Source organism: Rhinatrema bivittatum, chromosome 1 (assembly GCF_901001135.1).
Source record: "Rhinatrema bivittatum chromosome 1, aRhiBiv1.1, whole genome shotgun sequence".
Classification (NCBI taxonomy): Eukaryota; Metazoa; Chordata; class Amphibia; order Gymnophiona; family Rhinatrematidae; genus Rhinatrema; species Rhinatrema bivittatum.
The window spans coordinates 255,702,292-255,774,380 of NC_042615.1; positions in this window are offsets into that span (position 1 = coordinate 255,702,292).

Genomic DNA, 72,089 nt, shown 5'->3' on the forward strand with positions numbered 1-72,089 from the left:
GTTACTACCCCAACCAAATGCGCCTGATACTTCACTTTCAATGCATATCCAGCATGGCTCTCTGCTTCTACAGCAGGGGAGAAGAAAAAAAAAACCAACAAGAGCTGTACAACGTAGTCTAGGTAAAACAAATAAGCATGGGTGTAGCTTGCTTATCGCGGCGGTTACTGCCCCTACTACCCCTAACTAATCAAGCTAGATATTTCACTTGCATGCAGCTCCATCACTGCTCTCTACATTAATGGTGGGGGTGGAAGGGGAATAGAACAAGGAGCTAAGAGTAACAGATAAGAATGAGAGAAAAAATGTGTGAGGCTTGCTGGGCAGACTGGATGGGCCATTCGGTCTTCTTCTGCTGTCATTTCTATGTTTCATTTCTATGTTTCTATAAAAAGACAAACTTTACCTTCTATCCCTTCCTCAATGTCACTCACAAAGAAATTGAATAGGACCGGTCCCAACACCAATCCTTGCAGCACACCACTTAACACCGCTCTCTCTTCAGAGTAGGTTCCATTTGTCATTACTCGCTGTCTTCTATCAATCAACCAATTTGTAATCCAGGCCATCACCTTGGCGCTCACTCCCAAGCTTCTCATTTTATTCACTAGCTTCCTATGTGAAATCATATCAAAAGCTTTGTTGAAATCCAAGTAGATGAAATTGAGTGCTCTTCCTCGATCCAATTCCTTAGTTACCCAATCAAAAAAGTCAATCAGATTTATCTGACAGGACCTTCCTCTGGTGAATCCATGCTGTCTCTGGTCCAGCAATTTTTCTGACAGTAGATAGTTCACTATTCTTTCCTTCAGCAGCATCTCCATTACTTTTCCCACCACCAAGGTGAGGCTAACCGGCCTGTAGTTTTCAGCCTCCTCTCTGCTTCCACTCTTGTGAAGCAGGACCACCACCGCTATTCTTCAATCACTCAGCACCACTCCCATATCCAGGGATCTATTGAACAGGTCATGCAGCAGACCCGTCAGCACATCTCTGAGTTCCCTTATTATCCTGAGATGAACCTCATCAAGCCCCATGGCTTTGTCCACTTTCAGTTTTCCTAGCTCTTCCCATACATTCTGTTCTGTAAACTGAGTTTTTTCTACTCCAACCCCCATTTTCTTGTTAACTAGCAATGGTCCTTCTCCAGGGTCTTCTTTAGTGAACACCAAACTGAAGTATTTGTTTAATATTTCTGCCATTTCTTCATCTCTCGCCACACATTGATCCTTTTCACCTTGCAATTTGACGATACTACTTCAGAACTTTCTCCTTTCTCTGATGGATCTGAATAAAGTTTTGTCACCTCCTTTACCTCTTTGGCAATCCTTTCTTCTCCTTGACTTTTAGCTTTCTTGATTACTTTCTTCTTCTCCCTCAGTTTCACCAGATATTCTTCCTTGTGTGCCTCCCTTTGAGATCCTTTAAAACAGTTTGGACAAGTTCTTGCAGGAAAAGTCCACAGACTTGAGGAAAACCACTGCTTATCCCTGAGCATAAGCAACATAAAATGTACGTAATATTTGGGATCCAACAAGATACCTGTCACCTGGATTGGGTACTGTTGAAAACAGGAGATGGGGGCTCAATGGACCCTTGGTTTGATCCAGTACAAACGTTCTTATGAATAGTAGCAGAAAGAGCCAGTTGCTCTAAGGTGAGCCCTAATTGATTTGGTTTTAAGTCCCGACTCGGAAAGATGCAAAGGTAATTGAGCAGTTTTATGTGGAGAAGGTAACTAGTGCCTTTTATTCAGATTAAAAGGCCTCCATTTTAAACTGTACAACTTCGAAGTGTAATCCTTCCTGGAAGCCAGAACACATGAGACATCAGAAGATTCAGAGGTTGCAGAGCTAACCTCTCACCATCCAGGCTATGAGGGCCAGAGACCTGATGTTGGAATGGTGCAACTGCTCCCAGTCTTGAGAGTTGGGGAATTCCCCGGTCTTACTGGATTCCTGGTGGACATCTCCAGCAGGAGTGGAAACCAAATCTGTCTCAGCCAATAGGGAGCTACAAGAATCATAGCTCCTCAGTTTCTTCAGAGTATCAATAAGGTCTTATATATATTTATCCAGCAAACTAGCCGAGCCTTACAGTGGCTGAAAATGGACCTCAAGGAGCCTAACTTGTTCCTCTTTGCAAATGTAATACATTTAAATTAAAATATCAATGAGAAAATGATCTAAGGAAGCTTGAAGAGTGGTCAAAGGCTTGGCAGTTCAGATTCAAATCCAAAAAGTGAAGAGTCATACATTTGGGGTGCAGAAATCCAAAGGAGCTTTATACGATGAGAAGTGAAAGTTTGATGAGCACAAACCAAGAGAGAGACCTTGGGGTGATAGTTTCTGATGATCTGAAGGTTGAAAGCACTGTGACAATGTGGTGATTAGGGCAGGAGGGATACTAGGGTGCAGGGAAAGAGGTATAAATATCAGGAAAAAGGAGGTGATAATACCCCTGTATAGTCATTGATGTGTCCTCACCTGGAGTATTGTATTAAATTCTGGAGAGTGTTTCTAAAAAGGAATAGGGAGAGGATAGAAGTGGTCCAAAGAAAGGCAAGCAAAATAGTACAGGGTGTACACCAGAAGATTTATGAGAGGAGACTTGAGGCTCTAAATATCTTTACCATAAAGCAGGACTTCCCAGACTGAATTATGACTCCAAATGGGGTCACAAAACCTTTAGCTAGGGTCACAAGTGTCTCAAATCGTAGCACTCTTTAGGAGACAACAGTAACAGCATTAGCAGTGGAAGTCAACCTGGGGCCTGAGAGCCATCATGCACTCACAGGCCTTTCAGTTTCTGCAGTAAAAGGCAGCCCTGTGTAAGGAGAAAGGAAGGATCTTGCACTGGCTCATAGGTCCTACACTGACTTTCATCACTAATGCCGCTGTCATTTGCAGATCACAAGTTGGGCTCAGAACCAACCATGAAGGGAGGGAAGAGCTGAGTGTGCAGTGTAGACTGCCTCTGCTCCTCTTTCCTCACTACCACTGAACCTACCCAAGAGAAAAATATTGTCCCCTGTCACCAACCTGCTATTTCTACCTACAGGCAGTTTAGTTTTCATCCACCATTGGCCAGAAGTCCTATGGAAAATGTTGCTGCTGACTCTGGCCAAGGGGGATGTTCGGAGGAAATGTTTTTTTGAAGGGAGGGATTAGATGTAGGAAGAATTTGAGGGTTTCATCAGTTGGCAGGGTCTTCAAAAGAAGGATCAGCTGAAAAGAGTGTGGAGGTAGCTGGAGCATTGACCGTGGTAGGTGAGAGAGGGAAAATAGCAGAAGATCGATGAGGTAGTGGAGGAAAGCGGGTGAGACAGGGAGGTAAGAGAGAGGGGGTTTGGGGATGCGAGTGAGGAGGGAGGGGATGGAAGAATATCAGTTAGAGCAATGGTTCCCAACCCTGTCCTAGGGACCCCCCAGTCAGTCAGATTTTCAGGATATCCACAGTGAATATGCATGAGAGAAAATTTGCATATTATGGAGGCAGCACATGCAAATTTTCCTCTCATGCATATTCATTGTGGATATCCTGAAAATCTGACTGGCTGCGGGGTCCCTAGGACAGGGTTGGGAACCACTGGTTTAGACAAAGAGGATCTCTACCGGCAAGAGGTCCAAAATGAAGTATTGGGGTAAAACATGGTTATTTCTCTGAATGTGTGTAACCTGCTCGGAATGGCAGCTACAACCCTGAACAAGGCAGTGAGAAGTAACCTGAACAGAGTGACATATACAACCCTGAACACTTTGCTGGGTAGACTGGATAAACCATTTGGTCTTTATCTGCTGACATTTACGATGTTACTATGTAAATGTTTAAACTGGAGAGAGTGCTAAAAGTGAAATCTTTACTAATGTGCTCTATTATTAGCTTTGACAATGACATAATATCTAACAAAGGAATTAGTTTATAACTTAACAGTAACTTTATTCTGCCAGTCACTAATGCATTCATAGTTTTCCTGAGCACACTTTTTAATCTGGTGTAAAAGGATGTAAGTGACTCCAGCAGAAAATCCAGGCTCCAATTATATTCAAATTTCACAATAAAAGAAAATCTTCATTATGTAATGAAAAGAATATGATGATAGAGAAGCTAATAGTAAATTTAAATTCTAGTACTTGTTTTTATGATCCCTGCTCTTCCTGGTTATTTAAATCTGTAGGAGATAACTTAGGGCTACAATCATCAAACTATCACATGCAATAGGATGAGGGGTGTGTTTTATCGTAATAGCTTATTTATCACAAACTGTACTATCTTAGTGCTTTGCATAGGTATTACCACAGAGTAACTTTTCACACTTTGCAGTAAGTGCCACAATTGTTGTAATTCCTACCTACAATGAGAGAGAGAGAGAGAGACCAAGAGACCTAGCTATAAGGTCCTTCTAGTAGTTAGGTATAGAGATGTGAATCGTGTGCCAGATCGTCTTAACGATCAGATTCGGCTGGGGGGGGGGGGGGGGAATCTGATCGTTAAGATATGTGAATTGGAATCGTTTCCGATTCCAATTCACATCACTAATTTTTTTTTTAGGGAGCTCCTCGCCGCTAAAAAAAAACAAACCCACCCGACCCTTTAAATCGACCCCACCCTCCCGATCCCCCCAAAACCTTTTAAAATTACCTGGTGGTCCAGGGGGGCTTCGGGGAGAGGAGAGATCCAGGGGGGCCTCGGGGAGAGATTTCCCGTTCCCAGGCATCAGCTGTTCTAAAAAAAAATGGCGCTGATGCCCCTTTGCCCTTACCATGTGACAGGGTATCCGTGCCATTGGCCGGCCCCTGTCACATGGTAGGAGCACTGGATGGCCGGCGCCATTTTTAAAGATGGCACCGGCCATCTTTACTCATCAGCCCCTATTATAGAGTATAGTATTATAGGGGCTGATGAGTAAAGATGGCCGGCGCCATCTTTAAAGATAGCGCCAGCCATCCAGTGCTCCTACCATGTGACAGGGGCCGGCCAATGGCACGGATACCCTGTCACATGGTAAGGGCAAAGGGGCGTGTAAACGGCAGTGGCGCGCACAACCCCAATTTTGCATAGAGGTATTTGTGCGCGTAAGTGGCCCTTCGCGCGCAACATTACGCAAATAAAAAAGGGGCGTGTCGGGGCGTGTCTGGGCGGAGACCGAACATACGCGCGTAAAACATATTTTATAAGTGACACACATAACTCCACCGGCGCGCGCTTCCTAGTTCACGCGCGTATATTTACTACTGCTTTTTGTGTGCGCAAGGTATGAGTGAAGGCTCTGCGGCTGCTTTCTGACATCGGTAAAGTGCCAGACATCCGGCAGAAGGCCAGAAGGTGGAAAGGAGAGGCCGTGGGGGAGTAACCGGTGTAAACTGGGACAGTAGAACCGTTTTCCATAGCCAACGTTAATGTGCGTATAACTGTAGGAGAGAGAGCCTCAGGAGCGTCTAAAGACAGCCATTCATTGGTAATTCCCTGTCTACACATGTTCACAGCAGCAATATGGGTCCTGCAATCCCTAAGGCTCAGAAGGGAAAGAGACAGGAAGAGGAGGAGAAGACAGCTGAGATGGAGGCGGTACCCGTTACACAGAGTCTACAGGATTCGCACCCAATTTCTCGATCTGTCTGAGGAGGAAGTAATGACCCGTTACAGATTTGATAAGGAGACCATACTGTCCCTCTGCTGAATGTTAGAAGGTGACCTGCAACCCCTCACGCAAAGGGGCCATGCCTTGCCTGTACACATCAAGGTGACTACCTTCCTTGCATTTCTGGCTACCGGCACCTTCCAAACACCGCTTGGCCTGACGTCTGGAATCACTCAGGGTGCCACCTCAAGGTGTCTGGAGCAGGCCCTGGCTGCCCTGCTGCGACACACACACCACTTTATCTCCTTCCCCATCGGAAGAGAGGAACAGCATGAAACCATGAGAGACTTCTACCAAATAGCACGCTTCCCCTCGGTCTTGGGAGCTATTGATTGCACCCACGTGGCCCTAAAGGCACCAGGAGGAGATGAGGCCATCTACAGCAATTGCAAGGGATTCCACTCACTAAACATGCAGGTGATGTGCAACACCAAGGGCCTCATAACGAATGTGGTGGCTCGCTTTCCTGGATCCACCCACGACGCCTACATTCTCACCCAATCCAGGATCTATGAAGAGTTCCAGCTGCGACACATCACTGGGGGCTGGCTCCTAGGTAGTACAGCAACCAACAACAGCACCCACCTATCTTAGTAGAATCACTATATGTAGGGTGCCACAGTAGGCATTCGGTTTGTAAGCCCTGTGAGCTGTACCCCAGTGACGCACAGACGTAATATAACCTTCTGGTTTTCTCTTATGCTACAGGTGACAGAGGCTATCCACTGAAATCCTGGCTCATGATTCCCATGGCCTGCCCCAACACTGCAGCTGAGGCTCGCTACAACAGGGCACACCGCAGGACCAGGGCTGTCATCGAGAGAACATTTGGCATCCTGAAATCACACTTCCGCTGTCTGGACAGATCCGGTGGATGCCTCTTGTACTCCCCCTCTAAGGTGTGTGAGATATTCCTAGCCTGCTGTATTCTACATAATCTGGCACTTAACAGACACATCCCTGTACCAGAGGAGGCCCCTGAAGAGAATGAGGAGGATGAGGACATACAGCTATCCATGGAGAAATTGGAGGAAATACATCAGTTGAGCCAAAGGCGGGCGATACGAGAAAGGAACAGTCTCATAGAAAGCCATTTCCATAGGTGATAAATGTGCATTTATTTACAAGTGTGAAAAACATGATAATTAAATAAAAGTAACAAGGAACAACTGAAAACTTGTCACAGTTCACTTCCTTGGCCGTCCTCTCCTATGACCATCAGGAAGCTTTGACTGGCCCACCCGGGTACTCCGGCGCAGGGGACTCCTCCCACTGCTTACACTACCCTCAGAGGGCAGAGATGCGTGGGGCACATCCGGGGCATGGCTACAGGAAGGAATAGCCAGGGGCAACAGCTCTTCTGGTGCTGGTGGTAGAAGCATCACAGGAGGTGCAGGCGGGGGTGGTGGTGCCATCCACAGATAGCCGGCAAGAGGCTGAGGCGCAGGTGGTGGGACCACACCAGGCGCCTCTGCACGGGCAGGTGGCATCCATGGGTATGGAGGCCCATAAGGTGGAGGATAATGCATGAAAGGCCATGGAGCCGCTGGTGGCTGTGGCTGCACGGAAGGCATCCGCTGCAGCATCTCCCTCCAAACCTCCGTCTGCAGCTCAGTAGCCCGGCAAAGGTCTTGGAGGCACGCCTGAATCCCATCACACCCTTCCCTGACAGTACGACAGAGGGAACTTGCTTCCTGCTGCACCACATCAGACAGGCCAGAGATGGCATCCAAGAGGCCGGCGCCCTGCTGTAATAGTCTCTCTGCCTGCCTGGTATACGGGTCAGGGTCGGGCTGGTCCGACGCACTGCTGTCCTGCTGCCGATTAGGTTGCATTTCAGCGAGTGGGTCCTCCGGCTCCTCTCCCTGCTGCTGCTGCTGCTGCTCCTCCTCCGCAGGCTGTTCCATGTGTTCGCAGGCTTCCCCCTCCTCCTCTTCTTCCGATGAGTCAGGGACCACCCGCAGATGCCGGTACAGCCTTTGGGGTCGTCTAGGTGCAGGTCCAGGTTGCTCATCATCTGGCTCCCCTAAATTGAAAAGCATATGGGAATTAGCACACTGACAATAGGGGTGTGATGTACTTCGCTCCATATGTTGAAAGCCAGCATTGTGTGCCTTCTTACCCATGTGCACCAGCAGACACTCAGACAGTCTACATTGCCCATAAGAACTAACATGCACTAATATTGTAAGACAGTCTGTACACTATACTGCCTGCTGTATGACCACATATATACTGCTTCACCATACACACCGACCAGAGCAGTGCACACTGTCCTGCTAGTGTACTACCAAAAGTGGAGCTCTGCAATGCTCTGTGCTGGCTTGGTATATACAACTGTACAGCAGCCCTGGTTGCAATCCTGGATACTGAGTGCTGTACCTGAAATGGCCACAGTGTTGGCTATACAGGTTAACAGTAATCAGTAGTTATAGGTACATGAAGACATATGCTGCCATACTGTGAGTAGGTACATGGATAGGATTACAGGGGGATTGACCAAGGTGTAGTTCAGCTTACCTTGCTGCCCTACACGGTGCATGGTGTCCAGCTGGCCAACGCCACCCACAGCTGCCTCCGAGATGGTACCCAGTATCAGCTGCTCAGAGGCTGAGAAGGTTATGTGGCTCCTTTCTCCCTCTGCAAGTCACCTGGCCTGCTTGCGCTTCACCAGTCTCCTCATGTCCCTCCACTTATGCATTAGTTCCCCAATACTGCGATTGTGATGGAACATGGAGTTCACAGCGTGCCTGATCCTCCTCCAGATCTGCTCCTTCCTGTATGCACCCACCGTACGAGACTGTGGACCATACAGCAGATCCCGGTGCCGTATAATATGTTCCACCAGCATATCAACCTCAGCTGGCATGAAGTTCGGCTTCCTGAGGAGCACAGGACGTGCTTGAGCCATGGTGAAGATGGCCAGTGAGTGTACCGCCCATCTTTTTAAAGTGAGCCCTATTTGCATGTGGCCCGCCCCAGTGAGGCGTAACCTACGAGCACAGCTGATCCCATCAGCGCAAATACCAAGTACGTGTGCCAATAATTAAAATTGATGCGGAACATGTGCACGCTGGGTGACTTGTGTGCGCCACCTATCGATTTTAATGAAGATGTGCGCGCCGCATCTCTATTTTAAGGAAGATGTGCGCACCGCCTATGTACCTTGATCGAGCTGGGCGTAATTGCCTATCAAAGAGGTGGGTGTGCAGCCATTAACAAATATATGCCACATGTGCGTGCTGTTGCACCTCCCAACAGGTAATTACGGGTAATGAACTACCCCTTTGTGTGACAGCTACAAAGCCTGTATATTGCACCTCAGAGAGGCTGCTGAGAAGCCGACTACACATGTTAGACAGCGAAGATCCCCCTTCATATCAAACACTGGTGACCAGTTATCAGACAGTATACAGAAGTATCCCCGAATAACAACTGATGACCCCTTCCAACATTTCAGTAAAGCGACCTTACCTACATTTTTCTCCCTCTAGGTCCTCCATCCGCAACAATCGAGTAGTATGTGCAGAGACTTGGGAGCACTGCAGCCTACAGAGAAGGCCAACTCAATCGTGGCCAGCTGCTAATCAGCACCTCCCTTGCCCATCGGGACCTCCATCTCACCTAACCTAAGAAGGTGGTAGGATCCCGTACCCTGTGAAAGATTCCTGCACAGATAGAGGTAAAAATAGTAATGAGAGAAGAGAAAAGACTATGGTGCTGGAAGCTTATTTATTGTGCCATCTGCAACTACTTTATTCAGTAAATTTAAGTTAGGACACTAACCCAGTGCATCCAACATCTTTATTTGGGCATCCAGCACTCACAAAGAAGAGAGATTTCCCCTCTCCCAGGGAATACTAGATGGATGTCAGCCACCCCTGCACTGGGACCAGAAAGGATCCCTTTGCCCCCAAGCCAAAGGATCCACACCCTGGGGAAAGAAGCACAGAAAACTGCTAGTTGGGGTTCCTGCTCCAAAGAACTTACAAATAATTTTATGGTCCCACCCATGCAGGACACGCACACTGCTGGCGCCATCTTTAAAAATGGCGCCGGCCATCCAGTGCTCCTACCATGTGACAGGGGCCGGCCAATGGCACGGATACCCTGTCACATGGTAAGGGCAAAGGACCATTGGCGCCATTTTTATTAGTGGCAGCCGATGGCCTGAGAGTGGGAGATCGCTCCCGGCGCCCCCACTGGACCACCAGGTAATTTTAAAACGTTTTGGGGGGGGGGGGTCGGGAGGGTGGGGGAGGCTAAGGGGTCAGTTTTAAAGGGTCGGGGTGGGGTTTTTTTTTATCGGACCATCGGCGCCATTTTTATTAGTGGCAGCCGACGGCCCGAGAGCGGGCGATCGGTCCAGGGGCTTCCACTGGACCACCAGGTGATTTTAAAACATTTTGGGGGGGTTTGGGAGGGTGGGGGAAGGTAAGGGATTAGTTTTAAAGGGTCGGGGTGGGTTTAGGGGTTGTTTTGGTGTGTCTGTTTTCCTGCCCCCCCCCCAAATAACTCCCGTTAGTGAACACAAACCTGATTAACGATTTTTCACGATAAATCGGGGGGATTTCTATTGTATCGCACTCTTTAACGATTTTTGACAATTTAAAAAATATCGGACGATATTTTAAATCGTCAAAAAACGATTCACATCTCAACCAGTTACTGTCTGCTTCCTGCCAGCTCTAACCTCAGCTTGAACCTGGACTTTCTTTATGACCACTCTTAAGGGACATTCATCTAAATCCTGCTGGTTCCTGGAACCAAAGGATTCAACCTGTGGAGAACAGGGCTGGTATAGGTGAAGATCCCCCTCAGTCCCAGCAGGGGCGTGTCCACCCGCTGCTGGCAAGGGTGTGGTAACTTCACTTACTAGGCTGTGTCAACCATGCACAACCCAAGGGCTCACAACTGTGACAAAAATTACTCAGAAAACTGCACTCTCTCAAAATGCTTCAGTCTATCTTCTACCTTGTTGTTAACTGGGCGCAAGATGCCAAAACAGGGATCCAGTCCTTTCCCTTCAGGGGTGCTCTCTGTCAATCAGGAGCTGATCCAAGTATCCAAAAATCCTCTCTGAAAACCTCAAAAACTCTTAGGTCCTGATTTTAAAAATCATTTACACACTTAAAACTGGGTTTTACATGTGTAAATGCAGTTTACCCATGTTAGTGGGCTTTTGAAAATTGCTACAGTATATGCCATTGACTTGTCCATAGGATATTCACATATAAGTGTACTTTATACATGTAAATGTTTTTTTTTTTTAATTGCTGTAATAGTATGTTATATTTACAGGTATAACTCCTTTTAAAATTAGCCTTTTAATCTCAAACCTACCCAAGTCTTCTCCTATACTAACTCTCTGTGCCATTCCTTACTCTTTTATGCCACCAACCCTCTGGCTTTCTCCTTCCCTCTGCAGTCTCACCTTCCCTCTTGACTACTGCACATGCTCAGTCGCTATTTATTCCATTGAGACCCATACTGAAAAGAGGATAACCCAAAAGCTGCTGCAGGATATACAAAAACCTATCTACAAAATTCCACCACGACCACTGTGAAAATATTAGAGAGGGTTCTAATCCCCACTACATTTTCTTATGTTGTTCTCTCCTTTAGCAGGCATAGTATTTTGCTCTTTCAGCAGCAGGAACTGCTATAAGGAGAGCTGTAAATACCACAAAAACCCTGTACTGTAGGAGTTGAAGAAACAGGAAGGAGCACAATCACACCGTATCCTTCTCATCATCTTCTCAGCCATGGGATGTATTTTGGTATTTCTATAAATCAAATTTTATTTTTGTTATTTCTAATTGAAGTTCTTACATGAAAATATGTGCAGTATAGAAGATATGAATGAATATATATAAGGGATTGATACATATGGGATGTGAGGAGAGATGTGATTGAAATGTATGCAATAAGCTATGTGACAGTGCTATTATGTATGTTGAATGCAGCTAGTGCTATGACTAATTTATGTGTGTGAGTCATGAAGGTTAGGATAATGGTAACACATGACTGTACTGTAAGTACTTCAAAATCCATACATTACTAGGGATACGTAGGACCTTGAAATGATGTTGAATAGATAAGTGATAGATAATAGATTTGTTTCCATTTGAAAGTATATTTGAATAAAAGTATGAATGTATGAGATGTGACTGAATGATTGTGACATTGGGAGAGAGAATAAAGTTATATATTAATTTAATTTAATTTAAAAACATTTGTTACCTACCCTTCCTATGTTCAGAGTTGGGTACAATAAGAACATACACGGTCAACTAAATGGTGAGAACAAGGTATTGCATCAATCTTACGAAGAAGGGGGTTAATATAATTCTTCAGGATGGTGGGGGGGGAGGGGGAGGGGAAATAATCACCTACTGAGTACATTTCTAAGATCGTGGCCAGATGTGAGGACAGAAGTAGTCTGCTCTGTAGCACCATCCAAGGAAGGACAAGTAGGGGGTGTTCCATTATCATTTGAGATTGGGAACACCTTCTTGAAGAGAAAAGTTTTTACAGCTTTTTTAAAGAAGGTCTTTTCTAGATGAGTGTATATTTCTTTAGGATAATTTAATATTAGGGAATGAAAAAGTGTTGTTTTTGGTTTTGGTTTTTTTTTAAGCAAGCACCATAAAACCAGAATGGATAAGCCACTCTGGCAAGATAGAAGGATAAAGGCTAAGGGAAGAACACTGGACTAAACTAAAAAGAGTTATAAGGGCAACAAATCTTTAAGTAAGGAAGGTTAAAGTGATGTAGGTGCTAAGGGCCCTCTTACAGTTATAACTTGTGATGGAGAGCAGTAAAGAGTCAGTGAAACATTTTCTGGCATGCCACACAAGGAATCATCATTCTTGTTCTCCTAAAAAAAAAAGTTATTTTCGATCATGAGTAACTTTTTAATTATTCATAAGTATTCTATAGCATTTAAGCTTTACTTTTCTGCTTTGCTTTTTCTAGAAAGACAGATGTCACAGAAGGAAAGATGCTAGATAGAAAGCTACTAGGCCACAGTATTTACAGAGTTATATTTAGAACACACCAAGATCGTACTGGTACTTCCTTCAGCTTAGTTGCAGACTCATAGACAGCATTTGCATACAGAACAAGAGTGAATTTACATAGAACCATTTTATTAATTGTTTATGATAAATGGCTAGTCACAGAATTAGTTTCACAATTGTGTAACCCAGTTATTGGTTTAGGGGTTGAAATGCATGAAGTGTAAACCCCATATAATGCCTTATTATCAATAAACTCATCTGAGAGAAAGCTTCATGCTAGTGTCTTGCATGACACTCTGTCACTCTCTCTCCATAATTACACCTTATTATTTGTAGTATTTAAAAACAAAAGGATTTTTTTTCCATAGCTGTGGGCTCTAAGGGGCAGATTTTTGAAATGGCGTGCACGGAGCACATTTGTGCATGCTACCCGGTGCGCACAAATGTACGCCCAATTTTATAACATGCGAGCACTGCTGTGCGCATATGTTATAAAATCCAGGGTCAGTGCGCGCAAAGGGGTGCATACTTGTGCACCTTGCGCACGCCGAGCCCTAGGGGAGCCCCGATGGCTTTCCCCATTCTGCCCCCACCTTCCCCTCCCTTCCCCTATCTAACCCACCCCCAGCCTTATCTAAATCTCCCCCTTCTACCTTTTTGTCAATAGTTACACCTGCCTCCAGCAGGCGTAACTTGCATGCGCCGACCAGCTGCCAGCGCACCATCCCCCCGGCACAGCCACTCTGCCAGAGGCCTTGGTCCCGACCCTGGACCACCCCAGACCTGCGCCACGCCCACGACCCCGCCCCCTTCCCACCCCTTTTTCAAAGCCCCGGGACATACACGCGTCCCGGGGCTTGCGCGCGCCATCGAGCCTATGCAAAATAGGCTCGGCACATGCAGGAGGGTTTTTAAAGGGTTATGCGGGTATATTATGTGTGTAACCCTTTGAAAATCTACCCTAAGTGTTTATTTGATCCATTTCAAAAGTAAGAAGAAGAGGAAACCAATATGGTTCTTCAAAGTGATGGCTGTAAAAATAAAGACCGAAAGATAATCATTCAAAAAGTACAAAGGATCTGAAAAAGATGAACACAAGGAAGAATATTTGGCAAAGCTGAAAGAGATGAATAAATAAATCAGGATGCAAAAGGACAAGCAGACGAAAAGATTGCTAAAGAGGCAAAGCAAGTGACAAAACGTTTTTTGCATGTATATCAGGGAACAGAGGAAGGCCAGAGGTGGAATTATAAGATTTCAAGGTGATGGGAGCAATGTATGGAGACAGACAACAAGAAAGCAGAAATGCTAAATAAATACTTCTGTTTGGTGTTCACTGAAGACCTTGGAGAAGAATGGCTGATGGCTGGTTAGAGTATGACGGAGCGAGAACAACTCCGTCAAGAGTCGCACTCTCAAGTTCACCAGAGGTTTTTTACCAAATGGAGTTCACTCAGATTCCCAGCAAATTGGCAGATCTACAACGATTCATACCCCTGAGGAAAGACTAACTGTCTGAAACACTGATCGACAGTGTCGGGATTTTCGTTGAAAACTGGATAGCGCACGCCAATACAATTAAGGGAAGTCTGAACTTTTCTCCTTGATAGTTTCAAAAAATAGAGTGTCTTTTACTTGTTTAAAATTAGCACTGTTATGGCTTAAAAAAAAGTTTAACGCTTGCACGGAAGAGGTTACATAGGTGAAGGAAACACTTTTTATCTCACGAAAAGTTTTCACAGGAGGAGGGGGTCAGTTAATGATTATACAACCACAGAACTGTGGTGCCGAGACACCAACCAGCTTATATGAAACTTTCCCTCTACTCCTTGATAAATTTTAAAGCCACTTACACACGACGTATCAACATAAGCATATATTGCATAAAGAGCGGGTGTCAAAAAAAACTGTTTAAAACATTTATCAAACAAGTTTGTATAAGGTTGTATTGAAAGCTCAAATAATTTTATATTTCAGCGATTGAGCAGCAGCTCCTGATTGATTGATCATAGAGTATGATGGGAGCAGGATAGATATCACAGTATTCAGGGAAGAAGATTTTTGAATGGAACTTGTGAAACTGAATGTGGACAAAGCCATAGGGCTGAATGAGGTACATCCATGGAAACTAAGGGAGCTCAGAGAGGTTCTGACTGGACAACTGAAGGACTTGTTCACTAGATCATCGGAGATGGGAGTGGATTAATAGGACTGTGTTGAACATCTTAGCTATTGAACATGTCAAAAATTCATTTATATAGTCAGCTCTGTCAGCTCTGTGGTTCTAATGTACTGTTCTCTGCACTATTTATCCAAGATTATAAACTGCCTTATTTATATGTTTAAAGTTTAAGCCTAGTTAGTTGGTTTGCTTATTTACTTAGATCAAGCGTTCTGATTTGTTCCAAGATCTGTTCCATGTAAACTGCCATCCGGCAGAAGTTATTACTGTTATCTGTGAACCGGAGTGATATGTATTGTATACAGGAACTCCCGGTATATAAAAACCATTAAATAAATAAATAAATAAATTTACAGCCTTATTGGGACACAGTACATCCCTCGACCTTCACATATAAATTCTAACCATATCCAGTACAGACTGTATGGGCCAGTACAAAAATTCCCACCTTACTGTGAATTGAATTTTTCACTTCCATCCCTGGCTAAAAGCAGGAATCAACTTGCAACATGTGCAGAGTACCCTCATATGTTAAGGGTTGTGGCTGCCAGTTCGTGTAAGTTTCCCCCATTTGTTTTATTATTTCTTTGAACCAAACCCTTTATTCATTGTCAGAGGAGAGAACAAAGATATATTATGTTGTAATATAGTAGAATATGGCAAAATATGGCCAAGTAGACCATCCAATCTGCCCAGTTATTTTGGTCCAAGTTGCAAAGGATATATCCCAACTGCTCGCCTCAGATGCCTGACCACCTCCAGGACATTGCTCCCCATTCAAGTCAGCTCTTGCCATCCCCTCTGGTCCTCCACCAATCCATGCAGTTTAGTACAGACATTTCCTCACCCAATCCAAAAGCCATCAGCACGACATTTCACTCCAAAGCCTGAAACAATTCAAGCAGCCACCAAAACCAGTGAGGCCACTGCACAAACATCCAGTCTAGGTCTCTTGGCCTTGCCAGACAGTACCCAGCCACCAATCTGCTGGCACCAACCTGGTTAGTTTCTGGGGTATCAGGGCCTGCTGGTACCAACCAGGCTCCCGTGATGGCCTGCCGTAACACTGCCTTTAATAACCAGCCTTTAATAACCAGCCCAAGCATGTTCAGACACCTTTGCAAGACCTGGGTTCCCCCACCTTCACTGATAAGACTATTCCCAATTCTGTTGTCTTCTTTTTGATTCTTAAAGTCCCATATTTAATTCAATAATTAGGCCATCTTCCATTTCTTACCACCAGGTTTTCTACTACACCATTCAACTGCCCAAAGCAAAGGAGAATAGTTGTCCAAAAATATTCAGTCTCTCCCTGCTAGTTGGTCTTTGGGGGTTTAACCATAGTATTACTATTTTCTTACAGGTTACTCCAGGCTTCTTGGAAACGTGATACAGTTGTATTGCTGCTTCTACGATTGTAGCCACCATTCCATGCAGTAGTTGTTGTTTACCCATGGCAGCTCAATGTATCCTTTCCATTGCTGTTAGAGTTTAACAAAGCCTGATGCAATTGCATCTTCACTCTGACCATTAGGGCTGTATATTCCTCTTTTTGGCCCTCCAGCTTCCATATGCATGAGCAAATACACAAGTTTCCTCCTTCATTTCTTTCACCTATCACCACCACCCACCCACACACATAGGGGTAGATTTTAAAAGGAGCGCGTGTGGCGTACACGTGCGCGCATTACCCGGCGAAATCGGAGCGACCTCAGAAGGTGAAGAATTCAAATTTCAGTTTGTAATTTGGCAGACTTATAGTTTATGCAGCTTTCGGATAAAGTTGGTGTGATATTTATCTTGTTTTGATGATAATAACTTCTCAGAAGCAGCATGTCGGGAGTGGTTTATAATTCAAATATCTCCAATAAGTATATGATCCTGACCAAGAGGGAACGGTCATCAAAGGGTATGTAGCTGAGACTGGAAGGAGGAAACTGAGAGTTAAGGTTTAAGAGAATCAATATAGAGGAGAGGGGGGATGGGAATATTAATGAAACAATGAGATAGATAATAGTGTTGTATTTTCTGATTACAGAAACATTTTTCTGTATTAAGATTGCGGTTTTGTAACTTGTTATGTAACTCATTGTTTCAAAAGAAACTAATAAATATGTTCATGAAAAAAAAAGTAACTGACTTTTTTTTCTTTTCTTAATTCTTTTAACTAAATGTTAATTTTAAGCATTATGACCTTTAAATGGGTATTTCTTGTAATGATTTTATTTTAAATTTGGATTTATATAGTTTTAAAGTATTTCATATTGTGAGGCAGTGCCCCTAGTATTCCCCTATTTACCTGTGCAGGGCCAGGCTAAAATTCTGAGTATGCTCTATGGGTAGGATCCTGCAGGGCAGGTAGGGCTTACAGGGCATAACCAGAGACCGGGAAATAAGAGCTGGGATTCAGGTGGGGATAACCAGACCAAGCCCAGGTCTCCAGGAGGAAGGCAATTCCTATACTTAACACTGTCCAAACACTGAGCTGAGATGAAGCTGTACAAACTGCGAGTAGAGAAAGTACACTGTCCGAAGGTAAAGGCAGTCTACTGTTGTGTCTATGATTGCAGCTGTGAATAAAGATTATGTTTTAAGAAAGGCTAGAGTCAGACTGAATTTCTGCCTCCAGGCTTGTGAGAATCACTGCTCATTCCCACATACATACATATATATATATATATATGTAAAAGTGTAGTCTTATTGCAGATATCCTCCAACAGCATCTGTCACCACAACTCATTCCTACTTCATTTTTTATGTAGCTTGCACATTTCGTTTTGTGACAAAACTATCTGGAATTCATTGCACAATTTTTTCAGCAATCTCATGGTATTGCCATGGGGTACTCCCTGGTAGCCCCTGATGTAGCTAATATCTATATAGAATAATGTGAAAATAAGTATGTTTATCAGGCTCCAGCATACAATCAGATTACATTACAGCTGGTCTTGTTATATACAGTAGATGATATAGGGGTATATTTTCAAGGGGTTACACGTGTAACTTATGTGCATAACCCCGAAAACCTGCCCCTGCGGCGCGTGCAAGCCCCGGGACACGCGTATGTCCCAGGGCTTTGAAAAAAGGGCGGGAAGGGGGCAGGGTCGTGGGCATGGCGCCGATCCGGGGGCGGTCCCAAGTCCTCCAGCACAGCAGCTGTGCCAGCGCAAGTTACGCCTGCCTTGGGCAGGCGTAACTTAGACAGCAAAGGTAGGGGGGGATTTAGGTAGGGCTGGGGGGTGGGCTAGATAGGGGAAGGGAGGGGAAGGTGGGGGGGGGGAGCGAAAGGAAAGTTCCCTCTGAGGCTGCTCCAATTTCGGGTAGCGCATACAAATGTACCCCATGTGTGCTCCTTTAAAAATCTGCCTCATATTTTTCATATGGTATGGTACATTTCATTTCGGAGCTGCCTCAGAGGGAACGGGGAAAGCCATCGGGCCTCCCCTAGGGCTCGGCGCGTGCAAGGTGCACAAGTGTGCACCCTCTTGCGTGTGCTGACCCTGGATTTTATAACAAGCGCGCGGTAGCGCGCGCTTGTTATAAAATCGGGTATACATTTGTGTGCGTCAGGTAGCTCGCGCAAATGTACCCTGCACGTGCTCCTTTAAAAATCTGCCCCATATTTTTCATATGGTATGGTACAGAATAAGATCTACAATCATTTCATTGTTGGTTGAATTCTCAAGACCAAAATCTATCTTTTACAATAGATTACCACAGACAACAGATTGGTTTTTTTTAGACATCACTAAATATAGATTACCACTCTATATCACAAACCCATTGAAAGGAACAACCTTTTACGTTTTCAAAGCCATCATTTATCTTTCAAGGGTGGCTTATCTTTTAGTCTATTTTTTTAACTGAGGCATGGCTGTTCACAGGAGTCTGATTTCAAAATTCAATCACAAAATTTTAAACAACATTTTTTGTCAAGAGGCTACCCTAATCAAACACTTCAGCAAGCATTTCTTTATGCCAAATACTCTGATTGCACACAATTACTGCAATATAAAGTAGTTCCATCTACAAATACAGTTACCTGTGTTCTATAATATTCAAATCTTGCACAAGACATCACTGGGATAAATTGGCAAACACTGGCACAAATTAGCCATGCACAACATATTCAGAACATCACCATGCTTTTCTTTTTCACGTGCTTGCAATATTAAGGATATGGTGGTCAGAGCAGCTCTACCAAGTTCAACAAATAAGACTGCAGAAGTGAAAGGTCAGTAAGCTAACAAAAATGTGATCTATGCGTAACAACGTTGACAGGAATCACCTGGATACATCCCGGATCCAGTTATGAAGTTAAGCATGCACATTACTCCGATTGCTACACACAATCAGCTGTATATTCGATTCAGTGTCCATGCACTGTAGTGTACATTGGCTGCACGTGCCGAGCCATTTGCACTAGATTAATAGAACATCACAGCTATATAAATACAGGAAAAATTTAAGCTCCTACATTAAATATTGTTTGGATCACCATCATTCATTTCATGATCTATGTTAGACTATTTTGCACGTTATTCAACAGCCTTCATGTGACGGTGACATATCAGTGGATCTTAATCAACAAGAACAGCTATGGATATTTACTTTAAATACAGTTTCCCCCCATGGGATTAAATTGGTCTATTAATGGAACACCTTATGAATGATTGAATGAAGGATGTACTGCTTTGATTACTTTTCATACAGACACTGAGATTGATATTCCTTTTCCCACCCTCATACCTTTAAAAAAAATGGTCAGTAGAAGCCGCGCAGCCTCACTTTACTGGAAAAATCTCATTAGACACTGACTGCAGTTTTCAAAGCAAGCTTGTACTCGGTTGTAAGTGACGAGATAACTAATCAGTTTTATTATAAGATGGCTCTTGTCAAAACATTTAGATTTTTTCAAATATGCTGTTTCCATGCTCTATTGTGTGTCTATCTATATGACATTACTTACAACAACTAATGATATTCTTTTGTGACCCTGATGCAGAAGCTACAATTCTTTACTCTTTACTATCTTTACTATAGTATAATAGGGACTGATGAGTATAGTATAATAGGGGCTGATGAGTAAAAATGGCCGGTGCCATCTTTAAAGATGGCGCCGGCCATCCAGTGCTCCTACCATGTGACAGGGGCCGGCCAATGGCACGGATACCCTGTCACATGGTAAGGGCAAAGGGGCATCGGCGCCATTTCTTTTTAGAACAGTTGATGCCTGGGAATGGGAAATCTCTTCCCGAGGCCCCCCTGGATCTCTCCTCTCCCGACGCCCCCCTGGATCTCTCCCCAAGGCCCCCCGAGGCCCCCAGGTAATTTTAAATGGTTTTGGGGGGGTCAGGAGGGTGGGGTTGATTTAAAGGGTCGGGTGGGGGGTTTTTTTTAGCGGCGCGGGCCTCCCTAAAAAAAAGGGTCGGAAGGGTGGGGGGTCGATTTAAAGGATTGGGTGGGGTTTTTTTTTATCAGGCCATCGGCGCCATTTTAATTAGTGGCAGCCAAAATGGCGCCGATGGCCCGAGAGCGGGAGATCGCGCCAGGACCCCCCCCCCCCCCCACTGGACCACCAGGTAATTTAACATTTTGGGGGGGTTCGGGAGGGTGGGGGAGGGTAAGGAATTGGTTTTAAAGGGACGGGGTGGGTTTAGGGGTTGTTTTGGTGTGCCGGTTTTCCCGCCCTCCCCCAAATAATTCCCGTGCCCTATTTAACGATACAATACAAATACCCCTGATGATAAATTGGGGGCATTTGTATTGTATCGTGCACTCTAACGATTTAGGACGATTTTAAAATTATCTGATGATAATTTTAATCGTTCAAAAACGATTCACATCCCTACTAATTAAAGATAGCTACGTTTTGCCAGTCTTTCTGGTCTCAGACCCCACTTTCTCCCTTTACCTTATCTATTCCTCCTTTGTCTTTTGTCTCTTCCTTACAAAGAAGAATTTATCTCCTTTTTTTTATTATTGTTGGGAGATACTGTCCTCTACTTGAGCCTTTGCTCTTCTAATCTCCCTTGTTATCGTCTCTTGTTTTTCTTGATTATTTAGCCTGTCCTTCTCCACCTATGGTTTTTGTAGTTTTTGAATGCTAGCCTAAACATTTTACTTTGATTCTTTCCACTAATGTCCTAGAAACCCATATAGGGCTCTTTCTCTTTTTAAATAAAAATGTGTTGCTTTCTCAATGCTCCCTTTATCTTTGACCAAAGGTCCTCCATACTCTTTGACTCTCAAAATATGTTGTTACAAATATGTAGTATCACCATCAAAACTTAATAGGATGATAGGAGCCATAATAATTCTGTAGACAATTATTTTCTTCAGTCTTTCCTCTCTTCCATACTCTTCCACCACTAATACCTATATTTTTCTATTACAGTACAGAGAAATACATGTCAGAAAGAAGAAAAATGAGTAAATTAAATATAACATCAAAAGTTTAAGAACTGTGAACTCTTTGAGCCTCCATGTCTAGGATTAACAATCATCTATCATACCACATCTAAAAGTATTTGTAAAATATTTCTTGAGTCTGCATAAGGAAAATCTTGATTATATAGCTCCAAATAGCCAAAAATGAGTACAATATCTGCTTTTATGACAGTTCCCGTTTAGCATACGTTCTCATATTTTCCACTCCCTGTCACCCAGAAGCCAAAACTAATTTTGGTGAATCAATCACTGTTTGTTGAGGGACTATAAATATAGCTACTATAAATAAATAAATTTTTAAAACGCCCTGACGCAAGTCCTTCCTTGCGTCAAAGAGTTGAGTATTTTTAGGTGATTGTAATTAATATATTTGTGATATAAAATTCTTGGAATGCCTGGGTGTTTCTGTGATATGGGTTTTAATGTTTTGGACATAATGTGACAAGGTGAGTAGACTCTGCATAATGAAACCTATAGCTAGGGATGGTAACTTTCAAACCAGCATGCAGGCACACTTTGGTGTGTGTGCATCGGAGCACACCCAGGGATGCAGTGATTTTATAACTTGCGCACATATATGTGTGTGTGCATGTAATAAAATAGCCTGAGTGCACGCACATGTGCATCTAATTTTACATGGGTGCACATCTAAGTGCATAAATCATGTTTCTATCACGTAAGTCAGGGTATTTTAAAACCGGCGAACATCCACGCCATGACAATTTCACCAGTTCGCCCAATGTAGAGCTAGGTCCTCCTGGTTTAATAGCCTGCACGCCCCCCAGTTACTCCAGACACTTTAAACTCCTCCAAAATGGCTGGGTTTTGTTTTTTGGGGTGGTTTTTTTTTGTTTGGTTTGGTTTTTTTACAGCTTGTACCTCCTCTATAGCATAAGTAAAGTTACATGGTAGTGGACCTGAATGCATACCAAGGCAAATAAGGATTTACGCACACATCAATTGCCCACTCCATGAAATGCCCACGTCATGCCCAGATGATGCCCCTTTTTGAAATCACGTGAGATGTGCGTGCAGTGGTGGACACATGCACAGCTGGGCAGCTTTTAAAATTCAGTGTGCGTGCATCTCCCGGTTTTGGCACACACTAGGCTTTTAAAATTCACCTTTAAGGCAATAAACTGCTGAGACAAAGGGGTCATAGGCCGAACAGTCAACAGGCTACATGTTGATCCAGGTGGTCAGTGGGAAAGGGAGCCTTGTCTGATGCAACCAGTCAGGGGTGCTCTCCTAGGGTGACTTGACCCCCTTCTTCTTCACCCGCCCCCCCCCCCCCCCCTCTCCCTGGTCTTGCTTCCCAGGCAGTCGCTTGTCTCACTCACCCCCTTTGGAAGACCGTGGTCCTAGGGGTGGACTTTTGTGAAGAAAGTGGGTGCTGAACTCCCCAGCAGGCTCTGACAGGTGTCTTGGGATCTAACCAAGATAAGAGATCTGTGAACTCAGAGACCAAGAAGACGCACTGGTTGTGGCTCTGGTAGCAGCGTAGAAAAAACCAAAGAACTGAGGTGGCTCTCCAAACAAACATACCTCCCAAAAACAAAAACTAGCAGCTGTAACTCGGAGGTCTGCTGGACTTGATGTTATTTTTCGATCGGGTTAAACGTTCAGATTGCTCGTGTTTATGAAAAGGAAGAATTGTTTGCTTGCTTGCTAAGTACTGAGATAGCAAGAGCTCTTCAGTTTGTAGAAACCAGAGGAAAAGACAGTTGCTTTAAATAGTTCATAGGATTTATTTGTGAAACTTGTTTTATTGCAGTTTCTCTGTTAAATTAAAGTTCTAAGCAGAAATTAACTCAAGTGAAAAGCCTGCATTTTTTCTAGAAAAAATAGAAACTATTATACATGGATTTAGGAGTAAGATTGTGCCCTTGCCGGAAAAGAGGGGGTTTGGGGGGGGGGTTAAACCTCCTCAGAATGGTGTGTATTTTAAATGGAAATTGAGAAACTGTTGAGATGGATCGCAGATCGGCTGCAGCAGTTCTGGTAGCTGATGATCCCAAGCATAGACCATATTCAGCAGTAGCAGCAGGCAACTACGCAGCAGCAATATCAGTTTCTGGAACAACAGCTATTGCAACAGCACTAAGTGGCCCAAATAGTGTAACTAGTGCTCCAAGACCTAGCCAAAATGCAAAACCATAGTACACTAGGGACTGACTTCCTGGCCAGAGGTCTAAGGAAACTTGGACCAGATAAACTCATAGGCATTTCATTGTTAGAGTTGAGAGGGAGGAAGAAGCAGCATGGACTTCAATAACATAGTAAGAGATGTATTTGGATACCTAAATGACTGGAGGAGTCCAAGTGCTCACCAGATTGCAGCTGGGGACTACAGAGAAATCAAGTCAACAGTCTTGGATTGTCTTGGGATGTTGCTGAACGCTACCTATGATAGTTCTGGTGCACAGGGTTCCTACTTAATACCACACTTTGGGCTGGATTCATCATTCTTCGCAGAATGAAGAATCCAGCGAAAAAGGGGGCGGGGTGAAGGGGGCGGGCCTGCAAAAGGCTGCAGCTGTTTGCACCCCAGTTGTGCGATTTCGCCGGCCGCAGTGCGGCCAGCTGCATCTTTCACACAAATAGTGCCACCATAAAAGGTGGTGCTATTTGCCACACATTATCGCCGGCAGCGGTGCCGTGGCCGACTCCCCCCCCTCCAGCTAATTAACATCCTATTGCATGCGAAAAGCCCCTTTTTGCATGTGTCATAAGGCAATGCCTGTGGGACCAGTGTTGGTAATAGCTGTAGCCAGAAGGCCGTAGTGATGTAGAGGTTAATGAGAAACTGATCCAGGACAGGGAGAAAGGTGCACAAAAAATGAAAGAAGGTTAAAAGCAGAATCAGATGGAGAGGAAGACACCAGTGTGGTAAGTAAATTTATAACTTATGTTGCACAAAAAAAATCATATAAAAAAGTATATAGGAACTTGATAATAAAATACTGTGTTCTGTAATTCTACTAAGATGGATTTGGCTACATTATGTGACAGGGGTCCAAACTTGTATCCGAACTTTTTTATTTTATTTATAAATTCAAAATACACATTCAAGAAAACCTTAATCAAACACAGAAATCCAATCATAGAGTGAGCCAGGAAAATTCTACAATAGTTGTTTAAGAAATATGGATTCTGTCATTAGACCACATTACAGGGAAGAAATAAAAAAAAAAAAAGAAAGCAAAAAAAGAAAAAAAAAAAAATTAGGGGCGGATTTTAAATGCCCTGCATGCCGGCGCATCTATTTTGCATAGGCTGCCGGCGCGCGCAGAGCCCCGGGACGTGCATAAGTTCCGGGGCTTTGTAAAAGGGGCGGGGAGGGGGTGTGTTGTGGGGGCATGCCCGGAGCGACGCGGCGTTTTGGGGGCGTGTCGCAGCGTTTCGGGGGCGGCGACGCGGGCGTGGTTTCAGCCCAGGGGTGTTCCAGGGGCGTGGCCGCAGCCTCCGGACCAGCCCCCGGGACCAGAACACGGAGCGGGGCTGCCGGCCGGCACGCGCAAAGTTACGCCTGCTTTCAGCAGGCGTAACTTTGCCGACAAAGGTAGGAGGGGGTTTAGATAGGGCCGAGGGGGTGGGTTAGATAGGGGAAGGGAAGGGAAGGTGCGGGGGAGGGCGAAGGAAAGTTCCCTCCGAGGCCGCTCCGATTTCGGAGCGGCCTCGGAGGGAACAGGCAGCGCGCGCTGGGCTCGGCGCGCGCAGGTTGCACAAATATGCACCCCCTTGCGCGCGCCGACCCCAGATTTTATAAGATACTCGCGGCTACGCGCGTATCTTATAGAATCCAGTGTACTTTTCTTCACGCCTGGTGCGCGAACAAAAGTACGCGATCGCACAAATTTTTAAAATCTACCCCTTACTGTATATGGTCCTAATACATATGGCTATTTACCCTGTAGGGATTGCTCTATTAGATTTTTTAAAAACCCTGAAGTTGGACAGGATCATAAAACAATTATCTAGAGCCTTGAAAACTGACAACACATTTGCACTGAAATCTCAGTGGGTACCAATGACATAGGAAAGTGCAGGAGGAAGCCAAATTTAGGGTTTTAGGTAGAAAGCTGAAATCCAGAGCTTCCAGGGTAGCATTCTCAGAAAATTTCCCCATTCCCCATGCAGGACCCCAGAGGCAGGCAGAGCTCCAAAGTCTCAATGCATGAATGAGACAATGATGCAAGAAAGAGGGTTTTAGATTTGTTAAGAATTGGGCTTCATTTTGGAGAAAGGGGAGGCCTTTTCTGAAAGGATGGACTCCACCTTAACCAGAGTGGAACCAGGCTCCTGGCACTTACCTTTAAAAAGGAGATAGAGCAGCTTTTAAACTAGATGATAGGGAAAAGCTGACAGTCACTCAGAAGCACATGGTTCGGAATGATGTATCTGCGAAGGAGTCTAAGAGAACAGGGAAAATAGGGCATCCCAGTAAAGAGGTTGCAATAAATGCCAAAGGGGAATGGGTGCCTTTAAGTAAAGTGCAGAAAGGTTGCAAATTACTCCTGTCAACTGATTAGCAGGCTGTTAATACAAACAAAAACATACTTTGAAATGTCTGTGTAGAATGCTACAAGTCTACAAAAAATAAGCTGGGAGAGTTAGCGTGTATAGCACTGGATGAAGCAATAGATATAATTGGCATCTCAGAGGATAACCAATGGGACATTGTGATACCAGGGTACAAATTATATAAAAATGAAAGGATGGATCAAGCTGGTGGAGGGGTGGCACTATATGTTAAAGAGAGTGTTGAGTCAAACAGAATAAAAGTTCTGCAGGAAACAAAATGCAATGTTGAATCTTTATGGATAGAAATTCCAGAGGAACAAGGGAATAAAATAGTAATGGGTATGTATCATTGTCCACCTGGCCAGAATGAACTAACAGCCAATGAAATGCTAAAAGAAATTAGGGAAGCTAACAAAAATCAGCAGCACAGTTATAATGGGTGATTTCAATTATCCCAGTATTAACATTCAAGAGAAGTAAAGTTCCTAGATGAAATAAATGGCTGCTTCATGGAGCAACTGGTAAAGATCTAGCAAGAGGGGAAACTATTTTAGACCTAGTCCTTAGTGGAACACAGGATTTGGTGTGAGAGGTAACAGTGTTGGAACCACTTGGCAATAGTGATCGTAACATTATCAAATTTGACTTAATAATTGAAGGGAGCTCAAAAAATAAATCTACTATGTCAGCATTTAACTTTCAAAAAGGTGACTATGATAAAATGAGGAAAATGGTTAGGAAAAAACTGAAAGGAGCAACTTCAAAGGTTAAGAGTTTAGCTCAGGCATGGACATTGTTTAAAAATACCATCAAGGAAGCCCAAACCAGATGTATTCTATGAATTAGAAAAGGTGGAAAGAAGGCTAAATGATTACTGGCATGGTTGAAAGTTGAGGTGAGAGAGGCTATAATGTCTAAAAGAACATCTTTCTAGAAATGGAAAAGGAATCCAAATGAGGAAAACAGGAAACAGCATAAATACTGGCAAGTCAGATGCTAAGCATTGATAAGGAAGGCAAAAATAGAATTTGAAATGAAGCTTGCCATGGAAGCAATAATTCATAATAAAAACGTTTTCAGGAAAATTCGAGGTAAAAAGCCTGCAAGAAAGTCAGTTGGACTATTAGATGATCAAGGGGTAAAAGGAGCACTTAGGGATAAAGCCATAGCAGAGAGATTACATTAATTCTTTGCTTCAGTATTCACTAGAGATGTGATTCAGCCGAACCTTTTGGTTCGGCCTTCGATATCGGCCCATTGCAGGAAATTTTGTTTTCACGCGGTTCAGGCAGATTTTTTTCAGCTGCCCCGAAATGAAAAAAAAACCCCCACCCCAACCCTTCAAATGGCACCGGTAGCCCCTGTCACATGGTAATGGCAAAGAGCCTATGTCTACTTGTCTTTATGCCTGTGTTGCCTGCAGTGTTCCTATCTGAGCTGCATTTATCAAGTAAGATAAGTGCTGAACTGGTTGCACAAAGAGAGAACACCACTGACCCTGCAAATACGCCAGGTTTTCCAGCAGACCATCAGCTTCTGGGATATTGCCTGGTGCTGTGCCAAAAAAGACTGCAGCCTAATCCACAGTCAGACAGCCTCCAAGGACTTGTGTTGTGGGCTTTTCAAAGTACCCCTGCACTTGCACAGTTACTATGGATGTTCCAGTCTGAGTGTACCCAGAAAAAATTCAGATCGTTTGTAAATCAAAAACATAGAACATGGCTGTGGATAAAGACCATACAGCCCAGCCTATGCAATGTGACCATCTACGTTGGCTGTTCAACTTTATAGGAGGACTTTGAAACCAAGAAGCCTACCTCAAACTGTCCTTTGTTTGATTTGTTTGTGTTTTGTAATAGTTGTTGCTTGCTTACAGATTCCTGAAGAGAGAATGTACTGGATGTGGATTCCAGGGTGTAGCTAGGTAGCTCCCAATTTGGAGTTACAGGGGCATTTGTGTTCCTGATGGATGGGATAGCTCAGGTTTCAGCTCTGAAGAAGGACTTTTTCAGCAATGGATAAAGTGTGAGCTACACTCTGATGATTTCCATCTGGATTTTAATTCAACCTAACATTCCAAATTCAATTACACACATCTGTGAAACCAACCAGAAGCGCCTATCAGAACAGACTAATCACACAACCTGCGAAATCCGTTCTGAGGAAACGTGCATTATCCACAGCAGGCCCTTCACTTTGGAACTCGCTCCCTCCAGACCTTCGTTTAGAACCATGCCACTCTACATTTAAAGGGAAACTTAAGACTTGGCTTTTCAAACAAGCTTTCCCCTAGAGCCAAGAACACGAAGAAAAGTCTTTTCAAGCCCACAACGAGTTATTCAGATCTATTTTTTTCTTCCTTTGTTAATCAGAAATTTACACATGCTGACTTCAATGTAAAACTTATTACTTTGTTTTTGTTCAATGTAAAACTTCTTTTATTCTGTTCTATGTAAACCGCTATTTGTAGCGATAGTTACTGTTCTTTGTGAACCGGGGTGATATGTATATTATACAGGAACCTCCGGTATATAAATTAATTTAAATAAATAAATAAATAAATAAATTTTCCATAATGGAATTATTTAAAGAAGCTGAAGACCTACCCAAACAAGAGCTCTAGAAGGCCTGAAGACTTCATACTATACAAAGACTGAATTATGGGATGTTAAAGAAGAAACATATTAATCCCCCTCCCCCCTCCCGACCCTCACAAAACCTCCAAAAGAGACCCCAAGCCAAGCCATCAGGAGGATTTACTCTTACCACCTACCTGCTCAGCATCCAGCATTGTTTTGACAATGCTTTGTCCACATTTGAAGCTAAGTTTAACAGTAAAGCAACATATTTACTTTCTAATAGGTAGAAAGGATAGATACTGTATATGGCTTTGCTTTTAGAAAAACACAGGGCTTTGATAACATGTAGACCTTGATCCTCATGTTTTAACATGCTTTTGGGGGGGGGGGGGGGAGAGGTGGCAGGAGTGTTGGAAAAGATGGTTACCCCATATCTCTCTAATTCATCCTGCCACCTACTTGTTTTTGCTGTGTCTGCGGACCCTTGGGCTGAGGTGAGATTGGCTCTACCTGCAGGGAGGATCCCTGCAGGCTCTCACCGTTAGCAGGCAGACCCGGGCGAAGCAGAGACAGGTCAGGAGTTTCACACTTACCAGCCCATTGTTCCCCTAGGGTTGAGCCTTTGGATGCCGGGCTGGCAGATCTTAGGTGAGGGTCTCTGCTGATGACTGGAGACATGGTCCAAGGCCAGGCTAAGGTTGTAGGCAGGCGGTGATCAGGCATATCCAAAGTCCAGGCAAGGGTCAAAACCACGAATCTGTCCACGGAGGAGGAAGAGGCACGCATGAGGCTGAGGCAAGCTGAGCAGACTAAGACTGGAACAGGCTGAGACGAGGGCTGATAGCAACACACACTACTAAGTAGCTGGATGTGTTGCTAAGGCAGTGAGGGAGAGGCAGAGAGGGTCTTTATAGGGCTGAGTATGTGAGGTCATCAGGAGGCGCCACGGACCCTTTAAGTAGGATGACGGGAGCGCATGCGCCTCTGGAGAGGAGCATTGAGGCTGGCAGCATCCTGCCACATGATACTTGGCGGTGTGTCGGCAGCATTTCACCACATCAAGAGGCAGAGTGGCCGGCCCAGCCACGAAGGTAAGGGTGGCGGTTTGCAGGGCAGCCTGATGAATGTAACAGCTTTTTTATTTGCCACTTAGGCTGGCATAAATAGGTCATATGTGAGATGTGTTTCTGAGGTTCATGAAGCAGTAACAATCGATTTCTTTTATAACTTTCATCATTTATTTAGGCAATTGTTTTGACCATTTGCAAGGTATAGCTGACCAAAGCAATTTGCAACCTACAGTAATCATTACTACTAGTCTTTTTCTATTTTGGTGCATCATCCACACCTGGAGATTTCCTTGCTGAGGCTAGAAAAGATGAATAGCAGAACAAAGAAAGTAGGTCTGTTTATTTTTGTACTGACTTGAGTGAACTGCCCTGTAATGTAAGATGAAGAAACTGACCCACATAATATCTGTACAGAACAGCCTCCAGCGGTGCATTAATGCTGAGATGGTGTAAATGTTCCATTTCAAGATCATGATATATTATGTGAGCAACAGCGAGTTCAACCTCTTTCTCAGAAGATTTTAAGAGCCCTAAGATTAAAACCTGTAATGCAGAAGATATATTAAACATTTTGCCTTTTAAGAAATAGACTACAAAATGGTTGAAACATAATCCACTGTTTAAATAGTCTTCTTAATTTCAAATCACTGGTTGAAAAGTTAGTATCTGTAGATATGCAATACATATACATAAATATATTAGTAAGAAACAAGATATTTTGTATTACATATTATTATGAGCCTCCTTCCAACTCCATCCTCAGGAATGCCTTCTCTTAGTCCAAATAAACGGATGCATACAGGACGTCCATGTGTAAGTTTATCCACATACCAGGCACATGTTTTTATAAATGGCCATTTCCACAGGTAAACCACCTCTTTTACCTGCAGAAATGCCCTTGAAAATGACCCTTTCTTTCTATGTATTCTAGTAAGGAACAAATATTTCAGTTGTTAGATCTGAACAGCGGACCGTACGATATATTTGAAAAGAGCTGAGTCAGTTGACCGCCAACACATTTTTAAGGAAACTGCAATTGCATGAAAACAAATACCCTGGATATTCCAAACTGACCATTTAACTAGAAACCACATTGAGAGGGCCAGGCAGCAAATAGCATTTTCTTAGAGTCTATAAAAGCTTTTAATGTTCTGGAACAAAAAAGACAAAACAATCATTATTATACTTCATTATGAATTTACAAGGATATCTCAACAAAAATGAGGCTCCCAAAGCACGAGTTCCCTAGCATAAAATCAGGAAGCCCTTCCTTCTCTTGTGTGGCTCTAAATAAATCAGGGAAAATTCTAATATTTTGATCCATGAGAGAAATATTCATATTGTGGAAATTCATCTTCACAACTAAGCTTAGATCCATTTCAGCTTTCAACTATTTCATAGGTAGAAGACTCCAAGAAAGTTGTTAAATCTAAATTTGCAATAGGAGACTGATTCTTTACCCCAGGAGCAAAAAATAAACCTTATTAAAAAGCAGAAGAGATTCAGCTGAAATAGACAGAGCTTCTATAAGATGCTATTTAAAGTGATCCTAGGTATCTCACCCACCATTCTAGACAAATTACAAAAGTGTGGATTCAAATGTCTCAGTCTATTTTCTATAAAATCTACTCTTCTGTTAAGAGATCCACATTCTTGTATAATAGAAGAATGCATAGCTTTTAGAGAATTCACATCACTTTCCAAAGCAGCAATCTTCTCCAACACTTCCTGATGTTGTAAGTCACAGTCAGACTCTAAAAAGAGTCCAATCTTCCAGAAATAGAATTGACCTTCAATATACAGTCAGAGAAAACTGCTCCAAACCTGGTAGCAGGAACTCCTCCTGGGTTGGAGTCTAAGGGTGGCAGTTCTTCCTGGGCTGTAGAACACTGTTGTGGCTCCAACCATTTCCAGTTCTACTGCAGAGTAAGCAGTTCTCTGCCTGGGCCTGCTACAGTGGAAGCAGCTTCTCTACCCAGCCCACCCAAAGAGATAACTAAGCCACTATGCTCTAGCAGTTCCCTCCCTTCTAAGTTTGCAATACCTCTATGGCACCAAAACTCAACAGTGCAGCCATTTTTCTCTTTCCTGATTGAGCAACTAGATGGCCCTCCTCCCTTCAGAATCATTCATGCTCTCTCCCCTCTCCGTTTGCTCAGCCCTTGTTGCGTTCGTGCCTGTTCTTGCCCTCGCTCCACCCTCTCTACCTCTGAGGCGACTCCCTTCAGGTCTGATGGACAGATGCTGCCACGGCTTCTCCTCGCCATTTCTTCCCAGAGTCCCCGGGCTGGCCTGATGTTGCGGATCCGCCATGTTCCAGATGATGTGGGTGCGCGCACCGAAGTTTGTACCAGCAAGGGCGCGAACCTCGGGCGCGTCCCCCCGTGGTGACATCATCTACTTCTGACATAAAAGGTCTTTGCTTACACTTGCGTATTGTGTTAACAATGGGTTTGATTGCGGGGATCATTCCGACCTGCTTCATCCTCCGCTGCTCTGCCTCTTCGAACTTACCAGGGGTACCCGCTCCTCGGGGGCCCCGCTCTCTCCTCTTGTTTTCAGATTGTTAAGACAGAATCCGGTACTCGCTCCTCGAGGGCCTACATCCCTGAACGCTCAGAAGACTCCCTACTGCCTGGAAGCGATCGCAGACGTGAACATTGTGAGTTTCCTTTCCAGTCGCATATAGGAACCGGTACTCGCTCCTCGAGGGCCCATGTTCCTAGAACTGAAGACTCTCTTCTGTCTAAGACACTATCACAGGTACGGAGATCGTGAGTTACTACAGATTGCAGATAGGACCCTGTACTCGCTCCTCGAGGGCCTATATTCCTAAAACCTTACGAAGACTCATTTCTATTTCAGAAGCTATTTCATATACAGATATTGTGAGTTCTTATTACAGTCTGCCTAGAAACCATTACAGAGATAATTAACTATGAGTTACCATCACTCTCTCAGAGCTGTTCCTGGAACCAGGTACTCGCTCCTCGAGGGCCCTACTCTCTCCAGCTACTGAGCTTTATTATAATCTATGTGAGTGTATCATCTACTTCTGGTTATGTATCCAGCATACCCTGTCTACTCACTATCTATGAGGGACTTCAGCCCTGCCGGGCACATCAGCTCACTACTGCCACCTCTGGTGGTTCTACTACCTATCTAATAAAGAACTATCTGTGCTGTCTCCATACTCCAGCCTAGTCGGCGGTCCCTCTCTTGATATCCTCTTGAGGGCACTGTCATCTGCCATCGACCCAAGGATTCTCCATTCTACATTAGAGTGCTAATCTCTCACACTTCAAGAGCTGAATACAACAAACTGCTACCTTACAGTCTACCCTCAACTATTGCTAACATCTTCTTCCTCAGGAACTGTACCATAACCATTTGCTACTTCTTAGCAGGAACCATACAGAGTGTCTACACCTCCCTCCCGGGAGACTCTCGTATATCAGGTTGTCACTCTGTACGGAGATTCATAACAGATACTATTTCCTCCTCTCTGGAAGAACAGATCTTGATGGTTGCTGACCTCTCCTCTCTGGGGAGCAACTCCATAGCAGCTCCTATTACAGATTGCTACGCAGTAGTCCTAACTTATAACAGACTGTTAACTCCTAGCAGACACTCTAACAGATTGATCATTCCACCTCCTGGTGGGGTAAGCCATAACAGACTGCTAACCCCTCTTCTACAGAAGTCAGATTACAACAAATTGCTACTCCGCCCTCCTGGCGGGGAAATCGCTAACAGATTGCTAACTCCGCCCTCCTGGCGGGCGGATCGCTAATAGCCCTGCTCTAGAGGATGAACTTTTTCACTCAAAAAACAATCTACACTCATGGAGCTACCTATTGCTGGAACTTGCCACATTTGTGGCTATAGCGAAGCCTATATGCAAATTCATATATATAGAGAGAGATTCTTTGTTTCTCTCTCACTCTCTGGGTAAGTCCTGGTTGAGACAGATCCATCAGACTGCACCCAGGGGCACATAGGAAGAGAGATGGATCTTTTTTACACACAGTTCTCTCAGTTTCTGCAAGGATAGCTTTAGATACCCAAGTTCCAGGGCTCCCTGGTGGGGGAAGGCTTAACCTCAAGGCCCTTTTGCAATAGTCCCCATACAAGCCTTTTTTCTTTCACTGTAAACTACATTAATAATAGTCACATGGGCTGATGCAGCGCAGATTAAAGCGTTCCCCTAACGCTTGCACAGCCACATCCCCTGGGCACCTGATAGAGTATGTAAATGAAGGGCTGTGTAAAAAAGGATGCACTAGGGAGGAATTGTGCGGCCCTAGCACTCAAATGCATTGGGTGCTCACAATTGCAACGGACGCTCAATAAAAGCGTCTGTTTTTATCATGCTTCCGGCTGATTTTGCTGAGGTTACTGGACGCCCATAACTAAGTGCCCCTCGCTATTGTGCATGTTCATTGTGCGTCCAGAGTTTTGTTTTGTTTTTTTTAAATCAAGCCCATATACCTATATTTTTAAACACTGCAAGAAGCAAATTTAAGTGTTACAATGATACTAATTAGAAGGAACCACAGAGGACTGTATTTTTTAAATTTCTCATGAGTCCTTGACTCACAGATTGATTTAAATGCCACTTCTGGGGCTGGAGTTAAGTTTGCCATGTTAAAAAGTGTGCATTGAGCACCCAGCAATGTTTTGCTTTGTGGGCTAAAAGCCTCATCTACATGGAATTTACATGTGATGAGCACTATCAGCTATGCAGTTGATGGGCACGTGTTTTGGATGCGCCTTATTGCATCAGGTGCTAATCTAGCGTGTCCAAAATGCGTGTCCAACCACACGTAAACCTGTGTGCTAAGCTGGGTGCACTTTATTGCATCAGCCTCACAGTCTTTTAGATCCAAAAAGCACACTGAGAAGCAATGTGGTTTCCAACTTCTTTACTGATAGTTGATTAGATGACCGAAAAATAGTTACAGCACTCAATTCAGTGTATAAATAAAGTCAATAATTAATAGGACAGCAGAAAGATTAATAAACTTGTGAACTCACTCTTTTAGCAAAGTCTCTGAATTCGTCAGGAAGCACACTTCAGCTCTTTCTCTTCCCAGTTACTTAAATTACTCAGATTGAAAATAATTCAATCCTCCATGTTATTACTTCTTTCTCCCCATTATCGAATGGTTAAAAAACCTTCATTCCTGACTGGAGGCTGTCGATGAGAATTTCCTATTTGCTATGGCCAGAGAGAGCTAATTTTGTTTTCCTGAAAAAGAAAGACTGCCATGTGAAAACCCGATCCTAATGTCAGAGGGAGGCGCCGGAAGATCTTCATAAAGAGAGCGCCCCTGCGGTGTTTTACTGGAGGCTGTCAGTGAGAATGTCCTGTTTGCTCCAGCCAGAGAGAGCTAATTTTGTTTTCCTGAAAAAGAAAACTGCCGTGTGAAAACCCAATCCTAATGTCAGAGGGAGGCGCCGGAAGATCTTCATAAAGAGAGCGCCCCTGCAGCGAGGCGCCGGCGGGCGCGCACAACTTTGTTCGACTTAGTTCGAATTAGTTTGATTGGCTGTAAGCAATCTGTCTCTCTCTTTTTTCATTTCTCAATTAATTTGAGTCACACTGGATTAGAGTGTAGCGACATACTGGTCAAGGAACAAAAAGAGGAGTAAATTATGCCACCGAAGAGGAAGAGGAAGGTCAGGGTGTTTCCCTCAACACCCACAATTTCTTCCCTGACTCAACTTGAAATTAATAAGTTCCTGACACAACTGGAAATTCAGGGAGCTGAGGAATCTGTTGGAGCCACACAACTTGGAGAATTGTGTGGCTCCTAAGACGAAGCATCCCTAAGCCCGGATAGGCAACCACCACCAGCCCAGTGCAGTTTGGAGAACGGCATAGCTCAATCACCAACCATTGATGTGGGAGTGGCGATGGGGCAAGAGGGTTTGCCATCCCAGAATATAGAAGATCAACTGCAGACTCCAACTCGGTCTGGAAAGGTAACATTGGAAACAATATGGGAGGAAGTTAATGGGTTGAGCACTGCCATGACTAGAATGGAGCAAAAGATCGATGCTGTATCCTTAGAATTTCATGTCAAGTTAACATCTACTCAGACTCAAAGTATTGAGATTTTACAGAAAGTAAATGAGAATGAGAAGAATATACAAATCTTGCAAAAAATAAATTTGTGTGTGATTAAAGATCAAATTGCTAGCTCACAATGTTTAGAAACTCTAGAAAATCACATAAGACATTTAAATATCAGATTGACAAATTTTCCACAGGTTCTGGGAGAACTTCCTTATATTTCTCTAAAAAGATATTTTAGAGAAATATTATTATACGCAGAGGAAGAAATTCCTTCAATTAATACATGCTATTTCTTATCAAGAAAATCTCCCATCCCAGCTAATCTTACTGATTTTCTAGAGGATTCTAATTTAGATGTTATCCATAGAAATACGTTGATGGAATCTTTTATAATAGCTCAAGATGTTAACAAAATAATGAAAAGATATTTTCAGAAGTTTCCAACAATGTTTTATGGGCAAGCAGTTAAAATGTATCCAGATTTAGCCCTGGTTACCAGAACAAGACGTAGAGAATTTCTGGCATTAAGGCCACAAATAACCTCATTAGGATTTACTTTCTTTTTACGTTATCCTTGCAAATGTGAGATTAAAAAAGGAGAACATACTTATGTTTTCCATCAGATAGCGCAACTACAGCAGTTTGTGGAGGCCCAACAACCTGTTTCCTCGCCATTGTCTGTTAATGAAACACCTGTTACAATAGATGAGCCATCTGCCAGTGTGATACCCATTAGTGAGTAGCTTGAATAAGCCGTATACATAGAAATACCAGTTGTATCTATGTTAAGCTTTCTATGAATGATTTTCAAATATTATCTCCAATTATACTTAATCACTCTAAAACAGCCTCAATTTTTCCTATATGGATGATTTAATCACAGATGTTATGTGTTCAGATATACAACATTCGTTTTATGTTTTCTTAAATTGTTGACATTATTTTTCCTTTTTGTATTTTCCATGTATCATGTTAGCATGTGGTTACTCTTTTTTTTTTTTTTCATTGTATATGTGAAATTAAAATCTATAAATAAAGAATTTAAAAAAAAAAAACCCTTCATTTCTCAGGCTCTTCCTAAGTGAAGGATGCCTCCTCCCAGAAATGGAAACTGATTCTCTTGTACCAAGGACATTCAGTTCCTGGTGGAAAACAACAGTCTTTGACTCCAAAACTAGGGAAAAAGAAATGAGACAGGAAAGATTGAAAAACGTCCTTGCCCCAAAAATGAGGAGATATTTACTGATAGAAAAATAACTGAAGGTCAAAACTTCTTTGCATCAGGTCACTGACAGATCTATACCCATGAGAAGGCTGCAAGTGTATTCCCTACTAGAGATGTGTTTCGGGTAAAAAATTTGTGTCGGGCTTCATTTCAGGACCCCCCACGGGAATTTCATTTTTTTCTGCGGTTCGGGAGTTTTTTTTTCTCGGGGGCCCTGATTTTCGGGTTAGTGCTCACTATCGGGAGTTAATGCGCACTAACCTGGCAGAGTTAGTGCACGCTAACGAGAGTTAGCATGCACTAACTCCTGTTAGCACGCACTAACCAAAAAATGAATTTTTTCCGAAATTTCGGAAAAAATTAAATCATTTTTCGTTCTCCCGAACCGTTCCAAATTTGGCAATATCGTTGACATTGCCTAATTCGGGAAAAACAATTGCACATCCCTATTCCCTACCCTTTGATCTAAGCTTACACAAGGACGCCCCAATCCTTTGTGATGAGGTATCAAGGATCTGACAAGGAAAATGTCAAATCTTGGGTCAAAAAGAGTAAACACAGCTTCGAAGAAGTCATTCTATCCACTTGACTGCAAATGAAAAACCCTACTAACTACTCTCTTCATTAAGTTACAAAAATTAACAGCAGGAGGCAGAGAGCTCCTGCCTCCAGGAAATCCAACTAAAATTCTACAACCTGTCTAAACAAAATATAAGCTAAAATCCACCCTCCTAAGATGCTTTTGGTGGTGATAAGCAGCTAGAGCACACCATCTGCAGCTCTCACATGGGGGAGTAAAATCCAAACCTCTCTTTGATACTGATTGGCTCTAAACTTCCCCAACGAGTTAGTACACTCCTTCTGGTAAGGAAACCAGAGGCTCCTTACACCTATATATATATGTGTGTTATAGTTTAATTAATTGATTTGTTCAATAACTATTCTACATTAAATCAAAGCTATGTACAATATCAAACAACATATATAACATGCATTTAAAGCTAAACAGAATACAAAACACCACATAAAAGTATACCTATATAACCTATTTGAATTTAAAATCTAATCAAAAAATGAAACCAGCCAGCAAGATGAAACTTTGCTCAAATAGTTCATGTATTCAAGCAAATGGGAAAAAGAGTCTAAATACTAAATATTTGTTTTAATTTCAAGCTTGGAATTGTCCTTGAATTATTTCATTAATTTTTTTAATTTTTACATGTATTTGTATATATTTCCCAAAGCAAAAGTCAATCAAGTGGTCAAGCACACACCTCCAAATATAAAACACAAAGTAAAGGGTGTGGAACAACTCCAACAAGTCAAGATGCCAAAATCAATAGAATTTATTAATGTTTCAAACAAAGTTTCAAAATTAAATTTCTCACACTAAATTGTGTTTTTTATAGGCTATGTTGGGAGGGACAGAGATCCAAAAGCAAAACAAAAAGTCAGTAATTAACATAAATGTCAGTAATTAACATAAATGTCACCATATATATTAAAGTAGAAGCACAGAACTCAACAATAAGAAACAGAAGTGAAGATCTCAATTTTGAAAGCCTTGCTTGGACTCTGAAACATTAATGAATTCTCTTGATTTTGGCATTTGGACAATTTTGAGTTGTTCTACACCCTTTACTTTGTGTTTCATATATTTCTCACTAAATCAACATGAAAAATAGATCATATTAAGCAGTAAGATAACAAAGACCTCAGCATATATATTACAGCTGTATAAGCAGAGGCCCAAAAGTCAATATAAAACAGAATCTATAAACTCCATCTAATGCGCTTGGCTTGCTTGTCACCAGATGCTGTAGGTCTATCTGCCAGGAGGGGTGTGCATGTGCATGTAGACACTCATGCACACTTCACCACCCACTAACAGTTACTTAGATTCTTCTAGAGTGGGGAGTGGGAGGGGTAGTTTTAGCTTTTGAGAACTCTTCCCTGACAATAGTCCCCCCTTTTTGTGGGAGACTTGCGGGAATGACGGCTACTACCTGGAGATAATACCCTTATTCAATAAACATACACAAGGTTAATGTGACTCCAACATTGCTCTAAGCTCCAACAGCAAGAGAAAATGTGGAAAAAAGGATTTGCCTTCACAAAAAAGCGGGGAGTAGCTGGCTTGTTACGGTGGTTATTACCCCAAACCAAATAAGCCTGATACTTCACTTTCAATGCATATCCAGCATAGCTCTCTGCTTCAACTGCAGGGGAGTAAGACTGATACTTCACGCATATCCAGCATAGCTCTCTGCTTCAACGGCAGGGGAGAAAGACTGATACTTCACGCATATCCAGCATAGCTCTCTGCTTCAACGGCAGGGGAGAAAGACTGATACTTCACGCATATCCAGCATAGCTCTCTGCTTCAACGGCAGGGGAGAAAGTCTGATACTTCGCACATATCCAGCATAGCTCTCTGCTTCAATGGCAGGGGAGAAAGTCTAATACTTCACTTTCAATGCATGTCCAGCATAACTCTCTGCTTCAGCGGCAGGAGGGAATGAAGAAAAGTGGATCTATGTACATCCAAGGATTGAATTATATAGTCTGGGTAAACAAATAAGCATGGGTGTAGCTTGCTTATTGTGGCGGTTACTACCCCTAACTAATTAAGCTAGATATTTGACTTAGATGCAGTTCCAACACTGCTCTCTACATTAATGGTGGGGGTGGAAGAGAAATAGAACCAAAAGGTTTCTAAGAGCCAAGAGTAACAGATAAGTATGAGAAAAAAAAAAGTGCGAAGCTTGCTGGGCAGACTGGATGGGCCGTTTGGTCTTCTTCTGCCGTCATTTCTATGTTTCTATATATAACACTTCAAGATCCTGTTTCTCATCTACAAATGCCTTCTCTCTGTAGCACTTCACTAACTCTCTCTCTTTTATCTCTCTCTACATCCCTCCTCATGCACTCTACTCATCAGTCATGTTACTGCTATCTGTGCCCTTCTCCTCTACTGCCAGCTCCCGACTCCATGCTTTCAGTCGGTCTGTGCTGTGTGCTTGGAATAGTCTTCCTGAACTGGTGTGTCATGCTCCCTCTCTCACCATGTTTAAATCCCTTCTAAAGACGTACCTTTTTGAAGCTGCTTTAAAATCTTAGGCCAGATTGTCTGCTTTTAGCCTCATTAACTAACTTTTGTTTTCTTTTCTTTCTTAATCATTATCTTACTTTATGAAATGCCCCAAGTCTCTTGTCCTGTATGTTTGCCTTGTAAACTCTATTGAGAAGGGAATGTCTTTTTTTGTGTGTTTGTATAGTGCTGCATATGTCGTGTAGCGTTATAGAAATGTTAAGTGGTAGAAGTAAGATATAAAACCCTCTGGAGCATGCTCAGAAGTCAGAGGGCTAGGAGTTACTGCAAGGATTGAAAGGGTCTTCTGCATGTCTGGCAGTTGACTCAGGAGAAAAAAAGAAAAGGAGTAGAAGCTCTCTATGGTCATTGTCTCATCTCTGGAGTTAAATTGATTTGAAAGATGATAAGGAGTAGGATTTTGCTCTTTTGAAGATACTTTTGAGCAGTCTGGAAGGAAAGGCATTAACTCTGGCATCCAGAAAGGCTGCAACAGAGATCTTTTTGCCTGAGTGAACAGACACAGCAAGGGTAAGAAGAATAATGGATTTTTGAGGAGAGAACTCACGAGACTTGAATGCTTTTGTGAGTTTGGATTACAGTTTGAGGGGTTTTGATCTGTTGAGTTTTGTAGATTTTTGAGCAAGGGGACTTTTCCCATTTTACCTAGCTTATGCTGGGGTTACACTATTTTCCTACCCTTCAAGGGGGAGGGATATCGAGCTTAGATGATGGCGCAGTGTGAGGGAGACCAGTAAAAAGAACCAAAATGGACAAGGAAATGATTTCTCTTGCTTTGATCTCTTTAATGCTGTTTTGATTTTCACTATTTTGGCATAGAAACATCTTTAAAGTCAAGTAAACTATCTTTATTTTGAATACCAACTGGGTTCTGATTTCTTTTATCTTATTTGTCCTTGCTGAATAGATGGTGACTGGACCGATTATAACTGGGCAAGTCTGCAGATATTTGGTCTTATTCTGGGTTCTCCTACACGTGATGAGCACCCTCATTAGGTGTGGACCTTTTGACCATGCCAGGGACCCAGGAAGATAACTTCCTCTCTGCTGTACATGAATCTATAAATTGTAGCACCCTTTGATGATGTTCACAGCACAAACAGGGGACTGGCTACCCTACCTTTAAATAAAGAAAAACATATTTGGGAATGACATCTCCTGTTAGATATTTTATTTAAGGAATCAATGACTTGCTCTATAGTATTCCCCTACCAGAGGGCCTTGCAGAGCCCTCCCTCCTTCCCCCACCCCCATCTATGGAAGTAAATACTTGTCCCTGTTTCATGTTTAAGAGAGAGCTAAGGCTACACATGGATATTTCTGATATTGCTTTCTAGGATTGTGAAAACCAATTTCACTATTACCTTTTGTAGGGGAAGTGAGCAAGCTCAAACTTCCTCCAAAGAAGGGAAGGAAGTGTACAACTTCATCAATGCAATTTTTCCTTTTTTTAAGCTACATGTCACTTTGAGTATTTCATATTTACATTTGATGCAGAATAAAAGCCCAATCTTCTGCTTGAATTCTCTACTTCTTTGCTGCTTTTCCTTTCTATTCCTGTGTTATATACACCACAACACTCCAGCAATCATTGCCCCTCAAAGCTCCACTTCTTTTTCATTTCACTTGGAAAGAAATTATTGCAGAAACAACTTTGTTCTCTGCAAATTGCTTGGATTTTCTGCCTCAGATATCTCAATTTCAATTACATTCATGCAAAGGACTTGCTGAAAGTTTCATGCCCATGCTTCCATTTTTTGTTTGTAGGATTTCATGGATTAGGGAAGAAAAAAAAGCAATACCTTTGAACTCTAGCGCCAGAGGCTTAAATCCTAGCATGAGACTTGTCCACCACCTTCATTTATTCCAGAGCTAAACTGCCAAGGGTATTAATGTGCAACCCTAACTCATTCTTGATTGTCTTAATTGAATCTCATTCTGCCTAATTGCACTGCAGTTTTAAAGGTTAAGAATCTGGGATGATTTTGCAAGCTTCACAGTATTCCTCAGCCAGCAGCTACAGACTGAGATGGCTACAAGGGTGCATGACCTGTGGGGGTTGCTCTGTGGCGACTTTAAAGAATTGCAGCCACAATCTTCCAGGGAGGAGCCTCCATCTCTCCTGTCCGTGGAGAATACGAGGGGATCAGTGAACACCAGGAGTTCTTTATTCAGCACAGAACACCATAAAAAGCCCTACTCAGGCCGAGTTTCGCTCTTTGAGCTGCTTCAGGGGCTAACAGAACAAAACAAATATAATCTCATATAAAAACATATAAATACAAATAAAAACATATACGCCATACATTCATAATGTAATCATATGAAATAAAGCATATGAAAAAATAAAGCATATGAAATAAAGTGGAATTATGTATATATGGTGTATATGTTTTTATTTGTATTTATATGTTTTTATATGAGATTATATTTGTTTTGTTCTGTTAGCCCCTGAAGCAGCTCAAAGAGCGAAACTCGGCCTGAGTCGGGCTTTTTATGATGTTCTGTGCTGAATAAAGAACTCCTGGTGTTCACTGATCCCCTTGTCTTTGGTCGCTACTGCAATATTGGATCAGCTTCCGGTTTGTTTTTTTGGACCTTCCCTTTCGTGGAGAATAGGGGCACAGGCATAGCAGTGACTTGAAAGAGGTGCAGTTGCCTCCAGCATTCCAGGAAGACCTTCCTTCCCCCCACCCATGCAGAGCAGAAAGTCACTCTTACAGCGGCACAGAGGCGGCTTTAAAGGGGGTCCTGCTGCCCTCAGCTCTTCCCCGAGTCACTGGGTCAGGTGGTGCTGCTGCTCCCCTGCTTTCTGCATGGGGGCCACCAGTCCTCAAGCCAGCATGGCCTTAGACATTTATTTTCAATACAGCGACATTTTCATTATCAGTTACCGCTCCAAATTAATGGCCTCCTGTGTCTGATATGCCCACATAGCCCTTTCAGGTCCTTGTAAAATAACATACACAGTAGCCACAATTCAAGGCAACAGGAATTTTTTTAAAATGGAGTCAACTTACTGTCTCTGTTTTTCAAATTTTAACTTTTTTCTCAATCAAGGAATTAGAAAAGTATAAAATAGCAGAAAGATCTACAATAATAAGTGAGGATTTTTATGTTCTTCAGTTGATGCTGCAGACGGTGTCCTGGAAGCAGAAGAAACTGTACGGTTACTGGGAGGAGACCAGCGTTCTGAAGATCGAGTCGTACCTGTGCAAGCAGCATGGCCTGGGTGTTAACTTCACTCTGCAGAAAGGGACAGATGTTTCTGCCCGTGGCTTATGGATTATGTGACAATGCCATGTTGCGGATATGGCTTCAGCATGGTACTGACCCCCTGCTGCATGACCCTGCATGCAGCAGTAAGACAAGCAATAAAGAAAGGGCAGACAATATATGAGGACATGGTGGTTCTTTTGAAAAACCACTGCCCAGCTGCTTCAGAAACTACCAACAAGGATGGGAAGATACTTTGTGAAGTTTTACAGCAGATAAAAGCAAACAGTCTGCCTGTGATGCGGCAACATCTGGCAAAGGAGGAGACAGTGCGAAGAAGGATTCTGCTGAGGTGGAGGGAGAACGGCATTGGAGAATGCCAGGACAAGTTTCAGGAGAGCTTAGGGCAATATGTTGAGAATTTTTTTTTTATCAGGTGAATCCTGAGCCAGAGAGCTTTCACACAGGCCGATATACAGTGCGCTCCGGCCTAATCTGCCACTGGTATCTACTCCCTTCTGGGGACCGATTCTGCCTCCTGATACACTGATAGGGTCCCTGTCCTCCTGGGAAGCCACATCCCTATCTGCTGCTGGATTCTGCGCCCTCCTGGGGGGGACCCAGTGTTGCCTCTGCTTAGCCAATATCCTTAGGCTTTTGTTCCTCAGTAGGAGGGGTTTGCTTTGCTTGGATTTATAGCTCAGCTAGGCTCATGGCTTGCTCATTGTTCATTAATTATGGTTCTTAGTGGTTCCAGCTCAGCTAAGCCCATGACCAGTTATTTGCTTTTACCCAGCATGGAAGGACCACTTTCTTTCCGCCACAAGACTAAAACCTAGGTAGGATTATGGAAAGAGAATAAGTGCAAGCTCTTCTACCTTGCCTGGCCTTTTTTCTGCTCTGAGAACCCGATACCCAAGGGGGTCTGATCCCTCGCTTTGTCATTCAGGGTAAGAATCTGTCTGATAGAACTGTTTTTCGGTACATTTCAGGCTGAGTCCTGCAATTTAGGACTTTGCTATTATTCATTGGTGAAGTGATATTTCACTGTAAGTCAGTAGCATAGTCAGGGGGATGCCACATGTAAATCCCCTAACCTCATCTCATCTCTTCCACAATAGGGGGCCTGATAACCTTTTCAGTCTTTCTCTGACTTCCAGGCTGGTGGCTCAGGTTACACTGCAGCATTGCCTTTTCCCCTGCTGTAGTTCATTTCAGTGACAGCAATGCTCGTTCTTCCCCTCCTAGGGGGGGGAGTTTCACTAATGGACCTCTCTCAAAGAAAGGTGCATCAGCACTTACAGAGCTATTTTTAGTACCATTCTGCAGCCTTTCTTCCCAAGATTTTATCTTCCTTTCTCACCATGTTCTCCTTCCCTTCTGCAGCTTCTCTTATCTTGCAAAGGTCCTACTTGTGCTTCTGCTCCTTCTTTTTCTGCCCAGGGCCCTTATGTTTCTTCTATGTTCCCCCCTCTTTCCATCTTTTCTTGCTCCTTGGTGTCCTTCTCCCTATCTTTCCTGTGCTCCACTCTCCTTCTTCCTCTCATGCCATCAGCTTTCTATTCTTCCTTCTTTGTGCCCCATGTTATCCTATATCTCCCTGTCTTGTACCCCTACCTTCACCTCCTCCATGCTAGCTGCTGCCTTCTCTTCCGAGTATTGGCCACCTTCTTTTCAGAGTCCCTGTACAGGGTCCTGCAGTGGATTCAGCAGTCCACTGCCACCTCCTCCAGTTCCACAGTGGGCTTCATCCACTACCACTGCCCCCTCCAAACTTGCCCCAGGTCAGGTTGACTGCCACCACCACCACCACCACCTCCTCAAGGTCCTATGGCCTTCAGTCTTGCACAGGGCTTGAACTGATCCTCTATCTTCTTCTGCCCTGCTGTTTCCGGAATGTACTGACAACTGCTCAAACCTGTTTTGTTGGCTACTTGCACCCAAATCCAGTTTGTCTTGGTCCATTTCAAGCCCTAGCATGGATGGTGATGCCATATAAAGATCAGACAAATGGATTGGTTGATAGGGTTTCCTTTCCATTAATGTCTACTGAATCAAAGGCATGATCAGCAACTTGGTTTAAACTTGTATGAAAGGAAAGAAAACATATAAACACATATGTATATGTTGTAGTTACTGTCACAATACATGCATAAAATCTGTCTTCAAATATGTAGGGCAGTTATTGTAGCTATAGTGGTCCTTGAGAAAAATAGAATCTTAGAAGATTGTGAAAATCTTTTAAAAAACCAAATAAAATAAGTCATAGTTTATGAGTTTTCAAGATTTTACAGGTCTCTTCTTTAGATGTGATTGTAGTACTGCAGGAAAGATGTTTTTTACCCTAATGACCTCTGTTGTGGGATAGGAGTGCATTTGTTTTTACACATAAAAATACAAGAGAACACTACGTTACATGTCATTTGTAAATGAAAAGGAAAATCCAATAAAATGAATTCAAGTTTTTATTTGGTTTTGTAATGCAGTCTAGAGACAGCTCAGTTTCCCACTGAACCCTCGTGCCTGAAATGCTACTGAAATAAACCTACACCTCCCCCCTTAGACCTTCTCCTATCCTTCCACTCCTGATGTACTGAGCCTTCCCCATCTGTGGGGGTTTCAGTAGTATAAATGGGGCAGGAATGATACCAGGTGCTTCTGCCCTGCCAGGTCCTGCTTTGAAATTGAAACTGGCTAGCATTGAGGCTGGCGCCATTTTGTTATACTGCCATATAACAAAATGGTGCCAGCCTTAGGTTTGGCCGCAGCCATTTTCAAATCAGGACCCAGCCAAGCAGGAACTCCTGCTCCAAAACATCCTCTGATATGAAAATGTTTCTCTTGCAGTGCTACACATACATCTAAAGAAGGGCCATGCATAGCCTCAAAAGCTCAAACCCTGAAATATCATATTCTTTCTGGAGAAATTGCAGCACAATTGTTGTTTGCTCCTATATAGTGGAAATGCTTTAATATTTCATTCCAACCCATAAAAATCTGTAGTTTTCTTATTAGTAAACCTACAAAAATCATCTGAAATAATCACATACTGTACCTTCTTCCCCAGCTTCCTCTTTTAGAGAGACATACGAGCTTGCAATATGTGGAAAGCATGCATATTGCTTTCAAATACTGCACATGTAGAAAATGTGTATTTCTAAAAGATATTGCTTGTGTTTGTAAGAACATTGTCAGCCTACTCAGTAAGAGAATTGATTAAAAAAAGAAAACCATCTTGGGTCAATTGTAGAAGAACAATTTCTCTTCCCTGCTAATTCTCCTTTTGTTAGTCTGGACAATGTGGGATACAGCACTATCTGCTGTCTTGGCAGACCAAATGTTTCATGATGCCTCCTCCTGCTGAGGATCCCTTATGCTGGGCCTCAGCCTGCAAATGTCTACAGCTACACTATAGGTATAAGAACATGGAGAAGTTAAAAAAAGACAAATTAGAATATAAACACTCAAACCAAGTCCATGCCTTCTCACACAGTTATCTGTACCAGGGCGTGTTTGGTCCAGATTAGCAATAAACCAGTGGGTTAAATGTTACTTAGAGAATTCTTCTTCCAAATGTCACATCCACTATTGTTCAACTGTCAATACAAGAAATGTTTAGCTAAGGTATGTACCCACTTCTAAGTAGCTGCCTTATGGTCTCCATCTTCTTTCCATATAAATGTTTAAACTTGGTTAATTGTCTTAAGGCTTTTTTACATTGCCCAATTTGGCTGAAGTAAATTTCAGAAAAATTATCACACCAAAGAGATGGTCTTCACCAAAAAGGGAACCCATATAGAAAGAGAATGGAGATAATAGCAGTGGCAGTGGCAGTGGCAGTATGTATTATTCTTCCTATATTTTTGTTTTAGCTCCTCTCTCCAGGTCACTTTCCTAGCTGAAAACAAGCTCCTCCATCCCGTATCTCCAACCCCCTCATTTCCCCTCCCCTGGTCTATGCCCTTCTCTGTAAACCTCCATTCTTTATTGCTATTTCCGTTCCTTAGTAAAGTATTTCAATCCCGAGTTAACATTTTCTAATTTTGTTTTTTTTTACAAATCCAAACCCCTGTTGTATGAGGCAAATGAATATAGTAATATTTAAAAAGGATGATTGAAATGTGAATGTTTTATCTGAAATCATGAATGGTCATAGAAACATAGAACATGATGACAGATAAAATCTGTTGGACCCATCTAATCTGGCTTTCCTTCTGAGGATATCCTATCCTTTCCTAAATTCTGCTTCTGTTATTATCTCCACCACATTCTCCAGAAGGCTGTTCCATAAATCCAACAACTTTTGCATGAAGTACTATTTTCTGAAGTTACTCTTGAGTCTATCCTATCAGAGCCTCTTATTCTACTACATCCTATTCACTGTAAAAGATTTGCTTCTTGTGTGTGATTTATACCTAGGTCTTAGAGAAAAATGAAGTCTTAGTAGATACTGATACCTTATAAAGGACCAACAAAAAACATGTGGTAGACCATGAGTTTTGAGTTAAGATATTTGGGGGCTATATCATACCCACCCTTCTCTGAGTATACATACTTAGGTCTTTAAGTATTCTATCATAGGGGTTTTGCTACAGTTCCTGCACAATTTTTGTAGTCCTTCTATGAGCTGCCTCCATTCCATATCCTCTCAGAGTTTGTTTGGTTTTTTTTTATCTAGAATTGAATAGAATATTTACTTACTGTATTCATTTATTTAGTGTATTTTGCTCATCTTTTTTCATTGTAGCTCAAGGCTAATTACATCCAGGTATAGTAGGTATTTTACTCTAAATGAGGTCTTACCAGTGACCTGTGCAGGGACATTATCATCTCCTTTTTTCTACTGGTTATGCCTCTCCTTATGTGTCCTAGCATTTTATTGCCTCTGGCCATCACTTTATTCTCAAGTAGTGATCATGGGATTGGCAGTTAATATTCAATCAAAGAAAGTTTAGTGTCATAAATCAGGGGTGCAGAAATTTAAGGGAGCAGTATAGGATTATCAAATATAATCCTAGTGTCTCATTCCTAATTAGTGGATGCCAGTATCTCATTGTCATTCTATACTGCTCCCTTAAATTTCTGCACCCCTGATTTATGACACTAAACTTTCTTTGATTGAATATTAACTGCCAATCCCATGATCACTACTTGAGAATCTACAGCTGAAACCTTGATGTCTGGCATGATTGGCACAACTGATTACAAACTTCAAACTACTTCTAATTCAAACTTATTTACATGTGACCTCTCCAGATAAAAAAATTTAAACACACAACATCCAGACAGTATAAATCTCTTTCTGAGATGTGGGCTCTGGCCATAAAATAGGTAATACCACCTCCTGATTGAAATCAAATGTAAAATCCATCTTTCTTTCTTAGAAAAGAAACTAGAAACTCACCTTAGAACTATCTTATATTTTTTATGCATTAACTTTTGTATTCATTTATTGTACTGATGTATTAGATTAATGATGTATTGATGTATGTTTATTGTACTATTTTTTTCTTTGTAAACCACTTTGTGTTGTACTTTGGTGCAAGGAAGGTGATATACTGTTAAGATTTCACCTGTTTCACAAGTTCACCATGCCCTACAATGATGCCCTACAATGATGCTTCCCCACCAGCCGAGGCCTCCAGTATTCTCTGTTCCAAACTATCCGAGTCACCTCTTCACTGACTACCTGACTGAGCTTGTAGTGCAGCCTCCTTTCCACCAGGGGACCTCAGCAAGTTTAACCTCCAGCCTTGCCAAGCTCCTCGTCAATGCTTGCACCACACCCATGCTCCAAGCCCTATGTAACCCAGCCTTGCCCATTCACCTTTGCCTCTTCATAGAGTCACTCTTAGCTCTCTGACCTAGCCGCTGTTTCCTTGCTTTATGCCTTGTGGCCTCTGGGCCTTCTTGCTCCTTGTGTCTTGCTCTGTGGCCTACTCAGGCCTTGCCCTGTGGCCCTTGGGCCTTCTTGCTCCTTGTGCCTTGCTCTGTGCCTACCCTAGGCCTTACCTTGCCTTATAGCCTCTGGACCTGCCTTTACCCTAGGCCTTATTCTATAGCCTACCCAAACTTTCCCCCAGCCCCCGCTCACCTGTCCTGGCCATGGCCACGCAAGCCCCCAGCAGCAGCAGTAGAAGGGCATCAAGAGAGAGCAGCTTCAGCAGCCCCGCCGGCTAAAGTGAAATCATGCATGCCTGTACGTCCAATATGGGCACTCAAGGCAGCGAAGGCGCATGCGCACACGCCGTGACCGGCTGGACGTCGGAGGTCATGGCGTGTGCGCATGCGCCATCGCTGCCTTGCACGCCCATATTGGACCTACAGGCGTCCACGTATTCACCTTTGCTGGCGGGGCTGCTGAAGCCGCTCTCTCTCGCCGCCCTTCTACTGCCCCTGCTGGGGGCTTGCGTGGCCACGGCCAGGGCAGGTGAGCGGGGGCTGGGGGAAAGTTTGGGACTGTGAAATTTCATGTCTCTCTGCTTGGGCTTGGATTGGGTTCGTTTGGTTTGGGACTGGGCGGCTAAGTGCGAGAAGCATTTTTTTTCTGTGGATTGGGTTGGTTTGGGACTGGGCGGCTAAGTGCGAGAAGTATTTTTTTTTCTGTGGATTGGGTTGGTTTGGGACTGGGCGGCTAAGTTCACCACACTAACGCAAGGGTCAGGGTAGGCGGTAAATTAGTAGGTTAAAGACGCGGCAAGATAGCAGGTTAAAAAGGCGATAGTCAGGGCACACTTTACTGTATGGGAGGGAATAGCTAATCGGATCGTTTACATACATATACATGCCGTGGGTGGAAAGGGATATGCGTCGAGTTAAAGAAGCGGTAAGGATCAGTAAAAACAGATAGTGAATCACGGGTTAGACTTACGCGGTGAAATTGTGAGTACACAGTGGGTTAGAAACGGGGTAACTGCGGCCGCGCTTTACTGTATCGGCCTGTTAGATACTGACAATTCTGCAGCTTTTGCCCTGCTCTGCTCATGGTTTGCCCTGCTTTGATCCTGCCTCTCTCTTTGTTGTAGTGAAGAGAGCAGAGAGCTCCTGTAACAGCTTGCCCATCTGTTGGCTATCTTCTCTCCTCCCCTGATATCTTTATCTCTGCAGGGACTTCCTGCTGGCTCCTGGCTAGGACAGCTTTCATTTTTTTTCTCTCTGCAGCTTGTCAGGGTCCACATTTTAGCAGCAGACTGACTCATATCTCCCCAAGTATGGGCCACAACAGCAACACAAATCAAGCCAGGAATACCCTAGATATTGGACTGTCTTCAGAAGGGTCTATGACAGCACTGACAGATCCATTCCAGCAGCTTTCCTCTCCAGGAGCCTCAGGTCAAGTTAGTTTTAATATTAATTAACAAAACAAATTTATCACACACACACACCCCCCCTTCTTTTAATTTTTAACCCAGGGAGAACAGATACAGTAATTGGTGACATAAATTATAAACTACAGCTGTCTTTATGGTAGGAGAGGCAGCAGTCAATCGGGGGAGGGGGGACCTGACTAGTCTTGCCATCTTTAAAAAGCACAAAAACATTTCACAAGTTGGATAGAGCCGACATAAATTAAATTCTCAGAATTATAAAACAGTTACCAACTAACAATTCATAAATCAGTATACTGCAACACCAATCATTAATATCACTTTATAATTACACATACATTCAAATTGCAAAGACAGAACCATCTGATATAAAATTAGATAGAACATGTAATAGAACAAAGGAGCCAAGTGTGGAAAAGCAAAAAAGGAAGTGATGGCGAGTAATTAAATCTAAAATCCAAATCCAGATCCCTGCACTAACTAATTAACATGCCTAGAATGAAGGCATCACAATCTGGTTATGGTATCCAAGAACAGCAGGCCACTCAAGATATCTCAAGCAGAAGTCCGACATGGTGAGGAGGTTTACCCAAATATTGCTTTATTTACTATTTTTTATTTAAAAATATTTAGCCTGCAAATCCCAAATTGTTCAAAGCTAGTTACAATAAAAATATTAAAATACAGCTGTGCTCATAAGTTTACATACCCCTGGCAGAATTTGTAAGATGTGTAGCATTTTAAGAAAACATTACTGATCAGACAAAACACGACTGTTATTTTTAAGGTGTTTCAAATTAAACTATTATGCATCATAGAATAGCACAATCTTTAAACAAACCATAGCAATAAGGGAAATAATAACATGGTCCTGTTCATAAGTTGGCATACCCTTGAATATTTGGGCTGATATAATATACACTCAAGTTGGCACACACAGGTTGAGATGGCAATGAAGGGCAGGTACACAAAACAAAAAGGTAGGCGATCTATAAAAGCCGTGACTCACAGTCAAGGATATCTTGAAGTAGCCTAAGTTCAGAGGGAACTTATAGCAGCTGATACCTCGTTGGTTTTATCAAAGAAATAACTACAGACAAGTCATCATTAGCATATACCCGGTTTTTCTGAAAAAAATACATCACCTCATGTTGTTCAGCACATCTAATATTGTAAAACTGACAGTAAGAGCAAAATCGTTTCATCCCACTTCATAAAGCTGTATATTATGATCCATGTTCTTATTCTAATATCAGCTGTTCCTAGACATTGCATCCAATGACTCTGCAAATCTGAATGAGGAAAATGTGCCATCCTATTCTCTCAAGCTGAACAGCACATCAAGGCCCTGAAGCAGCTCCAAGACGGGAGCGAAACTCGGCCTGAGTCTGGCTTTTTAAAGTGTTTTATTATTGTCTCCTTCGAAATACATTTTAATTGATGGACATCAGGCATCTATTTCTTTTTTACTTCCAATGAAGGGTAGGTATCCACAACTGTGCCTTGCTTGATTGTAATTTTAGTGTCTGACTATAAATAGTCTGAGTTTCTTAGCTCTTGAGAAACTTGTGCATTTAATCCAGGGCTGCACTGACTTTGGTTACTGAAGCATGGGGAAAAGCAAAAGGAACTGTCAAAGGATCTGCAGGCAAAAGTAGTTCAACTTTATAAATCATGAAAAGGATATAAAAAGATATCCAAAGATTTGAAAATGACAATCAGTTCTGTTCAAACTATGATCAAGAAGGGGAAAATTATGGGTTCTGTTAATACAAAGGTAGACAAAAAAGATTTCAGACACAACTGCCAGGAAAATTGTCAGGATGCAAAGAAAAATCCACACGCAACTTCTACTGAAAGACAGGCTTCTCTGAAACAAAGTGGTGTTGGTGTTTCAGCATGCACAATACAGAGTTACTTCAACAAAAATGAGCTGCATGGTAGAGTCGCCTGAAAAAGCCATTGGTGCACCAATGCCACAAAACAGCCCACTTGTAATATGCCATAGAGCACCTAGAGAAGCCTCAAAACTTCTGGAACAAAATAATTTGGAGTAATGAGACCAAAATTGAACTTTATGGTCACAACCATAAGTGTTATGTTTGGAGAGGGGTCAACAAGGCCTATGAAGAGAAGCACACCATCCCTACCATGAAGCATGGAGGTGGATCTCTGCCTTTTTGAGGGTGTGTGAGCTCATCAGCACAGGGAATATAGTCAAAATTGATGGCAGGATGAATGCAGCATCTTATCAGAAAATACTGGAGGAGAATTTGTATTCATCAGCAAGGAAGCTGTGCATGGGGTGCACTTGGACTTTCGTATTTGTTCGTATTTGTCTAATTTTCATTTATCTCATGGGATCTGTGAGAAATAAAGAGGGAGAAAATATCACCTAACTGTAAGAATGTTTGAGACCACTGAAGACACCCATCTGGAGTCTTCACCCCTTGGGAGAAAGAGGATTTCGACTCTTGTGTATGGACAGTATGTTACCCAGTTTTTATCAGTACTGGGGGGGGGGGGGGTTTGTTCCTGTCCCAACAAGGGATACTCTGGCCACTTGGGGAACCTCACTTAGTCAAGCCCTGGAGGGTGAGGGTTTCTCCATGCCCTGGTATGTGAGACACCTGTACAGATAGAGAGAGAAATGTAATTTACAAGTACATCTGTCGTGCTCAGGACTGAGTTTATTGTGTCATATTTCACCTGATTACCTATCAGTAAAGACTTTATTTTTGGACATTAAATCAGTGGCTTGTGTTTATTTGACACTCACAGCACACCCGATGAAGGAACATTACCCCTCTCTCAGGGAAAGAAGGAAGTTTATCAGAAGACACCCCTGTCACTCTGGGCCCTGAAAAATACGTTCCCCCCCACCAACAAAGAATCCTTACCCTGGGAGAAAGAGCAACTGTGAGAGAGCTAGTCAGGAGTGGTTCCAGCCCCAACGAGACACTAAATTATTTTATGGCCCCATTGGTGGTTAGCGGCCACCAAAAATGGGGTTACCTATATTACACAGTTATTTTATCTCATACCTCCTTCTTGTTGTTGTCTCCTTGAAATTCCTCAGTTTTTTCATTGTACCTGAAAGATACACGGCCTCCTCCTTTCTCCCCATTTCAGTATCATGATGATACCAGCAGCTTTTCTTCTCCTTATTTGCTTTAGATGAACATGGACCCAGTTGGGGTTAACTCCAACTCCTTTTTCCCCTCTCTCCTTCCTCTTCTTCGTAGGATGGTTGGAAATTATCCTCTTCATGGATTCTGGTGATCTCAGATTCCTCTTGATGGAAGGAAATGTCTCCCAGTTGATAGTAGGGCAAAAATTTAAATCAGCTTAACTGAGTCCCAAAGTAGTAGGCCCTCCAAACTTAAATAAATTTATTGAAGTCTTTAGGGTGGATTGGGAGGCTGGAAACTCTTATCCAAATAATATGCTCCATGAAGACAGAAATTAATCAATAGAAAGATTAGAGAACAGCAGAGGACATGCTGCTTCTCCAAAAACAAAAAGGGAATCCACAAAGTAAAATGGTGCACACTGGCTCCAAGTACCATAGGGACATACCATTACTAGTTTCCACATGGGGGAGCTATGCCCACAATATCAGTAAGTCTCTCCCCACACCAATTGGTAGATTCTTATACCTAACTGTAGTAGGGGACTAACAAGATCTCCACACTAAAAAAAAAAAAAAAAAAAAAGTTAGACAAGTGAATAATTGTACAGGAGCTCAAAGGGATTGAATTCGGTTTATTTATAAATTGTACAGATATTGACCTGCATATCAGGGACTAAGATCTCTAGGAACTGGAAACTGCCCTAATGGGACCAGGATCTCCATTTTGAAGGTAATGGAGATTACCCTCATAGGACCAACATTTCTATTTTGGAATTTATAAGGGGTTTTCCCTCATGGGATCAAGATCTCCAATGGGATCCCTTGTATTGGATGGAAGAACCTGTTAACGTTGTCCGACTTTACTTACTTCAGAAGGAGATTGTATCCTAGTTGTTGCCAGCAATATTTGTACCCTGCACCCTTTTATCAGAAGGGGTTACAAACTGATTCATAAAATACCTCAGCTCCTTATATCAGCTATACTGTTGTTAGCTGATTGCAGCAGTGGATTAGGGAGAGAGGGGTTTGATTGGAGATACTGGGAAAGTTCACTGGTCCACATGCATTGTTCAAAGCAAAAAGCAGAAGATGCATTTGAGGAATCTGAATTAGTAAAGGGAAAAAGCACAAAAAGCAAAGATTAAAGCTGATGCAGTTTGACCATTATGGAAGTAATTCTGAAATACTCCCAGGAACTTTAGCACAGGAAGGTAAGAGGATTGTCAGACTGAGAAACAGATGTTGAAATCTAAATTGCAGGACCATCAAACTCTGCACTGCACTTTCAAACCTAAGAGGCTATAGATAACCATTGAGTAGATGAAATAAACAGAAGAGAATGAGTTGTTAAATTTAAAAAAAAAAAGCAGATCCAGCATGAAAGTGGGTGAGACTGAATGAGCCAGAGACTGGCATTAAGGTATTTGCTGCTCAGAAAGTAATTATAAGTAAAAATGGGATAAGAGGCATTATCACTGCAGTGCAGGTATCTGATATCAGATATTATTCCTTGTAATCCTCCCTTTGGGATATAAAGGATCCCAAAGGAAGGATCACAAGGAAGAATATCTGGTGGAACTGAGGGAGACGAAGAAAGCAGTCAAGAAAGCAAAAAGTCAAGCGGAAGAAAGGATTGCCAAAGAGGTAAAGCGAGGTGACAAAACATTTTTCAGATACATAAGAGAAAGGAGAAAAGTCCAAATTGGTATAGTGAAATTGAAAGGTGAAAAAGATCAATATGTGAAGAGAGACAAAGAAATGGCAGAAATATTAAACAAATGCTTCAGTTCGATGTTCACTAAAGAGGACCCTGGAGAAGGACTGTCGCTAGTTAACAAGAAACTGGAGGGGAGTGGAGTAGATGAAACTCCATTTACAGAAGAGAATGTATGGGAAGAACTAGGAAAACTGAAAGTTGACAAAGCCATGGGGCCTGATGAGGTTCATCCCAGGATACTGAGGGAGCTCAGAGATGTGCTGGCGGGTCCGCTGCGTGACCTGTTCAATAGATCCCTAGAAATGGGAGTGATGCCGAGTGATTGGAGAAGAGTGATGGTGGTTCTTCTTCACAAGAGTGGGAGCAGAGAGGAGGCTGGAAACTACAGGCCGGTTAGCCTCACCTCGGTGGTGGGAAAAGTAATGGAGTCGTTGCTGAAAGAAAGAATAGTGAACTATCTACAATCAGAAGAATTGCTGGACCAGAGGCAGCATGGATTCACCAGGGGAAGATCCTGTCAGACAAATCTGATTGACTTTTTTGATTGGGTGACTAGGGAATTGGATCGAGGAAGAGTGCTCAATGTCATCTACTTGGATTTCAGCAAAGCTTTTGATACAATCCCGCACAGGAGGTTTGTGCATAAAATGAGAAGCTTAGGAATAAGTGGCCTGGATTGCAAACTGGTTGACGGACAGAAGACAATGTATGATGGTGAATGGAATTTACTCTGAAGAGAGAGTGATGTTAAGTGGAGTGCTGCAAGGATCGGTGTTGGGACTGGTCCTATTCAATATTTTTGTGAGCGACATTGCGAATGGGATAGAAGGTAAGATTTGTCTTTTTGTGGATGATACTAAGATCTGCAACAGAGAGGACATGCCGGAAGGAGTGGAGAGAATGAGACGAGATTTAAGGAAGCTGGAAGAGTAGTCGAAGATATGGCAGAGGAGATTCAATGCCAAGAAGTGCAGAGTCATGCATATGGGGTGTGGAAATCCGAAAGAATTGTATTTTATGGGGGCGTGAAGGGCTGATGTGCACAGATCAGGAGAGAGACCTTAGGGTGATAGTGTCTAACGATCTGAAGTCAGCGAAACAATGTGACAAGGCGATAGCTAAAGCCAGAAGAATGCTGGACTGCATAGAGAGGAATATCTAGTAAGAGAAAGGAAATGATGATCCCCTTGACCAGGGCCTTGGTGAGGCCTCACCTGGAGTACTGTGTTCAGTTCTGGAGACCGTATCTCCAAAGGGACAGAGACAGGATGGAGGCGGACCTGAGAAGGGCAACCAAAAAGGTGGATGGTCTACATAAAATGACTCATGAGGAGAGATTGAAGAACCAAAATATTTTATGTATACCCTGGAGGAGAGGAGGAGCAGGGGTGATATGATACAGACTTTCAGATACTTGAAAGGTTTTAATGATCCATGGTCAACAACAAACCTTTTCTGTTGGAAAAAAAATCAGTAGAACTAGGGGTCACGATTTGAAACTCCAGGTAGGAAGACTTAGAACCAGTGTCAGGAAGTATTTATTCATGGAGAGGGTGGTGGATGCCTGGAATGCCATTCTGGCATGGGATAAACACTGTGGATCCATAAAGGCCAGAGGATGGGAATGAAGAGAAGAGCCATGGGGGTGGCTTGCTGGAATGGTGGCTACTACCTGGTGATTACTACTCTTACTCAATAGCCTTCACACGGTTAATGCAACTCCAACCTTGCTCTCTGCTTCAATGGCAGGGGGAATGTAGAAAAGAGGATTTGCATTCAGACAACCAACAAGGACTGAATTACACAAACTGTGTAAACAAATACGCGTGGGGGTAGCTTGCTTATTGCGGCAGTTACTACCCTAAATCAATTAAGCCTGATACTTCACTTTGAATGAATAAACAGCATTGCTCTCTGCTTCAACGACAGGGGGAAAAGTGAAAAAGAGGATTTACATTCAGACAACATCCAACAAGGCATTGATCTATGCAGCCTAGGTAAACAAGCATCGGGGTAATTTGCTTGATGCAGCGGTTACTACCCTTAACCATTAAGCCTTATGATTCACCTTTGATACAACTCCAAATGGCAGATGAAATTTAATGTGGACAAGTGCAAGGTGAGAAAAATTATCCTTGCTGTAGTTACACAATGTTAGGTTCCATATTAGAAGCTACCACCCAGGAAAAGGATCTAGGCATCATAGTGGATAATACTTTAAAATCGTCAGTTCAGTGTGCTGCAGCAGTCAAAAAAGCAAACAGAATGTTAGGAATTATTAGGAAAGGAATGGTTAATAAAACAGAAAATGTCATAATGCCTCTATATCGCTCCATGGTGAGACCGCACCTTGAATACTGTGTATAATTCTGGCCGCCGCATCTCAAAAGAGATATAGTTGCAATGGAGAAGGTACAGAGAAGGGCAACCAAAATGATAAAGGGGATGGAACAGCTCCCCTATGAGGAAAGGCTGAAGAGGTTAGGGCTGTTAGCTTAGAGAAGAGATGGCTGAGGGGGGGGATATGATAGAGGTCTTTTAAGATCATGAGAGGTCTTGAACGAGTAGATGTGAATCAGTTATTTACACTTTCGGATAATAGAAGGACTAGGGCGCATTCTATGAAGTTAAAAAGTAGCACATTTAAGACTAATCGGAGAAAATTCTTTTTCACTCAACGCACAATAAAGCTCTGGAATTTGTTGCCAAAGGATGTGGTTAGTGCAGTTAGTGTAGCTGGGTTTAAAAAAGGTTTGGATAAGTTCTTGGAGGAGAAGTCCATTAACGGAATAGCCACTGCTATTAATTGAATCAGTAGCATGGGATCTTCTTAGTGTTTGGGTAATTGCCAGATTCTTGTGGCCTGGTTTGGCCTCTGTTGGAAACAGGATGCTGGGCTTGATGGACCCTTGGTCTGACCCAGCATGGCAATTTCTTATGTTCTTATGTTCATTACTCTGCATCAACGGCAGGGGGTAGCAGGAAATTCGAATCAGTTACCAACAAGGGCCCTGAACTTGGTGGTCGGTGAAACAGATAAGTATGGGAAAATAAGTGTGGGAGCTTGCTGGGCAGACTGGATGGGCCGTTTGGTCTTTTCCTGCCATCATTTCTATGTTTCTATGCTGAACAGAAATGTCAAGGAAGATCTCAACTTTAAGGACTGGGTGAGATTCAGCATCAGTGGGAATATGATGATGATGTACCTCTGGAATCCTCCATGAGCTCATCATCCTTTCAGTACTGCATGGATGCATACCCAGAATTCCCATATGCACTCTTAAAGGGCTGCCTTGAATGCCTTGGAAAGAGAACCAGTTGACAGGTAGCAGGTCTGGATTTATTCACAGGCCTATTAGGCCTGTCCCTAGGACAGCAAAATAGATGGCCGATCTTGTCCCAGATCTCCCTTCCTTCCTCTTCCTCCTACTCCTGCAGTGAGCACAAGACATAAGCCATCCTGCACTCACGGGGCCCAAACCTCTGGGATTTTATGCTACCTGAGAGCACCACTCTCAGAGCAGTCCGAGGACACCATCACTGAAATGCAGCCCTTAAGATTTGGAGGAAGGATTCACTCAGAGGTCTAGTGAGGGCCATGCCACTGGTACCGACAGTGCTTAAGAGAGGCATTAGCCAAAGTCCATCACACCTTGGTGGTCACATGTATGAAAATGACTGACTCACTCAGAAAAGAGAATGGAGAATGGTAAAGAAGGAGTGACTACTCCTATAGTGAATGAAGCAACCCCAGTGAGCCCCTCACAAATTAAAGCAGTTGCCAAGAAATCAGAATGCTAAACAGTTCTACTGTGGAATATTGCTTAACTGGTGCTGAAAGAAAAAGGTCGGACCAACTAGGGCATGTACAACAAAAGATGAGTTGGCTATTTATTTATCTAATTAAAATTGCTTGTATTCTGCTTTTTATCAGAGCATCCATTCTAAGCAGATTCCAATTAAATATGCATAAATATCATTCATAAAAAGAAAACGAGAAGACCATACAATCAGACATACACAAATGAATGGTCAAAGAACTTTCTGAAAATGCCACAACTACGTGGGGCTGGATGACAGCGGGGTTGAGAGATTTTCATTCTACGCAAGAGTTTGAAAGGGATATTTTATATTGAGATGCAGGAACCAAATGAACCAGTTGAGTCTTTTTTGAACAAAAGGAAATTGCTGTGTTTAGTATCTTGTGTTTTCATAATAAATGATGCCAATACTTGGTGACCCTGAGTGCAGAAGTGTATTAATAGATGGACTAAATGTTCAGATATCTGCATTGTTGGTAAATAGAGATCCAGAACAAAAGGGCTATGACTTACAGTACATACAAAAGACTGGTGAGGTCACAGAGAAAATATAAAAACAACTTTGAGAATGTGAGTGTAATTGTAGAGCGTATGCAGGCATCAACATTTACTAATGATAGCCCCTCCATATATACCGGTAAATATATATATATATATATATATATGTATATATATATATATGTGTGTGTGTGTGTGTATATATGAGGAAACATCAAATACATCCCACTTAATTCTTAAACTTTTTAACATGGGAGGAAAGACAATGCACTCAGGGGCCGCAGAATTTCCCCCCCCCCCCCCCCCCCTCCAATAAATACTCAACACCTGTTGGCATTTAAAATTGGCCGCAGTTTAATAATAACTGAACCCGATCCCTTACAATCAATTTAACAGTAACACCCCTCCCCCAACGCCCTCCTCCCTCCACCCTTCCCTTGCCTCCACCACCTTAAACCCCCAATGGTGGAGTTACCCTCCCCCTTTTCCAATGCCTGGAAACCGTGTAAAAATAAATAAATAATCTACATGAAAGAAACCATGACTGCCTACCTGCTGCCTGAAACTCTGCTCCTTACTATGCCTCTGTTTCCCTATAAAAATAACTTTGAGAATGTAAGTATAATCGTACCAGCCAGAGCAAGCTTAACCATGAACCTTAGCCCCATGGTTCCCCGGTCTTCCCGCGTAGTAGCCCCCGCCCAACTACGCAGGGCACTCCCTTCCCCACCAACTATGCCCCCATCACCTCATGACAACATAAACAATTGGCTCAGGTTTACCACCACAGACAAGTCGATTATCGACTTGTTCCCCCACTGCGGCCACCTAATGCCTGCTGCCAATTTCTTTCTCCAAACCTTCTTGTGACGCATTATTGAATAATTCCATACCTATCTCTGACAGGTGTACGCCATCCCCACTAAATAAACCTGCTTCTACTCCCCACCCCAAGGGTGCCTTATCCAAAAAAACCCTTCCCAACCCGTCCATTTCCCCATTTGCCTATTCAATTTCTTGACCCCAGTATTCCAAATAGTGTCCTCTTTGTTTCTCAGGCGGACGATTACATCCGACCACCCTATCCTCACCTTGGGCCATCGGACCATGATCTGCACTAAGTCCTTCTTAATACAAATCAATAATGCTTTACAAGTTTTCTTTCCCATGTCATTCCCACCCAAATGAATCAACAAAAAGTCAAGAATGCCCCACATTTCGATCTGTTCAGTCAGGAAAGGCAGCAGCTCGTCCCACTGCATGCCCCGTCGGCTGAACCATGCTAACTGCCATCCGAGACGCTCCAATTCCAAATCCTCCCCATAAGGACGCTTTAAGGAAAGGGCCCTGTGAATATACGAATGATCCACGATCCAGGCACATCTGTTCCCATGCATCCTCCCCGTGCATTAGTTCCATAGTCCAACTTATCCCCCCCCCCTCCCCACTCGACCTCCTCCCCCTAGTGCTCCCTTAACATTCATTGATCTCACGTTCCTGTTCTTATGTAATCCCTGAACGCCCCTGATTTCCATCTCCCTATGCTTTGAATTCCTACGTCCGACAGCCCTGCCTCTGCCGCAGACGTCGCCGCTCCAATCTTGAATGAATGGGAGCTATACTGTTTCACGTCATGTCCATCCCAACTGACCACCAGGTGGAGTACCTGGGCAAATTGGTATCTTGGCAACACCGAGCCATCAGCATGCATTAAGAAAGACCAATCACAGCCGGCAGTAACCGGTAATATCGAAAAGCCATAAGTACCGGGCAAACCAACTCATTCTCGGCAGGCAATAATGTGATCGCCATGCCCTTTCCTTTCTGGTCAGTTTTTGACTTCGGGAGAAACAGCGTAATCGACTGTTCCCTGATGGTAACACAGTTCAACGTGATTCCTTGGTTGCTAGTGCTATGACGTGACTGAGCTATAAGCTCGCTAAATCTCATGGCACCAAAGAAGGCCCACGAAAAAGCTACTCGAAACAGCACCACCTCGAACCCAGACCAACATACTGGTGCTAGCAAACCCGTAAGTCGTATCAAATCCCGATATCTAATGGGTAACCGTTGATCCTTCTTATATCCCGTCCTTTTTTGCCAACCCCCCAAAACCTTGCGCAAGCGAAAACTGTGCATGGGGTTGCCCCATCCCTTCATTTTTTTGAAAAATGAAAAACCCGCCAATTGTGTTCACACTGTGGCCACCGAGTGACCGCTTTGCTTAGCTCATAACACGAAACCCACTAACCAGTGATCCGGCACGACTTCCCCAGTCTATCCCCTATATTGTAAATAATTCGTTAATGCTGCATTTCCTTTTAAATATGTGTTCCAAGTACTTGGAGCTAGTGAGTCCTGTATCAAGTCCCATTCATCTTCATAATATTGTTCTTGAAAAGGATCGCCATCGTTCCAATGCCTGGAAAATAAATAAATAATCTACATGAAAGAAACCATGACTGCCTACCTGCTGCATGAAACTCTGCTCCTTACTATGCCTCTGTTTCCCTATAAAAACAACTTCGAGAATGTAAGTATAATTGTGGAGCGTATGCAGGCATCAACATTTACTAATAATAGCCCCTCCATATATACCGGTATATATATATATATATATATGTGTGTGTATGTGTGTGTGTGTGTATATATATATATTTATGAGGATATATCAAATACATCCCTCTTAATTGTTAAACTTTTTTATTTCTTTATATTTTTTCACAATCTTTTTATCAAAAACATCCGTGTTTACCTTCTTACTATAGCATTTAAATCAACCCTAAAAACATTACAGACTTTATTACTTCTCAAAAGAGCCCACCACTCTGAAAAATGTCTATGTTTATCTTTTCCACAAAGTCAAGCTCAATCAAATTGTAACATCCTTCTTTACTCTAGCTGAATATTTCAAACCTCCTATTTCTACCAAATATGTTTACATATGTGTTCACAGACGTGTGTTTCACCAATGGTGATTGTAATCTTCGGGATAAACATGATGACAATGCCATGGAAAAGAATGATTAATGAAGAGTCTCCAGGACAGTTCACATGCGGTCACTGTATAGTGTATCAGAATGTAGGGATGAAATACACCGTGGAACAGTAAAAGAAAGTGGAGAGGAGTTTACAAGTGAGGCAGCAGTGTCAACCACAGTACCAATGCATGATCTTATGTAACTTATCTGGAGACAAAGTGTGAAGATAGTTATGAGATAAGGCAGCATTTCACAAGCTTTTCAAGCTCAAGGCACACCTACATGAACACAAATGTTCTGGGGCAAGCCGTTTGGACATGGAGAGGACTCATGGTTAACAGAAGAGCTAGGAAAGCACTAAAAGATCCACCAGGCTCTCTTCCAAATTAAAAAAAAGTGGAGAGAGGAGGTGGAGACACACATAAACTTGACACAATGGACCAGTTCCCTGTATATATACCAATGCGGGAGGAGGAGAAGTCAGTGTGATGCAGGCACCTGGCTCGGTTACTTAACTTGGCTACCTCATGGGTTGCCAGAGCTCCTCTGTTGCTGCTGCAGCTCCCAGCACTCAGAATGAGTCACAGCCAGTGCTCAGTGCATGCTCGCCCTGTCTCACTCAGCCTGGAGATAAGACAGAGGTCAGAAGGCCTCAATGGAGGAATCTCAGGAGGGGAAATATGAAGAGGTACTTTACTCTATACGTTGCGTACACCACACAAAGCAGGGCCTGGCTCTCCATGTCCTGCATGCTGCCCAGTAATTACCACACTCCAGGGCTCATGCTATAGCTAGGAAGAAGATGCATGCATGATTTCACATGTTCTCAGACAGGAGTTCCTACATGTTAAGAGCCACCAGTGGTGACTCTTGTTGCTGTGAGCTGCTGAGGGCAGAGCCCAGGTACTGGTCTGCAGCTGAGCATCAAATAGCAGTGACTTTTCTGTGGCATATCTGACCAGGTCTGAAGGCAACTAGTGTGCCCTGGCACATGGCTGGGAAATAACTGGGATAAGGAGAAGAATATGGGTAACTGTCATTCAAGGCCCATCAGTGTACTGATCCAAAAATGGACTAAGTTGTTCATAGAGAGGAATCAGGAGCACATACCTTACATGCGATGGCCCCAAGTGAACCCCTTCACTTGGAATAGGACCGCCCTTAGTCCCTGTAATTCTCCCTGTATTTTTGGAAAAATCAGAGATAATTCCTGAAGGAGATGAACTATTAGGAGTGGTCAACCAGAACATTTTCATGTTTATATTTGTTTCGTTTTTTAAAATTCATTTCATTAGTTTGTTCATATTTGTCTAATTTTCATTTCCATGTAGAGTCCACTAAATCAAACATAGTGCACACTAAATCCTGTCTCACTCAGTCTGGGGATAAGACAGAGACTGGAAGGACGCAACAGCCTCTGTCTTAATTGTTTTTTTAATGTGCACTAAAAAGACTAGTCGGTACTAAAATCTGAAAATGAATCTAATGCATGCACTTCCCTACCAACTATCCAGGTGAGTTTAGGATTTTTTTTGTTAATAATTTTACCTTAGTAATGTTGTGTAGCCTTTTGCTCTATGTACAATTAGTTTGTTACAGATGTTCAATGTATTAGACTAAGGAATTATTTTTCCTGCTTACACTGTTTCATTGTAAACCGGTCTGATATGCATTTGATGCATGAAAATCGGTATATAAAAATCAGAAATAAATAAAATAAAATAAATTTAGAATAATAGGGAGTAGAAACCTGGAATCTTACTGATAGACACATGAGCCTCACTAATTTACACTAAGCCAGCATTTGGCCCCTGCACCATGGCAAGGCCAGGTAAGTCCTGAATATTTGGAGAGCCTACAAAGGCAAAAGTGATTACACAAGCAGAGATGAATGTCTTTGGCAGTGTTTCGCATCCAGTGTGCCTTCAGACATGGTCAGATGAACCATGGAGAAGTTATCGCTGACTGATGCTCAGATGCAGACCAGCACCTGAATTCTGCTCTCAGCATCTCACAGCAACAAGTCACCAGTGGTGGCTCTTAACACGTAGGTGTTCCTGCCTGTGAGAACACATGTAATCATGAATGCCTCTTCTTCCTAGCTACAGATTAACCCCTGGAGTGTGGTAATTACTGGGCAGTATACAGGACATGAAGAGCCAGGCCCTGTTTTGTGTAGTGCTGCACACAGCACCTCTTCATCTTCCCCTTCCTGAGCTTCTTCCGTTGCGTCCTTCCAGCCTCTGTCTTATCCCCAGGCTGAGTGAGACAGGGAGAGCATGCACTGAGCACTGGCTGTGACTCATTCTGAGTGCTGGGAGCTGCAGCAGTGGAGGAGCTCTGGCAGCCCATGTGGCAGTCATTTTAACTAACCAAATCAGCTGCCCGCATCACACCGAATTCTCCCTTTTCCTGCACTGACATATAGAGGGAACTGGCCAACTGTGTCAATTTCATGTGAGTCTCCACTTCCTCTCTCCATTTGTTTTAACATTTGGAAGAGAGACTGGTGAGGCTTTCAGTGCTTCCCTAGCTCTTCTTGTGACCACAAGTCCTCTCCATGTCCACACTGCTTGCCCCACGGAGGCTGGTGGGCCACAGAACATTTGTGTTACTATAGGTGTGCCTTGGGCTCAAAAGTGTTGGGAAACACTGGGCTATGGGACCCTTTTTAAGGACAACCTGTTATGCGTTGCCTGAGACTATGGAAGGCAATTCATTTTTAGGGGGTACAGTTTATCAACATAGTTAGCAAGTAGATTGGCCTGGCAATATCAAGGGAAAGCATAGACTGAGCACATTTTAATTGACAGACTAAAGAGTAACAATTCACTAGGCCTGGATGCAATCCATACCAGAGTCCTGAAAGAACTCAAACAAGACATTTCAAATCTGTTACCAGTAATCAAACTGGGCAATCAAATCTCTGATCCCTTTAATATTGACAAGGTGTTCCTCAAGGCTCAGCACGATCAGCAACATTGTTCAACATCTACCTCCTTCCTATTTGCACTCTATTAATAAATTTAAACATCAAATTCTTCATATATGCTGATGAAATACAATTTTACATCCCCTTTGAAGAAACCTTTGAAAGAACCTCTGCAACACTAACAAACTGTATGAAATCTATACAAAAAGAACTCTCTTTACTGAAATTGACTCTCAACACCAATAAAACCGAAATAATTTGACTAAGAAAAGAAAACGCATCCCCAAAACACCTATTCTTAATATTGAAATTGCTAAAATTTCACTTTCAGATGAAATTCATGATCTAGGAATCCAAACTGATGAAAATATCAATATGAAAAAACATATAACGAAGATAATCAAATCTGGCTATGCTAAACTCAGAATGCTACACTGCCTAAAACCATTACTTACTTTGCAAGACTTCCGCACAGTTCTACAAACTCTGATTTTTTTTCCAACCTAGACTACTGCAACTCCCTACTGCTTGGATTCCATTCAAACATAATTTAACCCCTGCAAGTCCTCCAAAATGTTTCAGCCAGACTTCTTACTGGAACAAGAACATTTGATCATACAACTCCCACTCTGATAGACCTTCACTGGCTTCCAATATCCTTCAGAATCCTATACAAAGTATTATCACTTATTTTCAACATTGTCAACAATATTGACCCTTCTCCTCCAGGAATTTCAATTCAACTCTACAATCCACTAAGAAATGTAAGATCTCAAAATAAACGCATTCTCTCTATTCCTCCCAATAATATTACACACCTATCACAGATTAGAGATCATATGTTTACTATTGCTGGACCTAAACTTTGGAACAATTTACCTAGTATTCTAAGACTTTCAAATGAAAAAAATAAATTCAAGCAAGATCTTAAAACTTGGCTCTTTAAAAAAGCCTATGAGCTAACTTAAAATTAATCTTTGACAAAATCTCTTCAGATTTGAATATGCATGAAAACAGATCATTCCCTTACCTTTTTCTAATGTTATTTCAACTCCTACTTGAATTACCTCTTGAACTTTTTAATCCATTGTTGATGTAATTACTATTTTTCATATATTTGTTACTTTCTCATTTATTCTAATGCTGTTTGAATTTTTCTATAACCTTATTTACAATGTAACTCAATGCTAAATATGTGAACCGTTGCGACCTACCTCTGGAACGACGGTATATAAAAAGCATAACTAAATCAATTGTGACAAACCACAGAATTGCAAATTAAATTTATTATGTAAAAGTGCACAATGCTGCATGTGGGCGTTCCAGGGCGCAGCCGCGTCTGACGCGCATAACCCTCAAATTTTGCAAGGCTGAATATGGCAACGTGCACCATGTGACCTGCGTCACTTTACTACTGGTCCTGATAAGGCACAAGTCTGGCGATTTTGCGCCAGCGAGATCCTGAACACTGGGGGGGGGGGGGGGGGCAAGAAGAGAGAGACAGACAGACAGACACTCTATATATCTCCCACTGTAAGAGGGGCACTTAATTTCAGAGTGGGTTTTGGGAGGGGGGCTTACATTGGTCTACTTAGGGCGCAAGGGTTTTTAGACCCTTGTAATAAATGGCAAACTTTCCAACAGCAAATGGAGATTATTAGCAAATTTTCTGTCCCTACCAATGCACATTTTGCAAACAAATCCAAACTCTTATGGAGTTAAAAAAAAAAAGACAAAGACCGAAAGTGGGGACCTGATCAGGAAAAAGCTTTGTATTACTGAAGTCAGGGGCTTCATGCTACATTCTATTGACTACGATTGAAATAGCTATGGGGAATGTCCTGGAACAGGAGCAGGCAGGGAAGAAAAGGGCAATTACTTAGCCCAGAGCTTCCCAAACCTGTCCTGGAGACCCTGCAGTCAGTTGAATATGCATGAGATACATTTGCATATACTGAGCCACTGTGATATGCCAATTTATCTCATGCATATTCATTGTGGATATCCTGAAAATCCGACTGGCTGTGGGGTCCCGAGGACAGGTTTGGGAAGCCTTGACTTGGGCCTTTAATATACTAATTGTAAGCAGACTTTCAATCCGTATGAGAAAAAGTTTAGATCCCATATGGTTGTTAGGACACTGGGAATATATTATTGGAGGGGAATCTAGTAGGGATGTGAATCGTTTTTTGACGATTTAAAATATCGTCCGATATATTTTAAATCGTCAAAAATCGTTAGAGGCGATATTTAAAAGGAATTCCCCCGATTTATCGTCAAAAATCGGGGGAAGGGGGAGGGTGGGAAAACCGGCACACTAAAACAACCCTAAAACCCACCCGACCCTTTAAAATAAATCCCCCACCCTCCCGAACCCCCCCAAAATGCCTTAAATTACCTGGGGTCCAGTGGGGGGGGGGGGTCCCGGTGTGATCTTTTACTCTCGAGCCTCCGGTGCTTTGTAGAAATGGCGCCGGTGCTATCTTTGCCCTGTCATATGACAGGGCAAAGATAGCACCGAGGACTTTTGGCAAGTCTTGTGGGGGTCAGGAGGCCCCCCCAAGCTGGCCAAAAGTCCCTGGGGATCCAGCGGGGGTCCGGGAGCGATCTCCTACGCTCCTGACGTCGGGGGACAAAAAAATAAAATGGCGCCGGGGCTACCTTTGCCCTGTCATATGACAGGGCAAAGGTAGCCCCGGCGCCATTTCTACAACGCACCGGAGGCCCGAGAGTAAAAGATCACACTGGGACCCCCCCTCTGGACCCCAGGTAATTTAAGGCATTTTGGGGGGGTTCGGGAGGGTGGGGGATTTATTTTAAAGGGTCGGGGTGGGTTTTAGGGATGTTTTAGTGTGCCGGTTTTCCCGCCCTCCCCCGATTTACGATTTACACATTTAAAAAAACAAAACCGCGACGATCCGATTCCCTCCCCCCCCCCCCCCAGCCGAAATCGATCGTTAAGACGATCGAGCACACGATTCACATCTCTAGAATCTAGTAATCTATAACAGCATAAGAAGTGCCATGCTGGATCAGACCAAGGTCTATCAAGCTGAATATCTATTCTTTGACAGTGGCCATTCCAGGTTGCAAGTAACCTCAAAATCCCAAATATTTATCTAATGTCTTGTATCTCATTTCCAGGAGTAAGTGCTGGCTTTCCAAAGTCTACCTGGCTAGTAACTGTATATGGACGTTCCGTTTCCTTCAGAACTTTCAATTCTCTTTTGAACCCCAGTATGTTACTTGCCTTGACCACATCCTCTGACAACCAATTCCATAGTTTTGAAGTGCGCTGAGTGAAAAAAATACTTCTTATGACTTGTTTTACATCTGCGGGTTGCTAGTTCCATGGAGTGTCCCCTAGTGCTAGTGTTATTTGAAAGGGTAAATAACCATTCCCTATTTACTTGTTCCACCCCATCTCAAACATATCCCCTTCTCAGGCAGCTGTTTTCCAAGTAAAAAGCCCTAATCTGTTCAGCCTTTCTCCATAAGCGTTTTTCCATCCCCTCTCTCATTTTTCTTACCCTTCTCTGCACATTTCTATGTCTGCTATATCTTTTTTGAGATGGGGCAACTAGAACTGCATTCAATATTCAATGTTCTGCTTGCCTTTTTGACCGCCGTCACACACTGAGCCAAAGGATTCCGAAGTCCTCTTCTCGGCTGGTGACTCCTAACATGGAACCCACCATCCTATACCTGTAGTGGGGATTATTTTTCCCCTCTGTGCATTACTTTGCACTTCTCCACATTAAATTGCATCAGCCATGTAGATGCCCAGTCTCCTAGTCTCACAAAGTCCTTCCTTGGTTCCTCTCCAAGCACTGCTGTTTTAACGTCTCAAAACAATTTTGTGTCATCTACAAATGTGGTCACCTTGCTTGTTGTTTCTTTCTCCAGATTATTTATGAATATGCTAAATAGCACATGTCCCAGTACAGATCCCTGGGGCAGTCCATTAATGACCTTTCTCCATTTGAAAAACTAAACATTTATTGGTATCCTCTGTTCTTTGTCTTTTATCTCTTTCTCTCCTATTGTGCCCTTGTCACAAGCCAGTAATAAAGTGTGCAACAGAAGTCATAGATTTATAGGAATCTGACAGGAACTGTAATGCAAGTGCTTCTGCTATGGGCTTTGGAACTGGACTGAGACCATTTCACATAGGCCATCTTAGCTGGGATTTGAAGTGGTAGACAAGAGGTAAAAGGCTCTGCGACTCGGTGACCATCTTCCACATCCATCCAATCCCCAATAAAGACATAGTAACATAGTAATGAGGGCAGAAAAAGACCAAATGGTCCATTCAGTCTGCCCAGCAAGTTTCTCATGACAGTAACTACCGCTCAGTGCAGGTTATGTTAAGGGTACTGATATTTACAATCAAAACAAAGCAACTGTCAAATCCATAACAAAATTACTGTTAACAACATTTTTACAGATTGAACAGTCTTCTTGATAATTCATACAATGTTGGTTGAACTGGCTTTGCTTTCAGACTTGGTCATAGAAGCAATTCCTACACTTTTCCCTAATGTCTGTGTATCACTACCCTGGACCTGAAAGGTCAGGGCCCAGCGTTGACTGTTGTCTGAATCCAATTCCCCTTTTGAAGCAGACAACAATGTTCCAGTTGCGTTAAAAAGCATGAAAGCTAATTGTTTCAGCAATCCCCATGCCTTCTGATAGCTACCGCTCCGTGCAGGTTACTTCCATGCCATTTCCTTCATTTCCACCTCTAGCCTTTAGGGAGCCATAATGATAACACCAAGCCCTTTTGAATGTGTTTATTGTTTTCATCCTCACCACTTGTTTCAGAAGGGCATTTCCAGGCATCCACAACCCCTCTCCCTGAAGAAATATTTCCTGACATTGGTTCTGAGTAGTCCTGCCCCCTGGAGTTTCATTTTGTGACCCCTAAGTTCTTCTGTTTGCTTTCCGACAGATAAGGTTCAAAGTTTGTGCATCATTAAAACCTTTCAGGTATCTGAAGGTCTGTATAAATCTCCCCTGCACCTCCTCTCTTCCAGCGAATGGGAAAGAAATAGAAAATCAGCTGAGTGGCAGGAAGGAGGAGGAGTGAGTATATATGTGGGGAGGGGGGTATGTAGGAAAAAGAAGGGAGTCAGTGTATAAGCGAGCAAGTATGTGAGTGAGACTGTGTGTGGGAGAATGAGTGTATATGAGTGATTAACATACAGTAACATAAGAACATGATACTATATGTTCAACACTCACATGCACTCTAACATTCACATATGTGCAAGCTCATTTTCTCACACACACACATGCACACACACACACTTGCTTATTCTCACTCCCATACCTGCTCATTTACAAACTCATTCCTCTCATTTTCTCTACATACCCCACACTTCACATGCCACATGCATACTCATTCACTTCTCTCCCTCTTCCACACATACGTGCTCATTCACTCACATATAACCACTTGCTCTCACACATGTCATGCACACACTTCTCTCCCTCTTACATATAGACACACACACATGCTCACTCAAATTCTCTCCCCATCCCAAACCCACCAGAATCAGCTTCCTCCTCCTCCAGCTTCTTTGGGCCTGGGGGGGGGCTTCAGTTAGTCACACTTGTGTGATTAACTGAAGCCCTCCTTCTTTTTATGGCTGCACAGCCCAATGGGCAACCACCTCCTTTTTCTGTAGCACAGCCAGACAGGCCTCCTCCTTCCCGCCACTCAGCTGATTTTCTACTTCTCTCCCCATGCATAGGCCGATGGGTGAGAAAGCAATCACCCTCTTCTTCCATTGCATGGATAGACACTCCTCCTCCTTCCAGCCATACTGCGGATTATTCCTTCCTTCCTCCCTACGTGGCCCAGGTGACTTCTTGTGGGGCCATGCGGGCCAATTCTTTAATCTCCCCAGAGTTTTTGGATATTGGCCCAGAAACCCATAAATTCCATTCGGATTCCAGAGCCTCCAGGCCAAATCCAGAGAGTTCCCAGATATGCCCTCAGGGTGTTCCTGTTACCAAGCAAACCAATGCAATGGGCAAGGTTACTGCAGAAGCTGTAAATGCACAGTGGCTCATAGGCCCCCACCCCTGTTTTCCTCCTATTTCCATGACTTAAAGATTTCTGCTATGCCTGGAATCAACCAAATGAGTTTAGGTGAAGGGATAATTGGAAATGGACCATGGATGAAGGAAGGTAGGAGAAAAAGAGGCACTAAGAAGGGGACCTGGGTTAGAGTAGAAAGAACAGATGTGAGGAATGGGGCATGACAGGCAGATAGGAGGGAGATGAGCAGAGAAGCAGACATGGGTAGGGAGGAAAAGGGTCAGAGAATATTCCTTGGAATATTCTAGAATGGAGAGGAGGCAGGAAGGGCCCATGTTGGGGTTTAGAAGAGATTGAGGAGGGAGAAAACCTAAGAAGTCATGGGTGGGGGGAAGAAAGGTCACAATGCAGAGCCATGGGGGGAAGGTTGGAGGAAGAGGAATTAGGAAGGGGTCATGGAAGGGGAGAGGCTTAAGGCCTAGAGAACAGGCTCAGAAAGAGAGCCCACGAAGAGGCATGGGGGAAGGGAA